This window comes from Pinus tabuliformis, chromosome 7 (genome assembly GCF_031772625.1).
Source record: "Pinus tabuliformis cultivar Carrire ecotype Pingquan chromosome 7, CPIR1, whole genome shotgun sequence".
Lineage (NCBI taxonomy): Eukaryota > Viridiplantae > Streptophyta > Pinopsida > Pinales > Pinaceae > Pinus > Pinus tabuliformis.
In genome coordinates, this window is record NC_142293.1 from 2,071,768,629 (window position 1) to 2,071,840,717 (window position 72,089).

At 36.3% G+C, this 72,089-nt stretch overlaps 2 protein-coding genes across 2 annotated transcripts; one reads left to right on the forward strand and one right to left on the reverse strand.

The window, feature by feature from the left end:
- Positions 1–25,855: 25,855 nt before the first annotated feature.
- On the reverse strand, positions 25,856–26,341 carry LOC149256822 (uncharacterized). The gene has a single exon (XM_089455471.1). The coding sequence runs from the start codon at positions 26,339–26,341 to the stop codon at positions 25,856–25,858; it is 486 nt and encodes a 161-aa protein (XP_089311597.1).
- Positions 26,342–47,224: 20,883 nt separating this feature from the next.
- Positions 47,225–53,946, forward strand: LOC149256823 (putative LRR receptor-like serine/threonine-protein kinase At5g48740). The gene is made up of 13 exons (XM_089455472.1): positions 47,225–47,315; positions 47,705–48,275; positions 48,471–49,003; positions 49,089–49,218; positions 50,442–50,510; positions 51,802–51,873; positions 52,010–52,137; positions 52,327–52,535; positions 52,644–52,770; positions 52,861–52,929; positions 53,066–53,255; positions 53,351–53,483; positions 53,605–53,946. Exons 1-13 carry the CDS (start codon positions 47,225–47,227, stop codon positions 53,944–53,946), a joined length of 2,664 nt encoding a protein of 887 aa, XP_089311598.1.
- Positions 53,947–72,089: the final 18,143 nt, after the last annotated feature.

Consider the following 72,089-nt stretch of genomic DNA (forward strand, 5'->3'; position numbering starts at 1 on the left):
TCTGTTAGCTATTGTGGATTTGTGAAAAAATCTAGTGTTCCGTTCTCCTTCCTTGAGCCATTGAATTCTGGATTTTTGTCTCCAAAATATTTCCTCTTGTTTGCATAAGTTTTCCCAAACTAGATGGTATTTATCAGCCTGTTCACTTTTAGCTTTATCAAATCCTTCATTTATCAGATCCTTATTGAGTTCTAGCATTTTGATTTCCATTGCTTGTTTCTCCTCAAAAATGTTACCAAAATCTTTCCGGTTCCATTCCTTTAGTCTGAACTTAATGTGCTTCAATCTTTTATGAAGAAGAAACATCTTAGATTCTTGTATTTGCAAGTCTTCAGCCCACCATTTTTCAATGTTACTAATGAAATCCGGATGGGAGAGCCAGATGTTTTCGAATCTGAAGGGTCTATTCCTAGGAGAATCAATACCCTTAATTTCCAACTGAATCGGCCAGTGATCCGAACCTCCAAAAGGAAGCACTCTGGTTGTTATCTCACTATTTAGAAACATTAATTCCTTCGATATCATGAACCTATCCAACTTAGACGCTACCTGTGCCTCACCTCCTCTTTTATTGTTCCATGTAAAAAGGCCATTGCTTGAATCTGACTCAACCAATTTCATATTGTCTGTAAATGTTTGAAATGCTAAGGAGTCTTTGTTGAGCATTCTGGAACCCCCTTTTTTTTCTGAGAGACTTTTGATCATGTTAAAATCTCCACCCAAGATCCAAGGCTTTTCAATCTGTCTGCTCCTGAGGTCTCTAATGGCTTCTAATAATATGAGTTTATCCTCTAATTTTTGAGGTCTGTAAACATTTGTTACCAGGAATCTTTCTAAAAGCCCAACAGGTTGAATGACCCCTAAAAGATAATTTCTTAATGCCTCTGCATCCAAATGGTCATCCTTTGGGGGTTCCAAAGAGTAAGAATACCCCCCGCTGTGTTCTCAGCTTTAACCTCTAGAAAATCATATCTCATGAGCCATTTGTTGTGTATAAGTCTTATTTTTTGAAAGGAACATTTCATTTCCTGGATGAAAATCATGTCCAACATATCTTGTTTCATTCTAGAACTAAGCAATCTTTGTTTTCTTTTACTTCCTAAACCTTTGATATTCCACGATGTAAATTTCATATTGAAAGATTTGTAAAGGAGTAACTGATTAGGTCTTTCATCTTACCCGAATCTATCATTAGCTTTCCACATTCCATCAAAAGTTCCTTCTACTTTTTTTGGCCTCTCTTTTTACTAGCATTTCTAGGAGCTAGTCCCGAGGATGGTTTCATTATTTTCACTCCTTTGATTTCCAGCTTGTCAGTGTTTAATCCTGTTTCTGACCCTCTTTCCTGAGTCTTCCATAAAAATAGTTGTTGTATTCTATTGCAGTCCTCTTGGGGTAGTGAATCTATCCCTCCCTTGGTTCCCTGCATCAAGAACCCTTCCAGATCTAGGTGTTCCTTCTCTAGGATTTCTTGTAGTTCATGGTCTTCCAGATCTGTTTCACTTTGGGTCATTTCCATATCCATTTTTGCTTCAGTCTCCCTATTCATAGTTTCTTGTCTGTTACAAATCTCTTGTGTTATGTTGTAGTTCTCCCCCTTCTCTTGTTCCTTAGGTCCTTCCTCCATTGCTAGGTCTTCGCTGGTCATTTCTTCCTTTTCTTCCAGCACTTGAAACCTGTTCAGGTTGTTTTTCTTCCCCTCGTTGTGTTGTTTCCTTGAGCCCTTTCTGCCTCCTTTTCCTCTATTTACCACTTTCTGAAAGTTTTCAGAATCCTTCACATTATTCTGTTCTCCTTTATTGTCTACTTTACTAAGGGGACAGTCTCTAATCAGGTGCCCATGTTCATGGCATCTACGACATCTGAACGGGATATGCTCATAATCCACTGTTTGGACCCATTCCTCGTCCAAAACTTCTAGGATTACTTCATCTAGGAGAGCTCCTGATAGATCCATTTCTACACAAATCCTAGCATAGGAAGTATATTTACCCCTTCTTGTGGCTTCCGAAGCTTTGTAAAACGACCTAGTTTATTGCCTATGGCAACAAGCAACCCATGTTGCCAATAATTGAGGGGTAGGGAGTAGAGCCTTACCCAAACAGGTACCGAGGTGAATGTCTCCCTTTCTGGAATGAAATTCATCTTCCACGGCCTCATATAGAGGCCTGCTGCTGCGAAAAAATAGGGTCCTCCTTCAAATATTCTGCCCTTATCTTCAATATTAGTAAATACCACAGTAAAAAAACCCTTTGACCCTAGATGGAGTTCAATACATCTTTTGGGTTTCCAGTGGTATTTGATCCATGTCTGTAATGCCTTTTCAGATGGCCAAATTCCCATGAATTTGCAGATTATGGCGTAAGTCCCCATATGTTCCCTGTGCTCCTGCAAAGCAGGATCATTCAACACTATTCTCAGAGTAATCTCCGTTTTGGGTCTGCACGGTCCCTTTTGATCTTTGTCCCTTGTTCCCTGGCTTTTGTCTTCTTCCTCTTTGTCCTTTGTGCTACTGTTCTCTTTGGTTCTGGCCCCATCTGACTCCTTTTCATTATTTTTCCCCCCTTCCTCACTAGAACTTTTGACTTTACCCATTGGTGACTTGCCTTTACCAGCCGTTGCTTCCTTGTAGGAGGGAGTGGAGCTCCCTCCTCTACTACACTCCATTAGGAGCAACCTCCGAGACCCTCTGTAACTCTATCGTCACGCCCTCGAGTTCGCTCCCGAGCACATCAAATATATTGGTCATATTTTTATTATTTTCATAATTAATCAAATTTAATAATATTAAATTACGCATACTACTTTATTATATCTTTTAAGATACACTATTATTTAAATATAAAAGGTAAGTGTGAGTCTTCTTCCTTGGCTTAAAAAGATGCTCGGAATTGTTTGGATTTGTACTTTGATGTTTGTTGGCCAAATGTTTTTAACAAATAATAAATTTAAAGTCACAAAGTGTTTTGATAAATTTGTTGTTTTCTTTAGTGAGTTTCAATTCTGATATTTTGTTTGCCAAACCAAAGTAATAAATTCAAAGTTACAAATAACAAGGATTTGCAATTAATAAAGCCGTATATCATCAATTTTATTTTAATTTGGAAAATATTTAAGCGCATGAATTTTGATGATTGCAAAGACAAATGTCCAAAAAATAAATAAAAATGGTTGTGCAATGCCTTTTCTAAGAGAAAATGGAGTACCCTACAACATATGTCTAATCACAACATATAAATAACCTACAACAGAGGTCTAATCACAACACATAAATAGTACAGTATAGAGCCCTCTTCAAATTTTCCAGTTTAAACATTTAATTTAATGTTTTATCACATTAGGTAAAGAAACTTGTAATGGAATGACAAACATTTCATAATTAGGGTTTAAAATTGGTTCACATATTTATTCAATTTTGTTAAGAAATAATTATAATTGAAAATTTTAGTTTCATGAAAATTGATAAATCAACTATATAGATTATTTCCTAATTCAAATTAAATATTTGAACTCACAAGAGAGAAAATATTTCTTGCCCTTTCGAATGAAGAAGTATAAGAATCTATCTTAAACAATTATATAATCAAATTTCCAATAAACTTAAAAAGTTATCCTGAAATGCGGGTTGATGGAAAAAAGAATAATTGGAAATGTTACTTGCATTGAAATTCATAACCATCATTTTATCAGGCATCAGATTAGGAGTTGTCTATAATGCGATTTTTTGGAGATTCGGTGACGGAATCCGGCGGAAGAAATTGAGATTAAATCTTGATTTGTTGCAGTTAAAATGGTTTTTTAACTGCATATTTGGATTCAGCACCCTGAAAAACCCGTGGGATGCTTTCATTGTGCAGAAACTAGCTATCAAACTTGCGATTCCAATAAATTCCTGCCGGATTTCGACCGGAAAAACCGACCAGAAAGACTTTCAAAAAGTCGCGTTATAGACAACTGCATCAGATTATGTCTAGAAACACCAGATTATGTCAGAAACATTAATTGTCTGTATGTTATTACTGACAGACTGGGGAATCATCCTGACATAATAAGAATATAGCTAATTCTACCAATCAGAATTAAAAGGAAAAAAAATTTAAAAACAAATTTATTTTATTTTATAAAACTAACTTTACACATTGTTATTTGATTTTTAGTCCACTCAAACTTAATACAACGGTCAACGCATTTTTGAAAGCGTTATACCCTGCGCGGCAGCGATAATAAATATAAAAGCATAAAATAGTGACTCGCTTTGTCAGTCGGTTTTAGAAACCAGCGACGACTTTCCCTATTATTTTAAAGAGAGAAATATTCGTTTTCCAGGTCGATCAACCCTCTTTCTGTAATTGCCAATTTGCCATTACATATTGTCATAATATTGTCACCAAATTTGTGCAATTCTCTGCTTTGAGAATCTGCGCGGATAAACGCAGAAAATGGAATGGAAAGGGTCTGTTTCAGTAAAAACTTGACTTTGCTGCCTCAACCTTGTACAGCGCAAGAAAAATGACGAGTGCCATTTGCTGAGTAAGTGAATTATTTGAACTCTTCTTCATATAAGCGTCATAAATATCTCGTCCTTCAAAAATTTATAGAACACTTTGTACTCAAAATAACTCCCTCTTAATGACAACAAGACTGCTGACTTACTCGTTTCACCAATGTGCACGTATTAGGTGAAATGCACGTAAAAGGAAGATAGCATGGAAGGAGGACTGGTTTACCAGTCCACAACGAAGCCAAACCGATTACGCAAGTTAAGTCGTGAGTCTTGATTTCGTAGAATTTCCATAAATTCAAAAAGTAGAGAAAATGTTTGTGTTGTCACTGTCGCGGAGATCACTGAAACTTGAAGAACGTACATGTAATAAGTGTATAACAGCAAAGCATGTCATTCATGACTCATGACAATCTATCATTTCTCCTCAGGTGTGGACTGGTAAAACAGTTCTACTTTCATAATAATAGCATGAATTTCTCCTTACGCGTAGATTGGTCGAGTTAGTCAAGTCAATCTTGCTATCATGCAGTGTTCATACTTTAAAAGTCCTGAAATCACCGATTTTTTAGTTACGGGGAAATATTTATTTGAACTTCTATGAAGTTACAGATAGCCTATAAAATTCTTATCTATTTCTAAAAATTACACTGGAAATCACTGAAACATAAAATACATGCATTCAATAAATGTATACCAGTGAAGCATGCAACTTCAAGTTTTGCTTGATAATTTTTTGGTTCTTTCAAAATATATTTTTGAAAATATATAAATTGACGTTAAAGGTTCAAAAAGTTCAATATTTTTGGGCATTGATTAATTTTATTTAAAATTTAACTAATCATACTAAAAACTGTATATTTTATTTATTAAATTTATATAATGTAATTACTTTATTAAATTTTGGAAACATCAATTTTTTTTTCACATTTCAAAATATAATCTAAATAATCATAAAATTGTATTTTTAAATATCAACAAAAGAAATACAAAAAATAATACCAATCAAAATATATATATATATATCTATATATATAATTCATTGTATTTCTGTTCAAAGATAGATTGATATGGACGGTATAAGCAAGAGTGGCATCCAATATCCTTCATTCGTCATACAGGAAGAGTAAGACCGAGATAGGATATTCTTTACAATCATTTAAGGTCATTTACATGATGAAATGAAGGTGAATTCATAAAGCAAGAATTAAACTTGTCATGAGTATTGGTTGCCACAAGTAACCTTAGTAAGTTAGTTTTGAGAGGAATGGCTTCCAATCATTCGTGACTTTCCTACCCATTTAATTTGGTTGCCCACAACATATTAAATACGCAATGAGGTTTGATAATCAAAGTGAAGACTCATAGTTCAAGATTACCATTTCAACCCACGTATACGAGAGAATCATATTCTTTATTAGGGATTATAATTAACTTCTAATAATATGTTCTCGGAAGGTGGAATTTTGTATAACAATCAAAAGGTTCTCTTTTTTTTTGTTTTCTTGTTCTCTTAAAAGGAAAAGGAAGACTACCTCACTCTCTATCCAGTCCTTGATGTAGCTCTAAACCCTTTCTATACCACACCAATTCGGTCTTACAATTGTTTCCCCAACTAACTCTCTAAACAACTATTATCTTCAAGCACAAGTGATCCTTTCACAAGGAATCACTACGCCCATTGACTAAATACCTCTTTATGTAAGGTATAATTCAAGTAATAACTATGCTAAGCAATGAATGCAGAAATTCATGAATCTATCCCGGAGGATTTAGGACATCTAAGTGCGAAAACCATTGATGTTGTATACCATGGACTTCAATGATCTAAGGATAACTAATTCCAGATTGCTGGCCACTAAAGTTGTGATCTATGCTACTATTAATTACCTCATAACAAACAAAATGGAAAACTAATCATTCGATTGTACACATACAATGCTACAAGCCATCACAACTCAGCATATAAATGGAAGATGAAATTTTCCTGGCCAAATTCACGTAAGAAAGGCTTTCATCTTTACAGAAGTTTGTTCCTAAAGGAAATTGCAACAATATCCTCATAGCCATCATGGCAGCATGTCAAAATAATCTAAGTATAGACAATGCACAAATTAATTTACCATAAGACATAACATAACTCATGCGCAGTCTATGTAAGCATAGTGTTTATGCATGGGAATAATTACACACCAAATTACACAAATCAGTACCCATGATCTCAATATACATAACAAGTAGGCCTGTCACTTGTACCTATACGAAGTGATAGGGAGGACAACGAAAACAGATGAGTGCATAGTAATATTGCGTCATTTAAATATGCAATATAAACACAACATTGTCAGTCTCTTTGAAAAGTTTGCAGTACCGGGAAGTGGCGATGAGTATATATCTCTATCCCTTTCATAATTTGAGCGCAATTCATTTCTATACCCTTTTTGGTCTATCAATATAGATAAGGTGTTGTGGCATAGACTCTTATGAGAACTCTAACTCTCTGTCTTGTCTATAGGTTTCAACCTCGTACAGAAATTACTTGCATACGAATTCTTAAACACCTAAATTAAACAATGCGAGAGCATAACACAAAAAAAAACATACACAAAGATTTTCCCCTAGATCCCAAAACCGGGACCCTGTGACCCCCCTGTTACGCAGTTAGCGCAACGAAGGGGGGGCTTCACCCCCCCTCTAATCCCCCAGTTAACTACGTGGGCTAGTCATGAAAAGAATATAACACAACCCAACACTGCCACTAAATGTGTTTGGGTGTGTAGTTATGGGCTACAAATAAACTATTAGGGCTACAAATACACCATTAAAATAGGATGGTGCAACTAAAGACTATTGGGAAGGTAAAGGAGACAAAGCATAAATTCACACACAAAACATACTAGTTGCAGCTCTTCTACTGATCACACAAAACTTGATTATTGCAATGAACCCGGTGAAGGGTATTTAAACCTTTTTGACTAGCGACTCGCCTAAAATATCTTGACATGCACACACACTTAACTTAGTTAACTCACACTCTAAATATGGATTGCACTTAACACTTCATCCATCACTCGACTTGACTCAATGCTTAGTTAACTCACTCTCTAATTTTAGCCAACTCCTCATGCGGGAGTAATTACATTTCTAACAAAGACGAGGGAGAGAACATTCTTGAGCATGGAACGAATGTCTCCATGACTCTAATTGTGAAATAATAGGATGAATGGAAATTTTCTTTAGTCCTCATTCATATTAGGTGGTTCTCAAGTAGTTCACAAATTCATTACTCAACAAAATAGAGGTATAAAATATATTCTTGTAAATATATATTCTTTAGTTCATCTATAAACTGCTAAATGGTATTGTGCAAAATCCTAAATCTCCTCAAGAATTCAACAACTTAATTAAACTCTTTGTGGAGAAATTGCAAAAAAATCAACATCAGATGTAGAGGAAGCAATGGTTACATACATCTTCAAGGGCAAGATGATACAAGACAAGATGACCATGTTCAAACAAATCATGTGCTCAGAACAAAAATTCATACAACAAGACTAGTTCATACAATATTAACAACAACATTAGAAAAACACACAACAATTCCCTCTACTATTCCAGTAAACCACCCTCGAAACAATATTTTCTATTCAAAAGTTTGATATCTTCTTGAATGGAAAGATGTTTCGCCCTTGGTTGTAAAATATGAACATATGATAAGAGCTCAATTTCTTTTGTCATTGAAGGATGACCGAGATTGGTGGCATAACCATAACTCAACACTAGTTGCATCCAAATAGCCACTCATAGCCAAATGAAGATGTCAAACCAGTGGTTATGGTTACAATGATGTCATACTTTCTTAATGGTTGCAACTTCAACAACTATGAGGGAAAACAATATACCTAAACATTAACCACTTCAACAAGATCTCCATAACTTGAGGTACAATATCTTGAAATTTTTCTTCACATTAAATTTATTTCATGGAAATTTCCATATATTAGGGATAATATATAACACGGGTGAATTTTTGGAGCATGCATATCGAATGACTTCCAAACTTGACCTCAAGCTATAGCAAAACCCCTCATTATCCAAAAGGCGGTTTTTTTTAGCTCGCTTTTAGCATCTACTTTAGCCACCAAAACTTAAAGTCCAACAATGGACAACCAAACTTATTATGATTCCTCGCCTTCCAATGAGGAGAAAAATATGCCTCAGTGTCCATTCCACAAATAGTCTGGTCACCACATCGACGATTGTTGGAAACTTTGAGATATTTAATTCTTGAATATAACTAAGTGAAGTTCCTGAGGACCAGTGAATGTGAATACCTCTTCTGCAACCAACTCGGAAGACCCGAAGGTTAATTAGGGAAAAGCAGTAGGGTGGTTTTGGAATCATGATTTCCATTACACCAAAACCTGCAAGTGTCAGTAAACGAACACATTGTCAGAGTTATCAGATCCAAGAGAGATAGTTATGTCATGTCACAAAACACACGATGAGCGTTGGATTATCCAATGCGCAAAAATATCCCCCCCAATGTGAGCTGGGTGTGATTCAAACTCGAGACATTTGGCTTTGATACCACTTATTGGAATCAAGATTTCCATTATGCCAAAACCCACAAGTGTTAGTAAATGGACGCATCGCTAGAGTTAACTAATCCACAAGAGGCAGTTAAGCCATGTTGCGAAACACACGAGGAGTGATAGATTATCCAATTCCCAACATGTGGTTTTAATCAAAGAAAATTCTAGTAAGAGCTCTGATTTGGCCTTCAAAATGTCATCTCTGTGACTAGTAAGGGAAACCAAAGCCTAATCTTATTGCAATTTGATAGGGTTTATGGAACCCATAGTAAGTGGAACAAGTCCAACACCTCAAAGCAATGCAAAAGGAGGATTATGACCTCACAAAATTTACTAATTCTTGGCCTCTCCAGCAGTGAATCCGAGTACCAATAGGAGATGGTTTAAACTTCTATTACAAACCTGGGTTCTGAAGCAGTCTAGTAATTGATCATATTTGTTCATAGATATAGAAGTAAATCAGACAAAGTATTTAATTTGTGTTGGATTGTATCTGGACCAACATAGCTATGATTAGGGTCTTAGGTGAATCCATGACACTGTGAGAAGTTTTATTGAACAAATTGTATTGGTTGGATTTATGAACTATTGCTATGAAGGAAGAATTTGATATTTTGTGTGCTTTACTCTATTATTTTCTTGAAGACATTATGTTATTTAGATGACATATCACACTATATATGTACCATTCCCATTGATTCATCAACTATTTAAAAGTTATTGTGTACTGGAAATATTTCTTTGAAACCCTAGCACAACAAAATTTCCCTAGCCAATTACACAAACGTGCCCAGTATGAAATTGCAGGAAGTTTGAGGACATACTTCCAATGAATCTCCCTATACTGACCTTGCATTCCCATATTTTAATATGGTAAACCCTGCAAATGGATGGAATGACTTCCCAAAAATCTAGATGGCTCTCGAAGCAGTGGCCTTCGATAGAAAGAAACAAAACACTATCAAATGAACTAGTTGGGTCGAATGTTGAGTTATGGAATGACTTCCCAAAGCCCTGGATGGCTCATAAAGTAGAGACCTTTGAAAAAAAGAAACAAACCACTATAAATTGATGCATCAAATTAGAGAAAGGAAGAATTCCTCCCATGGTGTCAAGGAATGGGAGGAAGAATTGGCCCCTTTCCTGCAAGAATGCTAGATTGTCAGGGTAGGTGATTTTTTCCTCCAACGAGTGAGACACACAAGGCTGGACAGTAAATAATAAATATATTTCTTCCACGCTTCCACACTTCCTTATCTTCTGCCGACCTTTCTTCTTTTGTTAAGCCTGAAAGGTTTATGACTTCAGTTCTTACTTCATCATTGTCCACAAGATATGGTTTATTACAGTCATAACTAAACTGCAAATATGCTAATCCGAATCCACATGAGCTTGGAAAACTCGTTTGATGCCATATGTTATGGTTGAATTTTTGGGAAGTGAGGAATAGGGTCTTGGTTAAAATGTTTGGCAATGAGGTTAACAGCCTCAGAAGTTGTCGAACACTGAATCCATAAAGAGTAATACATATATCATGACATCCAGGATTAAACATTAGATATGTGTGTATGTGTGTGTGTGTGTGTGTTTTATAACGTTAAAAAATTAATATATAACATTCAAAATTATATATATATATATATATATATATATATATATATATATATATATATATATATATATATATATATATATATATATATATATATATATATATATATATATATATATATATATATATATATATAATTTTATTATATGTTAAACATGTTATATATATTGGTAGTCCATCTCACTTGCAATGACAAAAAAAAAATCACAAGTGCATAGAAACGCTTCTGCCATTTGCAAGTGAGACATTTTATAAATAATACATTGCAATTATGATGCACGAAAAATATGTTGTCGTAATTGCAATGAACATAGGCACCAAAACTAAGAAAAAGACATTTTTCTTGACCTTTGCGACAATATGGTCCATACTATCGAACTATGTTGTCGCAATTTAGTGCTATATGTAGTAGTGAAAAATGTTGATGGCAAAAATTAAAATTAATCAACTTTGGGAAACCACGCGGTAAAATCCCCAACTAGACACTTATCCGTTTGGGATAATGGTTTCTACTGGGTGAATGGGCCTCATTACCTTTATGAAGATTGCTCCAACGAATGGAGACTTGTGAATATGAAGATTAAAGAGATATAGGAAAAATAAATGATATCACTAAATGAAAGTAGTCAAATATAAAAAGAATTCTAAAGTTTAATACTAGGTAACCCGGGTATTCCCAATACGTGAAAGTGAAAGATAACAAAACAACAAGAAATATAGATTTACTTGTTATATCACTAATTTAGAAAAGTCTGTAAATGAAATAATTATTTCAATTAAATAATTAATTGAATTAAATCATGAACATCATTCACTTATCTATTTCGTATCTTTATGCTTAAAATTGAAAGGAACAATAAATCAATAGTGAATTATTCAATCATTAAATCATGAACATAAAAACAATTAAAGATTAGAGAAAAACAAATTCAAATAATACTATTGAGTTTGCTTTGCTCTGTTGAAGCATGGAATCAAGAAATGGTCCAATGAATATATTAAGGAAGAACTGAGTACAAAAGTGTAACTAGGCTTTTCCATGTAAAAATTTAAAACCCCTAGCCTAGTGCTTGAGAGCTCTTTAAATAGTTTTTACAAACATAGGGGAGGGTATTTTCTCCTCCTAACATTCCTCAACAAAGTACAAACAAAAATATTATAAGAAAAGGAATTATTTTGACTCAAAACATGGTTGTCCACTAAGAATCAATCAAGGCATGTTGCAATGTGTCCTAGGTCAATCTTTTTGTTACTCCACATATTGTTTTTAAAAATTGGTTTAATATCTACAAGTTCCAAAGAGGATATAAGATAATTCACATGCTCCTTAAAGGATCCCTTACGAGTGATCCACCTTTCTTCTATTAGGAATGGAGTGTTAAGCTAAAGTCTCCCCCAAAAATAACACAGTGAGTAAATTATGCATCATTTAGATTACAAAGATAGGTCCAAAAAGAAACTTTTTGTGCTAAAAAATTGGAACATAGATGTTTACAATGGAGCACATTTGCTAACTAGGAATGTGAAGAAGGTGATTTGCTAAGCAATGGGGTGAATGATCCATCTAAATAAGCCAAAAAAATGAGGTTGTATAGATCATACATAGCCCCCCATAAGTGCCTCTTGAGCTTAGGGTTTGCACATTACTTCCTTTCCAAAACTATCCACATTTTTGGATCATCTCTTGTGCCCCCATTTTTGTCTCGTGGAGAAAGAGGAATAGAGGCTTTTCATATTTTATAAGGTTGTTATATATATATATATATATATATATATATATATATATAGATATATATATATATATATATATATATATATATATATATATATATATATATATATATATATATATATATAACATAAAAAAAAATTATATATATCATTTAATTTTATTATATGTTAAACATGTTATATATATTGGTAGTCCATCTCACTTGCAATGACAAAAAAAATTCATCGTAGGTGCAGAGAAAGGCTTCTGCCATTTGCAAGTGAGACATTTTATAAATAATACATTGCAATTATGATGCATGAAAAATACGTTGTCGTAATTGCAATGAACATAGGCACCAAAACTAAGAAAACGACATTTTTCTTGACCTTTGCGACAATATGGTCCATACTGTCGGACTATGTTGTCGCATTTTAATGCTATATGTAGTAGTGAAAAATGTTGATGGAAAAAATTAAACTTAATCAACTTTGGGAAACCACGCGTAAAATCCCCAATTAGACACTTATCCGTTTGGGATAATGGTTTCTACTGGTTGAATGGGCCTCATTACCTTTATGAAGATTTCTTCAACGAATGGAGACTTGTGAATATGAAGATTAAAGAGATATAGGAAAAATAAATGATATCACTAAATGAAAGTAGTCAACTATAGAAAGAGTTCTAAAGTTTAATACTAGGTAACCTGGGTATTCCCAATACGTGAAAGTGAAAGATAACAAAACAACAAGAAATATAGATTTACTTTTTATGTCACTAATTTAGAATAGTGTGTAAATGAAATAATTATTTCAATTAAATAATTAATTGAATTAAATCATGAATATCATTCACATATCTATTTCGTATCTTTATGCTTAAAATTGAAAGGAACAATAAATCAATACTGAATTATTCAATCATCAAATCATGAACATAAAAACACTTTACTTATTCTAATTAAAGATTAGAGAAAAACAAATTCCAATAATACTATTGAGTTTGCTTTGCTATGTTGAAGCATGGAATCAAGAAATGGTCCAATGAATATATTAAGGAAGAACTGAGTACAAAAGTGTAACTAGGCTTTTCCATGTACAAATTTAAAACCCCTAGCCTAGTGCTTGAGAGCTCTTTAAATAGTTTTTACAAACATAGGGGAGGGTATTTTCTCCTCCTAACGTTCCTCAACAAATTACAACAAAAATATTATAAGATAAGGAATTATTTTGACTCAAAACATGGTTGTCCACTAAGAATCAATCAAGGCACGTTGCAATGTGTCCTAGGTCAATCCTTTTGTTACCCCACATATTGTTTTTAAAAATTGGTTTAATATCTACAAGTTCCAAAGAGGATATAAGATAATTCACATGCTCCTTAAAGGATCCCTTACGAGTGATCCACCTTTCTTCTATTAGGAATGGAGTGTTAAGCTAAAGTCTCCCCCAAAAATAACACAGTGAGTAAATTATGCATCATTTAGATTACAAAGATAGGTCCAAAAAGAAACTTTTTGTGCTAAAAAATTGGAATATAGATGTTTACAATGGAGCACATTTGCTAACTAGGAATGTGAAGAATGTGATTTGCTAAGAAATGGGGTGAATGATCCATCTAAATAAGCCAAAAAATGAGGTTGTATAGATCATACATAGCCCCCCATAAGTGCCTCTTGAGTTTACGGCTTGCACATTACTTCCTTTCCAAAAATATCCACATTTTTGGATCATCTCTTGTGCCCCCATTTTTGTCTCGTGGAGAAAGAGGAATAGAGGCTTTTCATATTTTATAAGGTTGTTTACTTCAGAAATCCTTTTGTATGAGCCTAGTCCTATGCAATTATAGGAGATTATCTTCATTATTTACTTTGATATCTTAATCGCCCATGAATAGGGTATGGATCACCTACTTTAAAATCTATTCTAACCACTTTGGTTAAGGATGTGCCTATTCATTGCTTTGTTTCTTGTTCTTTGTCTTTATTTTGTATTTCCTTTAGTAGGGCCTTATTTCATTTCCTTCCAACTTTCTTGGTGCCAGAATTTGGGCCTTACTCATTTTCATATTCCTTACTAGATCTCTCATTCGTCAATCCAATAATTGGATCTAGTGTTGCAATTTAGGGGTGAGAAACGCTTCCTTCTTCGTTGATTCCATCTCTTTCATATTTTGATTCATAGTTGGGATGTCTTCTAATAGTGGTGTTTCTTTTTTAATTCTTTCATGGTTGTCCAACACAACAACTTTTGGATTTTCTTAATTTGTGCCTTCTTGTATTTATCCTTCCTCTTCATGGTCTTCTAGAATTTCTAACCTATTCCCCTTCTTCTACTTGACTTTGTTGGTCTTCTATTTTATTCATAATTCCTTGCAACAATTCCCATATTCATGCACAATTTACACTCGAAAGGTAATTAATCATAATCCATTTCTTGAATGAAAGAATGACTATTTAAATATAAGAGAATGATTGAGGGTAAACCTTTATCTAGATCCACTTCATCATATATTCAAGCATAGGAAAACATGCCTTCATATGACTCAACATGATCAATGCATTTTATATTTGAAGGTTTCATCATTCCAACAATGTAAAAGAAGGAAAGGGAGCATAGCCTAGACAAGAAATGTTGAAGGTCCATCATTCTTTGGATTAAAATCTAGACTCCATTAATTTTAGTATAAACCCTAGGTGCCCATAAAGCAGGAATTCACAGAAAATAGGATATTTATTTGCCTTGTGTTCAAAAAGGAAGGTGAAGAAACCCTAGGCACAAGAAGTGGTTGAGAGTTGGTCTCACATGAAAAACCTCTAATTTTTATCAATCTAATAGTTAAGCAATTTCAAGGATGGCTAAATGCCTATAAATTGTCCTACGAAGCCCCTCTTCGCTAGATTGCAAGTCATTGATCAAGATTGGGCCACATGGAATGTGATCTTTCACATTTCATCCAAATTCTTGACATACCTAGAGGTGTTGGTCCCAGGGGTGCACAAACTGCTAGTTATCAGTGTATTGAAGGTTGTAATGTTAAGTGTAGAAGGAGGAGGGGAAACTGCAAGCCCTCCAGACCCTAAGGCCATTAGAGGTTGGAGAAAACAACTACGATTTAGTTAATGAAAAATAGAGGTGTGCACACTTGTGGTTAATAATTATGTTTATTATAATATATAGTGCTTATTTATAGTTCTATATTTTATATTGACTAAACATTATAATTAAGCCAATATGCTTGTTTATTTTGGAATAGGCCTTCCAAAATTTTAATTTAATTATAAATTATCACCACCCATGAAATGTAGACTAGTTGGATTGAGTGGGGTTTAGTCCCCAATAGGACTCACGTTCAAACCTCATGGGGATGGGTTGAGGATGGAAGTCACTTTTGGGGCTTAAACATGCAGGCTTCACTAATGAACCTCTAACATAGCACATGAATTCATGACATACTAAAAAATACCCTTAATTTGACTACATATTGGAAAATACCTCTAAAAATCATATTATTTAACCCCCTCCTCTAACATAGCATGTGCATTAATGGCATACTAAACAATACCCTTATTTTGACTACATATTTGAAAATACCTCTAAAAATCAGGTTATTTAACCCCCTACCAATACAAACCCAATACACCTTCTCAATTTAAAAAACCCCTACTTTCACTAGATGTTTTAGGTATCCATTTTTTCATTAACATTTTTTATACCCCTTTATATTTTTTCATTAACTTTGAGCTCTATTTTTTATACTACCGATACAAAAACCCTTTACCCCCTATTATATGTTGAATATATTTATGTCATTTTTTCCTCAATATATATCCCCAATATAAATGCACGTGGTATGGTATTGCTCCCCAATGGTGGTTGGAAGTAAGGAAAAAAATAGAGGAAAATACCAAAATAGAAAAAAATATAACTAATAGACAGTTTTTTTAATTGTTTTATCCTTAAAACTATTAACCTTTAAATTTTTTTATAACATTATATACAATAAATGCTACAAGGTACAAGGTAGTTTAATCCAGACCACTCAAGTTATAAATTATGCAACTAGGTAAATCATACAAAGTGATTACTATAATCTTGCTATAATTTCCATGGGCATTAACCACTAGTAAACTTACACTTTTACTTTTTTACTCATACTTATTCACGTGCTTAGGAACACATAAATAATGGTGGGAAGTAATTCGAGTAATTATATTTATTTACATCTTATCCCTATCCATTTTACTTGTATAAAATATTGCCATTACATCCAGAAATTATGGTATAAAATTTGTGAGATATTTATCAACATGACAATGTATTATGAAAATGTTGCAATAAGACTTGGGCTAATTAAATGGTTTAAATATAGCTTTTTGATTATATCTCTCTCTCTCTCTCTCTCTCTATATATATATATATATATATATATATATATATATATATATATATATGCTTGTCCATCAGATTGAGATTTTAAGTGTTGATGTTTAAAACCTCATCTCAATGGAATTAATTCTAATCACATAAGCCTCAATTCAGAAACAAATATTTATTTTTCAAATTCAAACATTATAACTTGCATTATTGAATGCTAAACTAACAATGGTCAATAGACAAATCTATTACTATAACCTTACTTTGGCAAAGACTAATAATATGTGTTGTATATATACTACTTCTTTCTACTTGCACAATATTACTAAATAATATGTACAAGATAGTATTAATACATCCAATTATTATAATGGTGTCAATACCCAATTTACAATAGATAACTATTCACCTAAACTTCTATATATATATATATATATATATAATCAACAAATAATTCTTTTTTAACAAAATATAGTTAATCTTATTAAATTTAACTATTTATTATATTTTTTTGGTACTTTTCAACAAAGCGTACATCTAACATTTGTTTTATATAATAATAATTTAATATAAAGATATGATATATATTGATTATTATTATTATTCTTTTATATATATATATATAATAATAATAATAATAAGTTCATCCTTTTTATAAACGTTATTGATAATTTTTTTGTTTTAATTATCTTTTGATAAATAAAACTCTTTATTTATATATTTAACCATATTATATTTCACTATTTATTATATATTTTTTAACTTTTTTTTCACTAAAGATAACAATCAAGGAGACATGTGGCGGGTTAGAGTATGGAGCCAGTTGGGCCTCTACGCGTGGCACACTCAACTTAATGGCTATTAGGAGTCGAGATCTCCCACGAATGTTACTTAAAGCAGGAAGGAGGCAGCAAGGTGGTCATTTGCAATGTGTGGGCAATGAGGAGGGAGTGCTGGGTGAGGGAGAGCAACGAGGTATTGGCATCCTGGCTTAGACAGAGGCTTGGGGAGACAGTGTAGGATGATTTCAGGATTGAAGGGTATGCGGGGGACTGGAACTCACAAGCTCTTTGGTCATGGGATCCGGGAGAGTACATGACAAACTGCAACGACAGGAATTACAGTACTAGGGCTAGTGCGAGTGAGTGGTGGGCTCTTGCTTCCCTTGCCTCACTTTGGGTATTATTCCAGCAAGGAATTTCTCCTCTGGAGCAACAGTTAGGTGGAGAATATGTGGCGTGGCTTTTCTCTAGGAGTGGCTAGTCTACCTTCTTAACCTACAATGCACCATTCAGCTCACAGGCAGACATTGGGGAGGTGCACGGGAATTACATTGCGCTGAGAACTTCAATGCAGAGGAGGTAAGCCGTGTTTTTTTTGTGTTTGGTTCATATTCGATTGGTGTGGTGGGTTGCTCAGGGCAAAACTAGGTTGATGTAATAGGCAGAGAAGGAGCCGACTACATGCCACAGCAACGAGGTCGTGCCCACAGAGGAGGAGTCGGTCATTGTATGGAGAATTGTCCGCCACAATACATACCTAGCTCGGGCTTGGAGTCGATCGAGAGAAACCACTCTGATGCAAAGGCAGCCATATCCCCAGATCACTCTCAGGGCCACATAGAGGCCCCTACTACCTTGGACTCCATAGCGGCTCAACTCAATACTCTCTTTCTGAGCATGGAAACTCTGAGGGAGCAGTGCTACGACGATCGGGATGAATTGGTGGCCTACATCAACAACCTCCAACACATGCAGAATGAACTCCTGGACTCTCTAGTTGGCCTTTGGCAGCAACTTCAATGAACAAATGACCACCTTCGTGTTGGGGACCCAGGTAGAGCATATCGACTACCACAAGCATGAGAAGGCAGTTCTCTTTGTAGCCCCACCACCGTTTCCCCCCAACCCTCCTCTGTAATGTGTAATTATGGTTGTGCTACTTTTGTTTTGGAAATAACCAAAAACACGGGTTGTCTTGTCTTCCTTATAGGCTCAATCTTGTTCAGAGCAGCTCTCTTGTTAGCTCTTAAGCCTGTTATTTTCCCTGGTGTGGCAGCAATTTGTGGTATTCAAAACTATACTTGAAATATTACTCAAAAATTTAATGTCCACGCGTTTTCACACTCGGTTTTAGACAAGAGCGACGTCTTTCTGTGTTTTAAATAGGAAATAACAGTTTTTTCAAGGTGGACAACCCTTTGTAATTGCCATTACAAATGACCTCAAAGCTCATCGACTCTTGAGAATGCTCAAGTACTATAATGATGTTACCACCAAAGTTATGTACGCATTGTCATGATATTATCACCAAGTTTTTGTACGCTCTGCATTGAGAATCTGCAGCGATCCAACTCCTTCACAATGAAGTTAACCTCAACATCAGAATCATTATTCACCATGGTTATTAATATTCCATTTTAGTAATTGTTATTAATATCTTGATATTGCTCAATAATTATTAATTGTTGTTGAACTTGAAAATATTGGAATGGCTGAATAATTAATGGTGAAAAAAAAAGTGTGGTGTTAATAACATACAAAATTCTATAATTATTTTAATTTTTGAACATATATGCATTAATTTTGAATATAATTGGTTATATATATCTATATATATATATATTTTGAATAAATTAAAAATAATTCTATGAAATTAATTATAAAATTAATAAATTTACTTATTTTAATATCATAATTTAATTTAAATTTTATCAAATAATTAAACTATGCTTTTATTAAGGTTAACAACATTACCCCCCAAAAAAATCATTCACAATATACTTCTAAATTCAAGTATAGTAATCACTTTCAAATGGCGGCCGGTCAAGTCCGTGGACTTGTTTCATTTGATTATTTTAAATAACATTGTTTTCAAATGAAGTACTGCCATTTAGTTTTATGGAAAATCATTTTTCTTTTGGCAATAATATAAAACAAGGCTGCATAGCTAGCATTCCCTACCGCTTAGTTTAATTATTGAATTTTGAAAGACATGAACTAACTCCCACATTTGAACAAAGATTATAGAGTAGCCACTCTAGATTAGTTTAAATATAGTAAAATTAGAGAAAAAACAATAAAAACAAACAATTGTATATTAATAAAAATTACAATTAAAATAGCAATATAATTCATGATTGCATTATTTTTTGCTAGGCAAAGATAATAAGAACTTTGTTTGTAGATGTTTTTTTTATAAAATTTAATATCATATTTGTTCATTTTAATCTATTATTTGTATAGATTTATATGGAAAATTTATATTTTTTCAATAGAAGGTACAACTGCCTTCTAGAAACGCTCTCATGGGAAAAGATGGATGTGCGGTGTTAGATTAAAATATAGTTAAATTAACCTAGTTTAAATATAGTTAAATTAAAATATATGTTAAGGGAGTGGTGAAAAATTGAGTCTACCTAGCCAAATGTGAGACAAATATCACCTAATTTGTGAGTAAGGGATCTTGAAGTACTCCGACAAATACATGGTTTTGAATCAACCTTTCCAACTTCAAGTGAGTGTGTACAAATGTCTTTATTATATTAAAGAATCGTATAAATGTTGATTAGATAGTGGTTAAATAAAGTTTGAATGTCAAATATTTGAATGCATTAGATCTAAAAACTATTCTATAATGTTATTCCACATTATACATTAATGAAGACTAAGTCATGATGTACTAGATTATAATGCAAATCAATAGAATAAGTCTCTCATTTCAAATTCTAGTTTATGGTTATGATAAATTTAATTTTTTTGTTTACTTATTCTATTAAATGACTATCCTTCTATTGGATAATTTATTGCACCTATTGGTTAGAATGATTTATTAGAGATAATGGTTATCGATTAACTCTTTATGTGGTGATTTTGGTATGGTGATCAATGCTCTATAATATTGATTGTTTTCTAAGGATGAGTGTTAGGATGGACATTGATCATGTTAGCTATATTAATTAAACCCATAGACAACCATTTATGGCTGGGCATAATGTGGGTGAAACATCTCCCATCAAGGGGATTGAAAATGGTAGTACCTAGATAACAATGAATCACTTGTTGGACATCGATTTGTATCTAGGCCTCAAATTGATAGGAAAAATGGTTTCATCATGGGATATTATCATGAATTTTGTATGGTTTTGGAAGTATTATTTCCATGTTAACTTAGGGATATGTGGAGCATCATTAGTTTATAAAAATAAACCTATTTTTGAGTCAATATGCCAAGGTTGTAAATGTGCATTATTGCATGATTACCATGACAACTATGATGTCATCTCACTATAATCACTAGTGTTGTTTTTGAACGACATGAGTAGAGTAGGGAAGCATCCTTGACTAGCTTAGAAAGTGGGGAAATGGATCTAGTGAAATGTTTAGAACCTAATTGTATTGGATATAGTCAATCTTGAAGTTGTAAGAGTTGTTAATTTTCATCTTAAAATCATAATAGAAGGATACATTATTGAATTTGCAACTAAATTTAGCCAATATTTTTCACAAGTAGAGGAGGAGTTCAAGAATAGAGCTTTTGGAAGGATGGTAAAAGAAATTGTAACCTAAGCTAAGATGGATTTGGTGAAACGAGCCTATATTCCTTTTAACACACCAATCATGATAGCATAAGAACTTGTGCTTGATAGTAGTCTACGATGAATCCAAAAGAATGAATAGTTAAATTCAAATGTATTATGGAAGAGGCATAATATCAAGGGAAAGAAGAGCAGTATAAGAAGTGAGGTGTAATATTTGAAAAGTGGTGGAAGGACAAGGTATGGGAGATTATTTTAGAAAGATGAAGTGGTGAGTGGAGTTAATGAAGAGAAGGGAAGGACTAGAGCATGAATGGACAAGTTGAATATATGGAAAAGGGGATAGAAATCTAACCAATGGTTGAGATAATTTTTCTTGGTAGTTGAAGGAAGATTGTGGAGGAAGTGTTAGAGGAACCACACTAGGAGCATGAATGTGATATAGATAATTTATATTTATTATATATATATATATATATATATATATATATATATATATATATATATATATATATATATATATATATATATATATATATATATATATTGAATCAATAATATACCTTGGTGGAGGGAAAGGGGTGGGGAGAAACGACTACGGACTGAGGATGCAGAAGAAGAGCTAGGGTTTTAGGTTTCTGAGCTCCATGGAGGTGCGCAAAGGGGGGAGCTCCACTCCCTCCTACAAGTAGGCAGTGGCCAACCAAGGTAAGAAACCAATAGAATCTGTTAGAGGTCCTTCAGGAGAAGGGAAAAGGAACATGGAAGAGGATCAAGATTTTACCAAACCAAGGGAGGAAAACAACACAAAAGACAATGAGGAAGAAGACAAGAAACAGGGAGCACAAAACAAGGCACAAAAGGGGCCATGTAAACCCAAGGCTGAGGTCACTCCCAGAGTAGTTTTAAATGATCCTGCTCTGCAGGTGCACAGGGACCGCATGCGGACCTATGCTATCATTTGTATATGGCCCACTGAAAAGGCATTGCAAACGTGGATTAAATACCACTGGAAACCAAAAGGAAGAATAGACCTACATCTTGGGTCAAAGGGTTTCTTCAATGTGGTCTTTACAAATATTGAGGACAAAGACAGGGTGTTTGAAGGAGGACCCTACTTCTACGCTGCAACAGGCCTCTACATGTGGCCGTGGATGATGAATTTTGTCCCGGAGCGAGAGACTTTCACTTCAGTCCCGGTCTGGGTAAGACTCTACTCCCTACCTCTTGATTATTGGCAAACAGAATCATTATCTGCCATAGGAAATAAGCTAGGGTGTTTTGTCAAAGCCTCTGAGGCCACCAGAAGGGGAAAATACACTTCCTTCGTACGGATATGTGTGGAGATGGATCTCTCTAGAGCTCTACCGGATGAGGTCATATTGGAAGTTTTTGATGAAGAATGGGTGCAAACAATAGATTATGAATATATTCCCTTCAAATATTGTAGGTGCCATGAGCATGGGCATCTATTTAGAGACTACCCTCTCAGTAAAATAAAGAACGGAAGTAAAGCAACTACAATGAAAGATACTGAAAACTTTCACAAAGTGGGATATAGAGGAAAAGGGGGCAAAAACAACAACAAACAGGAGGGAAAGAGGCCGATATGAACAGGTTCCAAGTTCTCGAAGAAGAGGAAGAGATAACAAAGGTAGATCAGGTAATGGAAGGTAGCCCAGGGAAGAAGGAGAAAGAAGAAGATAGGGAACACACACATGATAGTAATAAACATAAAAAGACTATGCTGAGCGATGAAGAACTTGAGATGGACCAAGAGATGACCCAGAGTGAGATGGAAACAAAGGATCATGAACTGTAGGAGGTTTTTGATAGAGAACTAGATCTGGAAGGGTTCTTGAAACAAGGAACCATGGGAGGGGTAGACTGTTATAGACATATTTGGGCACTACAACCCAAATCTTATATGTCAATAAACCAAGGGCTATTTAACCCCTAAAAGTGTTGTTTCATACCCTAAAGGATCATGGTCAACTTATTACATCATTCCCCAGAAGTTCCACCTGAAAAACCACTCAAGACTGGCGAAAACTAGATCATACTGACTGCTCGACTATCAGGGTGCGATGCATACTGACTCCTACACTAGCCAGGTGCGATGCATATTGACTCCTACACTAGCCAGGTGCGATGCATACTAAAGAGGCCTTCTGTGGAGTGCGATGAGCGAGAATGGACAAATGTCTGAGGCAGTTTGCTAAGTGGATACTCATGGAATCTTCTAGAAACTTCTCCTATGACAATTGCCTCTCTGAATTCTCCTAGGGATGAGTAAGAGATCCAAGAAATCTCCAAGTGGAACCAAGAACAACAAATGGAATGACACTAATCAAAAACCCAGAGATGACTCACACCCTTGTGGACATCTATAAATGGATCCCTCATCTGAAAGATCTAGAGGCAGGAATTTTGTAATTTGTAGGGAAGTGATGATAGTTTGTCTTTGAGAAGGAGTATTGTATTGTTGGGTGATCTTGCTTTTCATTCAAGGTGAAGAGGAATTTGATGCTGGATCAGACAGTTGGGTTGTAATTCTCCCTTCTGTTTTAATAAAATTCTTTGAGTTTTCCTCCATACAATCATGTATTTGTGAATGTTGTTATTTGTGAATGCTATTGTATGTTCATTGTATTTTTTATTCTACAATGCTTATGATATAATAGATCAATAGGCTTTGATGGTGTTTTGTTACTTTGCCTCTACAGGTATTCTTTAAGCGGGATAAGTAGGAGAAGAGTTGCAAGCTCTATCAAGGGGGAGAGAAATCAAGCAAGGAGTCAAGCAGAAGATTCAGGTTGGTTCCTTTGCCTCTCTCTTATCTATCATACATAGAGGAAATCCCAAATTGCTTTGATTGTTTGTTTCTAGGATAGCTACCAATCCTAGAGGACTAGCAGATCGAAAAGACACTAGTTTTCCTGGAAACAAAATGGCGACTCCGCTGGGGAACAAATAGTTTTCTTGTTTGTTGTTTTTGTTTGTTTTATAAACTATAGACGGAGCCTGAAGTTAGCTAGATAGCCTTCGAACTGCTCTTGCTCTGCAATTGCAAAGTAGATGAATGCTGCTTCAGTCAATCTCTGGTTTAGTTTATGAATTGAACATCTGACTTACAAGAATTCTAGATGCCCTTTTGGTAGCTCAGTAACCTCTCAAGATCATACCCCTGTACTTTTCTCTTTACTGTCCATCATAGCTCAGCTTAACTCGCTGAAATCCGCTGCAAATTTGAGCCAAAACCCATCTCAATTGCGCTCCCTAGCCCATCGCACTGTCTGTCACTAGAAGCTAGTCTGCATCACACTTCCGAAGTGTAGCAGGTGTGATGCATCCATGTTTCTGTGAAGCCCAGGTGTGATGACTAACTGAGCCTATTTCTCTCCTTGAAATTTGGGGTTTTTTATCTTTGTTTTCAGCTCTGTTTAGTTGCTTTTTGCTACTTATGAACAATATTTCATTGTTGAAGCCTGCTTGCATTACATTGTTTAGCCTCCATCGATCAGGATTAGTAAATGTTTTTATGTATTTGTCCATCATTTACAATCCTTTGTCGAAAAGTTACTTAAATCGATATGTTGTTTTGGTGCAAAAAGTGTCGTAACTGTCGTTTTGTGTCAAAAAGAGAAGTGTCATAAAGTCTTCCTTCTCCGAATAGTCGATTGAAATTTTTGTCATATATTTGATTTGATTTTTTGTTTTTTTTTTTTCCCATGGAAAAAGTCGTAATTTCTATTAATTTATAAGAAATTACATTTTGTAGATGCCGAGGCATATGCATATGGAGGCATGTTTGCCTATCAAGATACATGAAACTTTCTAGATAATGAAAAAGGCTTAACTGCTAATCGTTGTTACTCCACGCAGAGAGTCTGTAATCAACCATATTGTATCAGAACTTCCCTCAACAAAAAGAGGGAAAAAGGTTCAAAATTGTATCATCTCTACGCAGAGAGAGATATATTATGTACCGAAACCAACACTGTTTTATATATAGCTGTTAAAATAGATATGAGAAAAAAACATAATTTATACAATGAGATCAACAAAATATTGGGCTTATAGCCCAATTTGTCCATGTTCTACAAAAGGTCTGTGGTAATATTGATGGTAAGTACCATCAATTTCCTCCTGAATCAACCAGTCATTGCCCTGTAGATGCGCTGCCTCTTTTGAAAGTTGATCAGCCTCCGAGTTTTGTTCCCCGCAGTCGAGGTGATGTCCCTTGCTGTGCCCGAGCTCGATGGAGGAGGAGGCAAGGAAGGAATGGAGTTCGATGGTCGCTTGTCCGATGCCGCTTTTTCGGGGGTACCCAGGGTATCCCTTGATTTTTCAGGTACAAGATCATCCTTTTGCTGAGAGGGGCTCCCATCCGTCTGCTCAGTCTCCTGCCTCTGCTCAAAACCCCTATTTTTATGCAGAAGAGGGCAATCCTTGTATAAGTGTCCTACTTTATGGCATCTGCGGCAATGATACATGATGCCTTGATAATCAATAATCTACTTTCAGGATGTGTCCCTCCACTGTATGGTGATGAATTCCTGAAGCCCTCCTCTTGTGTCAAGATTGATTAGGATGCGAGCATATGCCATCATACCTGTGTGAAGGTATGACTTGTCATACTCCATGTAGGTGCCAATAGCATTGCCGATCTGTCTGAAGATGTCCTCAGACCAGTATTGTAAAGGGAGACCCGGAAGCCGAATCCATACAGGCCCTATGCCAATCTGTTCAGTCTCAGGATCGAAGAGGGGCGTCCAACGTTTCAGCAGTACCGGGGCGTGCTCGAAGTGCCAGTAGGAGGATAGTACCCAATTTGTGTGATCGGCACGAGCGAATCTCAAAGCGAACCATCCCCTCACAAACGTCTGCACGAATGGGATGTCAACCAGATGGTGACCCCATACCTCTGCTGCCCAGGCCTTCAGGCGAGCGGCCGAGTAATTCCTTCCCCTGATGCAACCGACCAAGACTCTGTCCGCAAAGTCCATGGCTTCTCCCCACTGAATATCCTCTTCTAATCTCAGGAAGATGTCGTCTGCCTTAGATTTGTAGCACTTGTACTTCTTCTTGGTCCCCTGAGGGGGAGGTGGATGCGGTGCCCTGCTAGGAGGAGGGTCTGAAGACTCAAGGGGAGGGCAAGGGTTTGACGAGGAGGGGGGCAGACCATCAGCCGAAAGATGTATGGTACCGGCGAGTGGCGGGATAGCATGGAAGGGGGAGCAAGGGTAGATTGAATGTGCGAAATGACCGAAACCCCAGTCATTGGTGGGAGAACTCGGGAGATAGAGCTAGAGGTAGGGGGGTCTAAACCAGGGTTAGGGTTTAGGCAGGCAAAAACGAACCCTGGTGATGACGGGGATGCCAGAGGAATAGATAATGATGGCCAGGTAGGAGGATCTTCTGGCAGGACCACAGGGGGCCAGGAGGGTTCAGCCAAAGAGTAGCCAGAACTGACTAAGCTTGCCGACGTGGGAAAGGAGGAGCGCTAGATGGAAACCCCCTCCAGCGGGTCTTCGGAATAATCCACGGCATCTAAGTCTTCCATGTCGACAGCTGCGCCTTGAAACAGAGGACACCTCGAAACTGCAGGAAAAACGGAGAAACAGAAAAACCCGGGCCGGTCAACCAGGAACAGGAACAGACCGCGAGAAGAGGCGGTTAGTAACGGAAAAACCTCCGAGCAACACGTTCAGTACAATAGCCACCAGTGAAGCGAGACCGTATCAGATAGAAAGCTAATGGTAAAAAAAGAAAGCGGCAGTGCAGGTTACAACGACCGTCCGGGAATAACCGCTGCATAATCGAAACCCTAACCGAAACCCTCTTTCGCAGTCTCCATCTCCCCTCGCTCCTTCGATTTTATTTGTTGTTATTTGAAGTGTCGAAAGAATTTTCTATTCGAAATTGAAAAGTGTCGTTTAGTCTTCCTTTCCATTTTGAAAAGAAATTGTCGAAATGTCACTTTGAGTGAAATGTTTCAGATCTATACTTAGTTCTCTTTTTTGGCATTCCTCACATTAAGGGAACGAAAAACAAATACATGCATTTGAATTTGCATTTAGCTTGTGTGCGAAAAATGATTTAGGAAGGTGCATTTATTGTATGCTCTTCGCTCTTTGTTTGAAAGAATCGTAATCTTCTTTCCTTAGTAGCTAGGGTCTTCATTGCTAAAAATAAACAACGATTGTTTATCATTGTAGATTGCATTTATGAATTTTACATCTGCACCACACAGTGAACCATTGAAAGCCAAACTTCTAAACAAGATCAGCTTTAAAATAAATTTCACTGAACTTAACAACGCTTTGGAACCTAACGCAACACATCTAGAGGTCTAGGCTAGAGATGTGTTCTGGCGTTGTAAAATCTAGTAACTATCGTTTTCATAGAAGGTTGGGTGATTCCTCCTCTTTGATACGACAAGTGCTAGCACAGACTTGTGCTCCCCGTACCGTCGTGTATATATTCGGAATAGGCTTACATCCATTATCCATAGGAAGCCGTGTCTGTCGCCCTATCGATTGCAATGCATTGAACACAACATTCAGGAAGATTGACTACCGTACATAAGTCCTTGGTAATTTCTCTTTAATTTATCACCAAGGTGTATATTACAATTTTGCGATTGGTTCGGTAACCCCTCTGTCTAGATTTCCAGAGTAGTCACTTTTGTTCCTTTTCGACTCCTTAAAAGAAAAGGTCCATCTGAGCACTTGTCACTTCAGGCTCATTAAAAATCGAAGGGGACTAGAGTCATCTTTAGCTTTTTCTCGACTCTTAAAAATTGAAAAAGAAAAGTTGTGTCAAAGCGTCATTAAAATTTATTAAATTCGGAATAACATCCCTATTCCTTCGTTGATCTTAGGTTGAGATAATGGAGTCCACCAATCAAGGAATCCCTTTGGAAGGGAATTCTAGTCCATTTTCTTCTTGGGGAAATATTGGTGCTCCATATATGGCCACATTGTCCCTCCCGGGAATCACAATTGGCCTACCAGTCTGGATTTTCTCAACCTCTGTCATTCAAAATACCGTGATTCCTCAGCAATCGAATCAGAAACCAGTTAATATTGAAGTTGACCCTTCGCCTTCTTATTAATTTGTTTCTCCCTCCCCTTATTCCTCTTTTCTTGGTGAAAGTAGTGATGCTAGTAACCGGGTGACTGAGAAGAAGAAGAAAGGGAAGGAGAAGAAGAAGAAGTCAGTTAAGCAAGGGGGCAACCATCCAGCATCTAGTGAAAATCCACACACTAAACTTTCCAAACACAAACATCCATGCATAATTTGCAAAGGAGACCATTTCCATCGAGAATGTCCATGTATTCCTTGGATCTTGAGAGAATGGTCCCCCCGTTCGCACCAATAGGTGTCATCAACTTCTGGTGATCATGTTGACAACACACCATCAACTAGTAATAATGGGTAGAAAGGAAGATTCAAAACTCCATGTAGCTTATGTGAAGGGGACCATACCCTTCCCCGTTGTCCTTTTTTGGATGAAGCCAAAAGGGTCTTTCATAACCGTCCTGCTTCACCACAACGACTTCCACCTGGATACAGGAAACTCTCCCCAAGTCCTTTACTAGTTGAAAATCTGACTGACTTAACTCAACCGTCGGTCAAAGCACCTATTGCTAAAATGAATCTTCTGAGTCCATACCGGACCAAATTCAACAGGTCGAGATGGCAGTCGACCCAATAATACCTTCAGAAGATCCACCTTTATATGATACCATTCCCAAAGAGAGTGATAACGGTACTGTTCAAATTCTTTTTATTACTTCAGAGTCTGATGAACTTGGGGGAAATCCGCCCATTCCTTCACAACAGGAAGAGAATCCCCCAGTTCCTACTACTCAAGGGGTTAATTCAACCATTTATTTGGTACCCCCTCCAAGCAGTCTAGTCACTTCCTTTGATTGGAATCGACTAGCAAGATCCCGCCTTCCTTCTAATGTACCATTCCAGATCATAGTACAAGTTTACAAAATGATCGTGTCTGGCACTATCATAGATGAAGGGGCATTAGTGAGTATCCTTTCCTCAACTGCTTGGAAAGCGCTTGGTTCACTATCGCTTATACCTGTTACTAAAAATTTGTTAGGCTTTAACAAAGGAACCAGTCGACCGTTAGGGATCCTTCCTAAGTTACCAATTACTTTGAGAAGAAAAATTGTTCACTTGAATGTGATGGTAGTCCAAGGACTGTTAGATTACAATCTACTCCTTGGACGTGACTATGTTTACAACATGGAAGCTATTGTTTCAACACTCTTTCGAGTGATGTGTTTCCCGCATGAAGGAAAAATTGTCATTATTGACCAGCTTTCGTTTCCTGGTTCAAACACAGCTTCAAGTCAAACATCATCCCTAAATGGTCCTTTTGTGTCGTGAATGTCTCTTCAACCTTCATTCCATCCACCTAATTACTGCGATTAGTCCAGTGAATGTAACGAAGCTTTGGGGGCATGCACCCTGGTCTACTTCGGCAGATAAACCCAGCTGAAAAGATAAGTTTCCTTGTAGGTTATGTGATTGGAAGTGTTATCTCACACCATTCACCTTTTTCTATTTGATGGACAAAGCCCAAGAAGTGTTTTGACCGCCGACTAAAACCATCCTACTTAACCACAGTGATTTCCATATGGTTACTGGAAACTCTCCTTTTCTCGATGCCTAGAGGCATGCAAACCTTTTTATGCAAGATAAAAATGATCAATTTCATTTTTTAGCTTTTTAGCTTTTTAGCTTTTTAGTTTTTTATTTTTTAAACTTCTTAGGTTAGGTGATTGGTCTGACACACCATTCACCTTTGTCTGCATCACAGACGAAGCAAAGGAAGTGTTTTGTCGAGCTGTTGATGAAACCATCCTACCTAACCTCAGTAGTTCCTTAGATTTTTAGTTTTTTCTAGCTTTTTAGTTTTTTAGTTTTGTCGTTTCTAGCTCACATAAAAAGAAATTGAGCATATGTTATCCCACGGTTCAAGCTCATTAAAAAATGAACCGGGCAATGACCAATGTTGTCATATGGTTCAAGCTCGTTAAGAAAATAAATCTACCACCATGAACAATATTCTCACATGGTTCAAGCTCATTAAAAAATAAACCTACCACTGAGCATATGTTCCCCGAGAGTTCAAGATCGTTAAAAAATGAACCCACCTTCAGTAAATAACCTTTGTGATTGCCATAATATCAGCCTTTTGAGCCTTGGTTGTGTTCCTGCCATCACCTCCATTCTTTTGGCCAATCATACGCTTCCACTTGATTGTTTACCTTTTTGAGGAATAGCTATGACGAGTGGTCCTATTAGCCACCCTCTTCACATCACCATGTTTTGAGAAATTCCAAGCTTACCCGAAACCATTTGCTACCCTAAAACGCCACTCGTTCCTCAAAAACGAGTCTCCTTTAAACTCTTTTCAGACTCGTTAAATATGAAAAGATTGTCGATCTATTGGCCTTTCCAACTCGTTAAAGTAAGGGGAAGTGCCATCCCTCTTGTATATTTTAATATTTTTCATACCTGGGGGATTATCTCACGAAAAATTTCAAGCACTTGTCTTTTCAGCTCGCTAAAGTTATCGAAAAATCATCCCTTTCGTATTATTTTATCCTTTTTCGGACTTAAGGGATTATGCTACGAAAAATAACTACTGGAGTTTCCTTTTCGTCCCTTTTCAAACTCTCTAAACATGAAAAGGACCGAGTTATCCTTGTCATTAAACTCGTTAAAACAATAGTGACAAACTTGTCCACCTAGACAAGAACTAGTTTCACTGTCGCTAGGCTCGCTAAAACATAGCGACAGGTTTGCCCGAAGGGCAAATTATAGAACAAGCATATGTTATCCTCCTCAAGTTTGACAAAAATAAAGAGGTACTGGTCAACAATGACTGGGGAAAAGGGGAAGAAACTTAAAGAATTTTATTGGTAGCAGGTCACTCTTGAACATGACACTTTTACTCCATCACCATGATTAAGTTGAGTTGGGTTATTCTGTTCATCGGTCATATCACCATTGGTCCTCCATACCATCCATCTTTTGAGGTTAACGCTACCAATCCATCTCAGTGTCGCCGATACGTTCAAGAGAAGTCATTCAGAGAATTCACCATCCAGTTAATGCCTCATCCATTGCAATACCTTCACCCTCCATTTTTCATGACCTCCATTCCTAAACCTTGTATCGTCAGATCATTTTTCACCTCCAGAAAATCATTTGCTTCGTTTCGTGTCATTGATATGGGATACATTAAGGCCCTCCTACGACGGGTCACCTCTTGTCAAGATCAACTCATTATCCAAGAAGTTGGCTTAGAATCAACCTTTTCAGTACTTTGAAGCTTGCATGCCTCAATGGCAAGTTTCTTACTTCTGGTGACAGGTTTACATCAATGGCCTTCAACCGAAAGATTTTGCATGGTGTTCGAAATGGGATCATATATTCACACCACGTGAATTGTACTGTAGTACCTTAAGGGTCATTATCATTATTGGTGATTCCTATTGCATCTGTTAACAGCTTACATTATTGGCTAGTAATCAGGTGATGTTTATCCATGTTCAACTTCAGGACATCTTTTCACATGGACCGACTTGTACATCGGACAAAGATTGAACGAGTTTGAAGACCCCGGATCTAGTTTCATCCTTCCGGGCTGCGATATATTCATGAATATAAGGACATCAAATGTACACAGAAGCTACACAGATGATCATCCAAGCTAAGGGATGATGACTCTACATATAAAGAATCACTAGTCTACAACTGTAGACGATTATCTGTTCTATGTACATGAAAATGAATTTATAAAGCTGAGCATGGGAATGCCCACCTCAGCTAGATCATGGAAACTTATATTGTGATGATGTATTTTATTGTATCTTATACAAGTCACCTTCCAGGTCGAATACCTCAGATCCTCATGATAAAGCATTTCACCCGACATCAAAAGATTTATGACTTCATGCTTTAGGGGGCAACTGTTATAGACATATTTGGGCACTGCAACCCAAATCTTATATGTCGATAAAACAAGGGATCTTTAACCCCTAAAAGTGTTGTTTCATACCCTAAAGGATCATGGTCAACTGATGACATCATTCCCTAGAAGTTCCACCTGAAAAACCACTCAGAACTGGCCAAAACTAGACCATACTGACTGCTCCACTGTCAGTGTGCGATGCATACTGACTCCTACACTAGCTAGGTGAAATGCATACTAAAGAGGCCTTCTGTGGGGTGCAATGAGCGAGAGTGGACAAATTTCTGAGATAGTTTGCTAAGTGGATGCTCATGGAATCTTCTAGAAACTTCTCCTATGACACTTGCCTCTCTGAATTCGCCTAGGGATGAGTAAGAGATCCAAGAAATCTCCACGTGGAACCAAGAACAACAAGTGGAATGACACTAATAAAAAACCTAGTGATGACTCACACCCTTGCAGTCATCTATAAATGGATCCCTCATCTGAGATATCTGGAGGCGGGAATTTCACAATTTGTAGGGAAGTGCTGATAGTTTGTCTTTGAGAAGGAGTATTGTATTGTTGGGTGATCTTGCTTTTCATGAGGTGAAGAGGGTTTTGATGCTGGGAGAATGATGTTGGATCAGACAGCTGGGTTGTAATTCTCCCTTTTATTTTAATAAAGTTCTTTGAGTTTTCCTCCGTACAATCGTGTATTTTTGAATGTTGTTATTTGTGAATTCCATTGTATGTTCACTATATTTATGATTCTACAATTCTTATGATATAATAGATTGAGATGCTTTGATGGTGTTTTGTTACTTTGCCTCTACATGTATTCTTTAAGTGGGATAAGTAGGAGAAGAGTTGCAAGCTCTATCAAGGGGGGGAGAAATCAAGCAAGGAGTCAAGCAGAATATTCAGGTTGGTTCCTTTTCCTCTATATTATCTATCATACATAGAGGAAATCCAAAATTGCTTTGATTTTTTGTTTCTAGGATAGCTGCCAATCCTAGAGTGCTATCAGATCGAAAAGACATTAGTTTTCCCAGAAACATAGACTCAGTACCTCAAGAAGTGTTCAACAGAGTACAACAGCTGTTCCTATGGAAAACGCAGGCTGAAGGGTTGGAAAGGCAAAGAAACAGTGAAAGACAGGACAACGAAGGTGTGAAAACTATGAAAGCCACACTAGGATTAGCTCCTAGAAACCTATGAAAGAAAAGAGCCAGAAAAAAGAAAAATGAGTTATTGATGGAATGTGGAAAGCTAATGATAGATTCAGGTAAGATGAAAGACCTAACCAGTTACTCCTTTACAAATCTTTAATAATGAAGTTCACATCTTGGAATATCAGAGGTCTAGGTAGTAAAAGAAAACAAAGAATACTTAGCAATAGAATGAAACAAGAAGCTCCGAATATGATCTTTATCCAAGAAACTAAATGTTCCATTCAAAAAATAAAAGAGATTCACAGCAAATGGCTCAATAGATTTGAGTTTCTAGAAGTTAAAGCAAATAATACAACAGGAGGCATACTCACTCTTTGGAACTCCCAAAAGCTTGGCATAATAGATGCTGAGGCATCGAGGAATTATTTATCAGTGGTTATTCAGCCTGTGGGAGATAGGGAGACTTATCTGGTCACAATTGTTTATGGCCCTCAAAGAATGGATGATAAACTCAGGTTTCTAGATTCTCTTGTGGATCTAAGAGATAGACATGTAGGAGTACCATGGATCATGGGTGGGGACTTCAACATGATCAAATCACTTTCAGAGAAAAAAGGAGGAACCAGAACTTTAAGTAAAGACTCCATAGCATTTCAAACTTTTATAGATAGTATGAAGCTAGTTGACAGGGATATAAGTAATGGCCTCTTTACTTGGAACAATAAAAGAGTAGGAGAGTCTCAAGTAGCCTCAAAGTTAGACAGATTCATAATCTCAGAGGACCTTATGCTCACCGACAAGGAAATGATAGCGAGAATTCTCCCCTTTGGAGGCTCAGACCATTGGCCTGCACAACTTGAGGTTCAAGGCATTGGCACCCCCAAGAACAGACCTTTTAGATTTGAGAACATTTGGCTCACCCACCTAGATTTCATCAGCAACATTACAAAATGGTGGACAGAAGATCTTCATATTCAAGGTACAAGAACGTTTCTGCTACACAAAAGACTAAAGCACATCAAGCTTAGACTTAAATACTGGAACAAGAATGAATTTGGCAATATTTTTGAAGCGAAAAAAGTTGTTGAAGACAAAATGCAGGAACTCAATCAAGCCCTTATCAAGGATGGCTTTGACAAATTTAGAAATGATCAAGACACCAAAAATCATCAAGACTGGGAGAATTTATGTAAACAAGAGGAAATATTTTGGAGACAAAAATCTAGAGTTCAATGGCTAAAAGAAGGGGAGCGAAACACTAGATTTTTCCATAGATCCACCATGGTGAACAGATCTCATAATAGGATCTCTACGATTAAGGACGAGGGAGGTCATATTCTTAATTCTCATGAAGAAATAGAAACTGTGTTACTCCAGCACTTTCGAGGTATAGCAAAGGAAACCATTTCAGACAGAGATCATTCTATCAGGGACTTAACAAGGCAAATACTAGGCTTGTAACAAGAGAGGATAACTTCAATCTTAATAGGCCAGTGACTGAAGAGGAGGTTAGTGAGGTCATCAAAGAAATGCATAATGGTAAAGCACCAGGCCCTAATGGTTTCAATGTGGATTTTTTTAAATCTTGCTGGAACATTGTTAAACAAGACATTTTGAATGTGGTGGAGGATTCCAGAATGAATAGAACCATTTTGAAGGTGTTGAATACTTCCTTCATCTCCTTGATCCCCAAACAGGACAATGCTCAGACTCCTGACAGGTTTAGACCCATAGCTTTGTGTAATGTTGTGTACAAGATAATTTCTAAGGTTGTTGCCAATAAACTCAAACCACTTCTTCCTATTCTAGTTTTTGTGGAGAATCTGGTTATGTGGAGGGCAGACAAATTCTCAATAATATCAGTGAAGCACATGAGGTGGTGCACTCATTGTTAAGAAACAGGAAGGATGGCATGATCATGCAATTGGACTTAGCCAAAGCTTACGATAAGTTGATTTGGACCTATATCAGGAAGGTCCTTATAGCTTTTGGGTTTGATCATAACTGGGTAAGATGGGTCATGGCCCTGGTGACTTCTTCTAGCTTTTCAATTCTGGTTAATGGGTCTCCCTCCAAGACTTTTACTCCTTCAAGAGGCCTCAGGCAGGGAGACCCACTCTCTCCCATTCTCTTCATCCTCATGATGGAAGGACTTGGTCAGTCAATCAAGCATGCGAAAGAAGTTGGCAACATCAAGGGGCTCCAACTTTCGGAGTCTGGATAGGCTTTGTCCCATCAACTATTTGTTGATGATACCATGCTGCAAGGAATCCCCATGGTCAAGGAAGCTCTAGCCTATAAACAAATCCTATGTGACTTTTCCATGGCTACAGGTATGGAAATTAATCTCTCCAAATCTAAGATTTTTTTCTTTAATACCAATATTTCTATTCAGAGAAATATCTCTAGAATTCTGGGCTTTCAAAGGGATGTCCTTCCCTCCAAATATTTGGGAGTTCCTCTAACTGATAAACCTTTGCACAAGAGAATTTGGGAGCCAGTAATTAACAAGATGTAGGATAAAATCAGGAAATGGACTACTCGATCTTTAAACTTAGCTAGTTGGTTAGTGCTTACAAAATCTGTTCTTCAATCTATCCCTGTCTTCATGCTATCAACTCTTCCAGCTCCAAAAGGAGTTTTGCAACAATTTATAACCATTCAAAGAAACTTTCTTTGGGGTAAGGAGGAGCAGAGAAAGAAATGGGCCTTGGTATCCTGGGATAAGATTTGCAAACCTAAAGATCATGGGGGTCTTGGATTGGATGATCCGAAAGTACTAAGCAAAGTCTTAGGGGCCAAATTATGGTGGCATTAGGTAAAAGATCTAAAGGCTCAGTGGGCTAGTATCTGGAAAGAAAAATATGCCAGCACTTGGCAAGACAATGGTCACATAAGGATGAATGGCATCATAAAAGGCTCACACATCTGGAATAAGGCCTCGGAGAATAGAAGCTTAGTACAAAAAAATAGTTTCTGGGAAATCAGAGAGGGAGATCTTGCTTTGTTTTGGAGGATAAATGGCAACAAGAACCTACACTGTTAAGAGAGGACTTTCTGGACCTCAAGAAAGAAACTGATACCAAAGGGTTTCTTAGGGTAAAAGATTTTTTGGATCAAACCAATAGTGAAGGAAAATGGAGAACCTGGAAGAATATAGATTACAGAGATGATAGCCCCTTGAAAGCAAAATCTGAGGCACTTCTGAAAATGTTGGACCAAAGGAAAATTTTAGTGACAGGTGGGCATGACCAACTTAGATGGGGTAACAATAATGAAGGTACATTCAATCTTAAGGAGGAAAAATGCAAACTCCTTGAGCTGGACTCCAATGTATCGGACAGGATTTGGCAGAACCTAGGGAAGCATCAAGGATGGATGAATATCAAACTCTTCATGTGACTGGTTCATCATAAGAAAATTCTGACTTGGGAAAACATTCGGAAGAGGGGTGTTCTAGGCCCTTCCAGATGCCATCTCTGTGAGGCCCAGGAGGAAACAATGGAGCACCTTCTCAATGATTGTATTTTCACCTGCAGTTTGTGGGATACTTTTTCCACTATTTTTTGACAGACAGACATGGACAAAGGAAGCATTATCAACACCCTAAATAACTAGAGACGAAACTTCTCTGATTATGAATTTCTTTGCTTAGCTTGGGCTTTAATGCCCAGCTTCATAATATGGAATGTTTGGAAAGAACGGAACAACAGAATATTAAAAAATGAAAAAAGTTCCTCCCAACGCACTTTTGAGCAGATCTTAAGACAGCTTAAGGAGATGGTAGGTACTATTGTGAGAACTTCCCCAAAGAATCGACCTTCAGAAGCTGAAATGAAGATACTTCTTCAGTTGGGTATGCATGGGATTATACCACAGGCCTTGGATAGGAAGGTAATGAAACTGGATACTAAGTAGGATTACTGGCACGCCCCCCCATGGGGTTTTTTGAAATACAACATTGATGGGGCCTCAAAAGGCAACTTGGGTATTGCTGGCTTTGGAGGGGTGTTAAGGGATGAGAATAGTTGTATCCTTTTTATTTTCCATTGCCATCTGGGAAGAGCCACAAATAATATGGCGGAATTAATGGCTCTTGAGCATTGTTTAGAATTCCTGAAGCAGAATAATCTCCAGAACATAATAGTTGAAGCTGATTCTGAGTTAATCATTAACTTGGTCAAGAGAATCAGCTATGGCACGGAGCCAGAAAAAGTCTCAAAAAACTGGAGGTTGCTTCAGGTCTTTCATCGGATTTAGCTTCACCTCCTGGGCTTACGTATCGTGAGTTTTACCCATGTGCTAAGAACGACAAATAAATTGGTAGATATCTTGGCCAATCAAGGGGTGCTTTGCACCAAAAGCAAGGTCGAGCTAAGTTGGCAAGAGATGCCTCAGAATAGATTAAAGGCGTTATCTCAAGAACAGGCGGATGAGGACAGAATGGTGTCTTGCAACAGAGCCACAGAGATGAGGTCTAATTGATTTGGTCTATTGATGAAATGTTTTGGTTTATTTATGAAGTGTTATTTCCGAAGTGAGGTCATTTTGGGGATGCAGGTCACTGTCGGCCTCCTCAACCCTGGCAAGAAAAAACATAGAAGTCTCTGGAGGAGGTTGCTTGGTAGACATTGTTTCTTGAATAGAAGGCTGGACGGAGGAATTTTCAGCTTCCTTTGGTTCAGTAGCTCGAGGAGATGGGTTGATGTGAGGGACCGAATTCCTGGCTTTCTCGGCAGACTCAACCCCCCAGTTTTTCTCTCTGTGGTAGCAATACCGCTCGTAGGGTGGTTTCTGGATTATCGCAGGGCCTTCAATCTGGAAGCGCTTTTTCGGAGTTGGGAGCGATTCCACTCATGAAGCAACACGTGGCCAAGGGATGGGAAGGATTATTTCCCTCATCGCGCGGTAATTCTCAGTGCTTTTGGCGCGAGCGATATGTTCCACAGTTGTTGGATTAAGCATGATGAATCTACGGTCAAGATTAAGAGAGCATGTTGGTGGGTCCAGGGCATTTGTCGCGCAGACTCAAAAACCCTGGTTTTTCTTTCTATGGTGGCAAGACCGCTCACTAGTTGTTTTCTAGTTTATCGCAGGGCCTTCAAGCTGAAAGTAGTTTTTCGGAGTTGGGAGCGATTCCACTCACAAAGCAACATGTGGCCAAGGGACGGGAAGGAATACCACCCTCATCGCGTGGTAATTCTCGGTCCTTTTGGCGCGTGCTATGTCCCACAGCCGTTGGATCAAACACGACAAATCCACGGTTAAGATTAAGCATGCATGTTGGTGGGTCCAAGGCGTTTATCGCATGGTCATTTTCCGTGCTTTTAGGTCTTGTGATATTATCCTCCGCCGTTTGATCTGGCGAGGAGATTCGATGATCGAGGTAAAGTATGCAGGTTCGGGTGTGCGTTATCTTCTGTGCTTGTTGTGCTTCATGATGGGTATCGGTGGATTTCAGGCGGACTACATGCTCGAGGATTATTCCCCTATTCGAACTCTAAATCCTTTTATAACAGTCCCAATTTCCTCATCGGTTTTGTTTCTAATTTTAAAGTGGGTGCATGTTCTCGCCCGATTTAAGCCTCGGCCGTCTAATCTCTAGGGGGGGATCGAATGGTCTTGGCTTTTGTTTGTATTTCGTGGGTTTTGCAGTTTTGTTTTTGGGACCTTGTCTCGGCTTTTAAGACTTTAGCTTGGTGACCTAGGCTTTAAGTGGTTTGATATTCTTTGGCCCACAGTTCCTTTAGAACTTTTGTATTTTATGTAATTTGTTTTCCGATTTAATGAAATAGAAGGTACGACTCTTGCTTTAGCAAAAAAAAAAGAATCTAAGATACCTCTAAAAAATTTATTAATTAGTCAATAGAATAAGCCATGGGAATGGTTAGGTATATATTTTAATTTTCTTCATTTTTTTTGCTCTTTTTTGGTAAAAGGGAACAAAAATGAGAAAGCTAAAGAAAAACATAATAGATGGAAGGGAAGCAATTTTCAACATCAAATGTCATCTAGTAAATACTCGCAAGAACAAGTTCCAATAATTTCTACTACTTTGCTTTATTGTAGCAATAGTAAGCTCTAGAAAGCACATGCATATATTATTTCATAACCTAACTATAAGTTTGTAGGCAGGATGGATAATTGTTGTGAAGATACACTATTATTTTATTATGTAAATGCAAACTTATTATATTTATGACGATGATATTAATCACTAGCTCTTTTCATTTCACTTCGAGTAGTATAATTCAATAGTCAATGATTGCTACATAGAGCATTACCAATTATATTTTAAATAATTATTTTAAACTTAATTCTAACACTATGTCTAAATATCTTGTATTTTGTTTCCAAAACCATTTGAATAATAAAAATTAAACACTTAATTGTATATCAATAATTACTTATAAAAAAATAAACTTAAATAATAATAAATAATTTAGTATTATAAATTATCTATTCATTTATGAATTTAGCATACCTATTTATGATTTTAATCAACTTAAACAAATAATTATTAAGAAGTAGTTAATATACTTATTTATTATTTTGTTTAAAAAATAATTATTTAAAAATAAAAATAATATTTCATATTCTAAATTCTATATTAATTAAATAAATATTTACTACACAATTGTTACTTTTTGAAGTATTCCATCTGATTTTTACAAATGCTCCTCCACTAAGATTAGTGAGAGTGGATGAGAAATCAAGTCAAAAAGAAATGTCAAATTCACTCAATGTGAGGACATGTATTAATGAGTTGAAAACTTTCTCATTTAATATTGATTTAAAATAAAAATATACATCATTATATTAACATATTTATTTTTAATTTAAATAAAAAATAAAATAATATTAAAATCAATAATAAATTAACATGAATAATATATGATTTTTTTTACCCCTAAAAAATGTTTTTGAATTCTATAAAATAAAAAAAATTAAAATATTTTTAAAAAATAAAAAATAAAAAAAACAAAATTTTTTATTTTAATTTTTTTGTTGTTCCATATTTTTATTATTTTTATAATTAATAAATTAACATGAATAGTATATGATTTTTTTAACCAAAAAAAATGCTTTTGAATTTTATAAAACCGAAAAAAAAATTAAAAAATTTTAATTTTAAGTTTACCTTTTTTTTGTTCTTCCATATTTTTATTATTTTCATAATTAATCAAATTTAATAATATTAAATTACACATACGACTTTATTATATCTTTTAAAATACACTATTATTTAAATATAAAAGATAAGTGTGAGTCTTCTTCCTTCGCTTAAAAAGATGCCCAAAATTGTTTGGCTTTGTATGTGTGGGTCGCTTGACTTTGATGTTTGTTGGCCAAATCTTTTTAACAAATAATAAATTTAAAGTCACAAAGTGTTTTGATAAATTTGTTGTTTTCTTAGTGCCTTTCAATTCTGATATTTTGTTTGCCAACTCAAAATAATAAATTCAAAGTTACAAAAAAATACTTATTTGCAATTAATAAAGCTATATATTATAAATTTTATTTTAATTTGGAAAATGATTAATCACATGATTGCAAAGACAAATATCTAAAAAAAATTAAAAATTATTGTGCAATACTTTTCTAAGAGAAAATGAATTACCCTACAACATGTATCTAATCACAACACATAAATAACTTGCAACTGAGGTCTAATCACAATACATAAATAGTACAGTGTAAAGCCCTCTTCAAATTTTCCAATTTAAACATTTAATTTAATGTTTTCCCACATTAGGTAAAGAAACTTGTAATGGAATGACAACTTGTAATGGAATCATAATTAGGGTTTAAAATTGGTTCACATATGAAAGTTGAAACTGTTTCATGAAAATTAATAAATCAACTAGATAGATTATTTTCCTAATTCAAATTAAATATTTGAACTCACAGGAGAGAAAGTATCTCTTGCCTTTCCGAATGAAAAAGTATAAAAATCTATCTTAAACAATTATATAATCAAATTTCCAATGAACTTAAGAAGTTATCCTGAAATGGGGACAGATGAAAAAAAGAATAGATAGATTATTTTCCTAATTCAAATTAAATATTTGAACTCACAGGAGAGAAAGTATCTCTTGCCTTTCCGAATGAAAAAGTATAAAAATCTATCTTAAACAATTATATAATCAAATTTCCAATGAACTTAAGAAGTTATCCTGAAATGGGGACAGATGAAAAAAAGAATAATTGGAAATGTTACTTGCATTGAAATTGATAACTCGCATTTTATCAAGCGTCAGATTATGTCTAGAAACTGTAAATGAAGATTTAATTGTAAACACCAGATTATGTCAGAAACATTAATTGTAAGTCCGTAAGTTGGTAAAGAGGGACGGCAAAGGCGAACGAGCCTCTCATAGGGTATTAAATGCCCGCTCAGCTGTAAGCTCGTTAGCTATATCTAATACGTATCCGGGGTGACTTTCCGAACACTCCGTCTTCACCTCATGTTATATGGTTAACGAGCTTGCAGCTAAGCGGGCGTTTAATGCCCTATGGCAGGCTCGTTAGCCCTTGCCCTGAGGGACTGCAGACGGAATCATCGTGACGTAATAAAAATATAGCTAATTCAACCAATCACAATTAAAAAAAATAATAATAATAATTCAACAAATAAATTTATTTTATTTTATAAAATAAATCTTACACTTTGTTATTTGTTTTTTTAGTGCACTCAAACTTAATGCAACGGTCAACGCATTTTTGAACGCGTTCTACCCTGCGCGGCAGCGATAATAAATATAAAAGCACAAAATAGTGACTCGCTTTGTCAGTCGGTTTTAGACACCAGCGACGTCTTTCCCTATTATTTTAAAGAGGGAAATATTCGTTTTCCAGGTCGATCAACCCTCTCTCTGTAATCGCCAATTTGCCATTACAAATGAACTCAAAAGGAGCCCACCCTTGACAACGTTCACGCACCGTCAAAATGTTTATGTTTCCACCAAATTTGTGTACATATTGTCATAATATTATCACCAAATTTGTGCATTCTCTGCTTTGAGAATCTGCGCGCATAAACGCAGAAAATGGAATGGAAAGGAACTGTTTCAGTAAAAGCTTGACTTTGCTGCCTCAACCTTGTACAGCGCAAGCAAAATGACGAGTGCCATTTGCTGAGTAAGTGAATTATTTTAACTCTTCTTCGTATAAGCGTCATAAATATCTCGTCCTTCAAAATTTTATAGAACACTTGTACTCAAAATAACCCCCCCTTAATATGGCGAATCGATGACGACAACAAGACTGCTGACTTGCTCGTTTCACCAATGTACACGTATTAGGTGAAATGCACGTAAAAGGAAGTAGGACTGGTTTACCAGTCCACAACGAAGCCGAACCGATTACGCAAGTTAAGTCGTGAGTCTTGATTTCTAGAATTTCCATAAATTCGAAAGTAGAGAAAATGTATGTGTTGTCACTGTCGTGGAGATCACTGAAACTTGAAGAACGTACATGTAATAAGTGTATAACAGCAAAGCATGTTATACATTTCTCCTCGGGTGTGCACTGGGAAAACGAATGAATGGGATATTTGCGCGAGGGATTTCTGTTAATTTTCACATTTGAAGATCGTTGGTGGGATATTGTTGACACTACAGGTAGTAAAAGCAACTATTTTTAAAATACCCAAGGAGCCAATGGAGGTAACTTTCACATTTGAAGATCGTTGGTGGGATATTGTTGACACTACAGGTAGTAAAAGCAACTATTTTTAAAATGCCCGAGGAGCCAATGGAGGTACCTCAGCCAGAATGGGTGACACAGTTGAGTTGAGCTGGGCACTGGAGTGTTACTGAGCTGGGCATTGGAGTGTTACAATGTAATTGTTGAGGAGGATGATGAGGACCCACGAAATATTAACATTCTAGAAATGGAAGGCTGTTGCTTCGCGGACCATCGATTGAGGACCCCGACATAACCGCACCGCTAAAAAGAGAGCAGGTAAACATTGGAACAGAGGCGGAGCCAAAGTATGCAGCCCTTGGGGACTATTGGGATGATGCCATAGTGGATAAGGTCGTTGAGTTACTCCACCAGTACCAAGACTTGTTCCAGACCAAAATTACGAACTTAAAAGGGATCATTGGCAACGTAGGGATGATGAAGATCACCTGAGAATGTTGGCGGTCATGAAGCATACTCATTCACCGATGGGTTTTTAGGGTACCATCAAATCAAGATCGTGCCGGATGACAGGAGCATAACGACCTTCACAACAGTATGGGGCTGCTTTCAATACACTGTTATGCCATTTGAATTGAATAACACGCCAGCCATCTTTTCGCGCACCATTGTGGCTGCGTTCAAAGAGTACATCCACAAGTTCTTGGAGGTCTATCTAGATGATCGAACTGTCTTTGGATTAGTTAAGCACCATGTAGCAAGCTTACACTTGATGCTGGATACTTACCGCTGACACCAGATTACGCTGAACCTTAAGAAGTGCACATTCCTCATTCCCTTTGGAAACCTGTTGGGACATGTGGTCTGCAAACAAGGACTGATGGTGGACCCTGCAAAGATTGTCGTTATTCTAAATTTGAAAGCATCGCAAAGCGTTAAACAACTACGCGCTACCTTGGGACACATCGAATACTATAGGAAGTTCATCAAAAGTTATGTCCAAATAACAACACTGATGGAAAAGCTATTGAAAAAGGATGTTACATATTGATGGAATGATGATTGCATGAAGAGTTTGGATGTTCTGAAAGGGAAACTCGCCCCCAATCCAATCCCGGTCTTCCCAAAATGGGATGTCGAATTTCATGTACATGTTGATGCGTCGTGCATTGCACTGGGAGCAGTACGTGGATCACCCGATTGCATTTACAAGTCAGAGGTTGTCCAAAGCAGAAAAGAAATATTCCACCACCGAGTGTTAAGTCCTCAATTTCATAGTCTAAGTAATTCTTAAACAGAAAACGTTCTTCAAGATTATCAAACATGACAGCCCTATTATCTTCATGAAAGAAAACAATATATGTTCGTTGATCTATAAACCTAATTTTAAGACTATCATTATTTTCAAAAGTGGAAGAAGCTTCACTAACACCTTCTTGACTATGTGAACACTGCAAACCTGCGTTAGGTTGGGTTGTAACATGAAGGAGTTTTGTTTTCTTTTGCTACAACTGTCTTCTTTCCCTCCTAAAGATTCACAAGGATGTTGAATATCTTCATCAATTTCAAACAAAGGAGTATATAAATTTTCCTCAAACTCTTGATTCATTTCATGTGATTCATGTTGACTATCAAGATGAAAAATTCTTCATCTTCAAGCAAAGACGAAGCTACTGTATGTTGATTATGATCTTGTGTAACGAAGTGACTGGCTTTTTGAGACTGTTGTTGAAGGGAAAAATCAAAGAAGGCTTCAATGATTTCTTCGTCATCACGATCTGAATCTAGATCTGGATCAGTTAGAGAAAAACATAAAGGATTATTCTAAGACAAAGCACATTGATTTGAGATATAATTGGATTTCTATGTGCTAGATGATGGATTACTATAATTGGAGAAAATACACAATAAAGATAATCCAATTGATATGTTAATAAATATTTTTCCAAGAGATAATCATGATTTTTGTAGAACCTTGGCTGGGCTAATACAAATGTGATGAAAGGCATCTTGGGAAAGGACTAAGCTGGTAGAAACAATAGCAACAAAATTCAGTGGAGTTTCTATTTGGTCTCAAGTGGGAGACTGTTAGATGTGAGACCAAATTATATATATATATATATATATATATATATATATATATATTCACGCCTATAGTATTCTACAAAAGGAGTCAACTGAGCTACGATTTTTTAGACACGTGGAATTGGTAATCTATGGCATTGGCTCATGATATTAGCCCATGGTATGATAACAAATCCTATTTAAAGGTTAGGAATCTGCCATGGTAAAATGAGTGTATGAGTAAGAAGTAAAATGTTAGTGAATGTATGTATTTTCATTTGTTGATTAAATAATATTACTAATCATTTCCTATTGTTTTTACCATTATAAGTTTTCCACGTAAATCTTGTGTATTGTGGTAAATTTTATTGTTAATTATCTTTTAATATTTTTTTTTTTCTATAATTTTTTTAATATTTAAAACTTTTTTACCATAAATTTGTTAGAACCACAAATTTAAGTTTTACATAATCTAAATATCAATACTTTTTCAAAATGATAAATCCATTTATATAATAAAAACAAATTTTAAACAACCAAACATCATAAATATACCCTTAAATTTAAAAGAAATAAAAATTTAAAACAAACCAAAAACAAAACTAACAACATAACGCAAATATAAAGTGGGCTGTGAATCATCTTTACAAATAGCATCCATAGAATATTGACAACACATGCTTCTACCATATGAGTTAAAGTGAGAGACAGGATATACAAGCAATCGGATATTAACCACAAACCTTACACATGTCGTAGCATTGAATTAAAGGGAGAGATAAGATATCTATGCATTTGGATCTAAACCACCAACATTATGGGAAAAACATGGAACGTCTATGATAGAAACAACATGTTCTACCGGGTTGCTAAAGGTAACCAAAAACAATTAACAAAGTAAGAATTTCAAAATTAGACCACTTTTCAAATTTGACGTTTTCAACAAATTAGATAATAGTTCCAACCGTTTCAATGAATAAAGTTAGATACATTAAGGAAATTTCGATTTTATTTGGATTGTTAGTAGGCCTGTAGCAATAATATAAAATGGCAAATTCAATTTCACTCACTAACCAATAATTTTTCAAAGTCTTTTTTTATATAGATAAACATTTAATATTTTTAACATGTAGCTTAGAAGAAATGATTTTTTTCAAAGTATTTTTTTATTTTTTTTAAATTTATAAAAATATATAAAAATTATAAATTTAAGTCGTTTAATACAGGAAATTTTATTTTTTGTTTTATTTTTTTGTACTCATTTATATATTAAAAAAATTATTTTGAAAAACCAAAAATCATAATCTTATTTAAAATTATATTAATAAATTAAAAAAAATTATTATAAAATTAGTTAGAAATCACTCTTTTATAAACAAATAGCAAATGGTTACTGGCACCTAAAATCGTTCACGTTGCACCATGCCCTTCCAAGGAACTAAATTCCAATTGTTTATTTGAAGTCAATGCATCAAAGGGATGGCCCTGGATTCTCCCAGCAGTGCAGTGAAGTGCCATTGTTCAACTATTTCTGCTCCGACTTTCCGATGAATTCTACACAACTAAATCCGAATCTGCTCATTTCAACTGCAGACCGATCTCGTCTGCTCAATATCGAATCGTGATACAATGAAGGTTCTGGTCAGAATGAAAGCGGCTAAAAGTAACGAAGGTTAACTCGGATCATGCTTTTATTCAGTGGGTACCAATAATGGATTTGACAGTAGACCGTGATATTAACAAGTCTGTAAAGAGAAAAGTTAAAGTCAATACGCGTCTTACTTTGATTGGAAACCACAAACGACAAAAGGGCGAAGTTTCCTCTCCCCTTAAACACACCTTCATTATAAAAAAGACACCTTCAGTGGAATCATTCGCTCTTGTGAGGTCTCATACAGGAGGGATCGCAACACTGTTGGGAGAGAAGGCCGAGTGGAAAAGCATATGATAAAAACCTTCAACGTCAAACAACCATCCGTCCAAATCCTTCTGCTGTGCAAACATTCGGTTGACAGATGGAGAAATTAAGTTATGGTAAATGGGGTGGTTGGATAGCCACAGTGGTTGTGCTCTTGCGTTTATTCACTACCATTACTGCCCAACCAGGTATGTAATGGAACACTAAGTGCGCTCTTACCTGTTGTGTTGGAGTATTTCCGTTCCGTCTAACTTTTAACACCGCCCGTTTTATAATCGTCGTTTTTTTTTTGAAGAATGAAAAAAGGTAACTTTTATATAAAAAAGAGAGTACAGGTTACATAGTTGCTTTTCTGATCAGATCATGCTGTTCCAAGTAGATATATGAAAATCTAGAAACATATCAAACAACTGCAGATATATGCCTTTGTAGCAATTAGGCACCTCAATAAAAGATGCATCACATTCTCCGAATGCTGCATACGAAGCGGGCATGTCCTGTTTTTATAACGTTCAACGAACATATTTTTTCATATTTCGTCAGCAAGATGTTCACTACTCTTTCTGGTGGTGTGCAGGATTTCTGAGTATCAGTTGTGGAGCAAAAACTAATCACACTGGGGAAAACAATATAACATGGATACCTGATGCTTATTACATAGACATCGGTCAGTCAGCAGACATTGGGAACGTTACTAGTGAAGAAGCATATGGTTCTTACTTGCACACAATGCGTTATTTCCCAAAGCCTCTTAACAAGTCTTGCTATCAGTTGCCTGTGGCCCCTGATGTGCCTCACCTCTTAAGATTATGGTTCCCCATGGGAAATTTCAGTGTACATGCTGGCAATTTCAGTGTACATGCTGGCTACTCATATGAATTCGCTTTCTCTATTGAGACAGTGGATATGCTGGCTTGGCGAAACGTAACAGTAAATCAGAATAAACCAAGTTTTTACGAACATATATTGGTTACCAAAGGCAGAGTGTTGTACATTTGCCTGGTCAGAACCTCCGAGACTGATGATGATCCTTTTATCTCTGCTATCGAGATCAGGAGGCTCCAAGATGACATGTATAAAGACGCTCAGCAAGGATCAATCTTGTTTGCAGAACGAAGATATGATGTTGGTGGAAATTCGACGGTGAGGTGAGCATTTTGAATTTACCCATGGAAATCAACCTAGAAGAATAAATGGTAATAAATTTAAATCTAGCACTTCCACCTGTACTAATGGGACTTACAGATATTTGAACTAATTTTGATACATTGCGGTTGAGCAGTTGCAATATTTTTTGGGTAATGATTGACATGCATAGCTTTTTGTGGTTGATTAATTAGCAGATATCCTCATGACAAATTCGACCGCATTTGGACACCCTTCGACGAAGTAGATTCAGATTTTGACTATGTACATTGTTTACAGAAGATAAGTTCAAAAAAGCCTATTTCAACAACCAATGCCAAAAACCATCCTCCAGCTGATGTCTTGCAAAATGCGTGTGTTGTAAACAGCTCGCACTCCTTTCCATTGCAAGATTCGATACCATCCAAATCTGGGGCACAAGGATTACTGCTTTTATATTTTGCAGAGATCGAGCCGACGTTGAATATGTCTAAATCAAGATCTTTTTCAGTCGTCATACAGGGTGTATCAATTCCAGAAAACATTACATTAGTAGGAAATTATTCTGCTCAAGAGGTTACAATACTAGTAGGAAATTATTCTGCTCAAGAGGTTACAATCCCATCAGATAGTTTACCAATTTTTTTTAAACTTCTTGAGGGCAATGACTCCACCCTTCCTATAATCAATGCATATGAGTATTACGAGGTAGTTCAGTCGGACGTGGCAACATTTCAGTTACAGGATGACCGTAAGACTTGCCCCCAATAAATTTCTTATAAGTAAATTACCGATATTATTTATAATCGATGGCTGACAAAGTTTTCAAAGTGCAGTTAACGCTCTTATCGCTATCAAAAGTATATTTGACATAAAAGATTGGATTTCTCCTCAACCTTGCTATTTGGTACCCTGGAACGGAATTGGCTGTGATATCACGTTCGACGGAGTAACAATTTTTGAAATGTAAGTAAATTTTTTCGATTTGTTGTGGAATATATAGGGTAAGCTTAAATATTTACCCATTTGTTTACAGTTAAAATCGTGAAATCATGAGAAATGCATATAGGATAAATCGTAACATGCCACGATGATATTATTGTTGACAGAAATTTGGCGGGAAGGAATCTTACAGGAGTAGTGCCTATCTATATTAAACACTTCATTGGATTAAGGAATCTGTAAGCAAAATTAGACCCCTTTTTGTTTGTGTAACTTCTAAGTATTTTTTCGAAAGAGTAGAAGTCGTAGAGTAAAACAAATACCAATGACGATTATAAATTGTTTCCATATAGAAGAAACACGACTATAAATTATTTCCATATGCAAGAAACACGACTAATTTTGTAGTTTAAAATATTAATTTTGTAGTTTAAAATATTATTGTTGGTGCGTTTGAAAGTATGGGTTGTTTACAAGTCTTCTACATGGAACTCTTGTTCGGACTTTCCAAAGAAAATAATTTGAGCTTGAATAATTTGCAATATCTGTGCAGCCTCTATCCATTCGTTTGAATATTCATTTAGTGGTTTTTTTGTTTTAATGGCCTTTCTATATATTTTATAGAAACAAAAATTTACTTGGGTTACAATGCAGATATTTACATAACAATAACATGAATGGTACTCTTGAGTGGCTATGTGGTCTAACCTTTTTTTCTTAATTTGAATTTTTTAAGATTCTTTTGTAAGTGGAAAAGATCATTTTAAATGTGTGTTTAATGTTTTGGAATAATTATTGTCTAGGTTTGAGGTTTGTGAGGTTTGTGATTTGAGGACTAGTGACTTACTGGCATCTAACTTGTCAAAGTCTTTTATGTTAGTGTCAGGCCTAGGTCACACTAACCCTAACCTGACTAGATTTTTTTAACATGATCCAAAATAACTTTGAAAACTTGATACTTTTAAATTATAACTCGTCAAATCACAAATCAAACTTAAAAAATCACAAACAACTTGATAAAAAAATCCCATCTTATACAATATTTAACCCAAATTAACCATTTGCGTTGCAAAGGTCACTCGACCATAATCAGTTCACTGGACCAACTTTATAACACAACTTTTATTCGGTGGGTTCCTTTTGTTGCTATACATATTCGTCAAGCTAAAATATACTTCGGTGGGTATTTTTTTTTGTTGCTGTACATGATATTCGTAGAACTAAAATCTACTTTGGTTACCATGCAGATATTTGCAAAACAATAAATTGAATGGTACTTTGGAGTGGCTATCTGCTCTAACATCTCTTCAGGAACTGTACGCCTGCCTCTTTTCTCTTCTCTATTTAATTTTTTAAATTTTATTTAAAATTAAATAGAAATAATTATTAAGTTTCCGCCCTAATAGAGGATAGTGCAAATATCATTATTAACCCTAGAGCTACTGCAGTTACATCACTCAGTATTTAGCCAAATTTTATATATATACACATACACCTGTGAAATGTTAGAACAATTATTCCGACGACCAGAACGATTCGATCTGTTGTATTCTGTTGTGGATAGAGAAAATGAAAATGAAGAGTGAGTTGTGAAGTTGCTGTGTTAGTGTCTATAGCCGTGAACGTGAACAGTAAGTAAAAGAGGTGGTGATTTTTAATAAAGTTATTTTAGTTAGATTTTTTGGAATTTTTTTTTATTATTTTTATTTTTTTTAAATTTTGCAGGAATTTATTGAAATTGCAAGTTTGATGGTAATTCTGGTACAATCTAAATGCTTTAAAGATTTTTTAGGGTGTTGAATCTATATATACAATGAAAAAACCAGTTTAAATAACACAAATACCTCAAATATTTTTATGACAAAAAAATTCAAAAAATAACACTAAAAACATCAATTTTCAATATTTACACACGACAATAAATTATGAAATATTTTTAAAATTAGCACAATCACATCTGCCTTTATTAATATAAGTGTTTTGAGTTGAAAAATGTATATCAATATAGTTATAAAAAGAGAAATAATGAGAAAAATGTAAGATTAACTATACATTAACTAAAATTATTTAATTTAATGAATACGTTTAATAATTTAAAATAAAGAAATTAAATAAGTTTTAAAACTTAATAATTTATATAACGTTTTTAAGAACTCTCTCAGATTAATTAAAAATATAATTTTGTTTCTAAGAACTCTCTCAGATTAATTAAGAATATAATTTTGTTTCTAAGAACTCTCTCAGATTAATTAAAAATATAATTTTGTTTCATAAATCATATAAATCTCTGCTCTTTTTATATATATATAGATATATTATTTTGTTATATAAATCTTTCTTATGTTTAAACAATAATCGTTTTACAGGACCAATACCAAATCTTTGTTATGTTTAAACAATAATCGTTTTACAGGACCAATACCAAATAGAATCACTTTAACCATTTTGGAGCCGCTGTGGGTTTCTTTATTTGGATTATTTTGCAGATATTTAAAAAAGAGAAACAACAGCTTATCTGGTTTTTATTTATTTATTTTATAAAATTTTTATTTAAAATTAAATTAATAATAATTTTGCGCTAAATATTTTCGTCCTATTCTAATGCAGGAATATAGCAAACAATGAATTCAGCGGTGAAATCCCTGAGCGACTTCTGCTCGATTGTTCCTTAAAATTGAAGTAATAGCATACTATTTTATATTTCTTATTTTTCTACACACCCCCAAGTTAAGATTTTGAGGTTCAGAATTTATTTTCTTTTCCATACTAAGCAATCGAGTTAATTAATGGAAAATATCCGTCCCATGTGTTGCAGTTACTCAGGAAACCCCCACCTACGTATGACTAAGAGGGAATGCTTTCCGAATAACAGTCGGCGGAGTAATCTGAAGGTTGTCCTCGGAATAACTCTCAGCGGAATCATTGCTTTAGCATTGACAGCGGGTATTGTTGTGCAGCGCAAAAAATTATGGGGAAATGGAGCCATTGGAAGGAGTGGGATTGAAAAAGAAACAAACCCTTTTCTAAACCAAGGTCAATATTAGAATTTCTATAATATTTTTATTACCCTTCATGAAAATCCTTTCCTTATAATAAATGGAAAATGATCTGTACATGTGGATGATTTTGCAGAATACTCAATGATTGTGGTGCCAAATCCGACAAACTCCCGTGCCTTCACTCTACATGAAATAAATGTTGCCACAAAAAACTTTAGTGAGGAGATTGGACGAGGTGGATTTGGATCGGTGTTCTTTGGTGAATTGCCAGACGGAAAAGTTATAGCAGTGAAAGTGCTTTCAATGTTTTCTCGACAAGGGATTCACGAGTTCTTGAATGAGGTCATTCATTCTCATTCTCAGATATAATAAGGTTCAATTTGTGTCCATTCTAGGAATCTCAGTTTTGGCTGCACCCTGACTATTAAATATGCATCTCATCATCAACAGGTTGATCTTCTTTCTAAAATCAATCACAGGAACCTAGTATCCTTATTGGGATACTGTAATGAAACCAAAGGAGTTATGCTGATCTACGAGCACATGTCAGGAGGTTCCCTAAGAGATCACCTTCACGGTAAATTATATTGATGGAAAATATGTTTCTTTCAGTCGATAGAATAAGCAAGGGTAACGACAAGTTTTTGGTCCCTGTTTTCTTGTCCAGGTTCCCGTGCAGCAAATTCGGATTTAAATTGGAAAAGAAGGCTCAAAATAGCTTTAGATGCAGCGCAGGGTAACTATTTCTTTTAATTATTTTGATGTACAGTAGACATGTATGATCTAAACGCTCATTGTTTTCAGTATTGATTACGGTAATAAAGGAGTAAATCAATAAGTAACAGTATATCTAATTGGATTTGTATGCAAAGGCCTGGAATACTTGCACGTGGGTTGCAACCCGAAGATAATTCACAGGGACGTCAAGACCGCCAACATCCTTTTGGACAGCAATTTGAATGGAAAATTAGCGGATTTCGGTCTTTCAAAGATGTCAATTGATGGGGAGGCTACTCATGTTACCACTGTAGTGAAAGGAACATTCGGATATCTGGATCCAGAGTATGTAACTTACTCTCTTTGCAACAATATTTTTTATAAGAGTGGAGGCAATCGTACTGTATTTGTTAATTTTTGTTGGTGACAAACTTTCACAGGTATTTCAACACTCAAATGTTGACGGAGAAGAGTGATGTGTATAGCTTTGGAGTGGTGTTGTTAGAGATATTATCCGGTAGGGCACCCATAGATACAAATTTACCTGAAGAAGAACTAAACATTGTTCGATGGGTAAGGAACTTTATTATCAATCATCCAAAATATAAATATTTAACAACACTGAGAGCAGAATATTTAGTAGTGCGTCTTCTGCTAGAGACTAACAATAAGTATTGGCGTGACATATTTACAGGTGACACCGTATCTACTAGAGACCGATGAAAATGGTGGCAAGATAATAGATGTGATAGACAAGAGGTTGTGTGGAGGTTACGACATGAAATCTGTGAGCAATGTTGCCAAAATAGCGATGAGATGTGTTCAGGCTTTACCGTCATGTAGGCCGACTATGAGTGAGGTAGTGGCGGAACTCGAAGAGGCTCTCAAAGTTGAGGAGGGTAAGGATTGTATTTCGATTGCAGAGGAGATTGGCATCCAAAATGGGGATGTATCGAGTGGAGAGGCGAATTCAAGTAAACGCGAAGGAATGGAGTGGACTGATAACAGCTGCAACATGCCAAATGTAGGAAGATAACTTCGCAGATACGGATCGAATGAGAGGGCCGAACAGAACACTAAAACTATTTTTTTTTTCTTCTTCTGTATTAATATAATAACAGATAGTACCTATGTCATGGATCTTGACCTTCCGGATACAATACATTTTTGGACAGTGTGTTGGAAATTTCTGGTAATTTTAAACCAAAAAAAAAAACTTTTTCTTCTTCTGTATTAATATAATAACAGATAGTACCTATGTCATGGATCTTGACCTTCCGGATACAATACATTTTTGGACACTGTGTTGGAAATTTCTGGTAATTTTAAACAAAAAAACAGAGAAATAATGCTCTGTTTTAACCACAGGATCAGATTTACACATACTCAAAGAACACTTGTATTCATTAAAAATAACTGCTGTTATAAATTCTTCCTCTGCCACAGAAGGATTCTCCAAGAGCTTCCACAAAACAAATTACTATGTTTCAGCTCCAAAAATTTATTTTTCCACAAAACAAATTACTATGTTTCAGCTCCAAAAATTTATTTTTACACTACTGTGTGTAAAAATAAAACTTACATTTAATGCTGTAAAAACATTCAACTGAAAATTTTTTCTTTACACTGCTGGGCATTCCATGTGCTCAAACTCCTGTAAAAAGAAATCCCCCTTTTTCACTTCTTCATAGGTTATGCTGTGTATTACAAAAAAAAAATTACATTTGTGGTGCGGCACTTTTACACTGCATTTCATTTAACGAGCCACTACATTTGCTGCTGCGAATTTACATTCCTTGAACAAACAAATAGAAAATTTTCTTCACGATGGTGTGTGCTTCCCCTACAAAACAAAAATGACACACAAGCTTTTATTTTTTTATTTTTTACATATTACATTGCGTATATTTTTTTAACAAAAAAATGGCCATACTTCCGTGCATAAAAAAAATTAAAATTGAAAACTTTACCAATCGAATACCATTCACATTAATTTTCATTTAAACCATTCACATTAACGTTCATTTATTTCTTTGCTGACAAAAGAATGGCAGTAAACAAAAAACTTCACGTTAATTGCACGGAGGTCAACCTGATAACCAAGAACCATGTACCCTGCTGCCATGACTGTTGATCTGATCAGACGGTTGACTGCAATCCCCCAGAGCCCCCAATCGCATGAACTTTACTAGACGGGGAATGGGCTGTTTTGGAATAGTGTCATGGCCATGTGTCGGCATATCGCACTGATCGGAGCCCCTTCGGAAAATACCGCTAATCAGCAAAAACGGTGCGGGGAATGGTACTGGCAGTTTTCAAAACTGCACTACCGTCGCTGTCCCTGCACGGCAGTGGAAATTATATTTCAACACTCCCCTTTAATTTCAACTGCTGGGTTATCAGTCATACCCAGACATTTCCTTAAAAATTCAAAACTTTTCTGGCCCAATGGCTTGGTCAGAATATCTGCAACCTGCTCTTGAGTCCTGCAATGTTTTAATACAATTTTTCCATTGTTTACCAACTCTTTGATGTAATGAAACCTTGTGTCAATGTGTTTCGTTCTCTTATGAAACACAACATTCTTGGATAATGCTATAGCTGAGCTATTGTCACAAAAAATCACAGTTCCTTTTGTTTGCTCTTGGCATAAGCTCCTTAACATCCTTCTCATCCAAACTGCTTGACATGCTGCTGCTGTAGCTGCCACATATTCAGCCTCTGCTGTAGACAACGCTACAATAGGCTGTTTTTTAGAAGCCCATGAAATAGCTCCTGAACCCATGTGAAAAACATAACCGGATGTGCTTTTCCGATCATCTACACTTCCAGCCCAATCACTATTAGTGTATCCAATTAAATCTGAACATTCTGAAGCAGTATATAAAATGCCAAATCTTTTAGTACCCTTAACATACCTCAGAATTCTTTTTGTTGCATGCCAATGTGCTTCTTTTGGCCTCTCCATGAATCTGGAAATTAAACTAACAACATGCATTATGTCCGGCGTAGTTGCAGTCAAATACATGCGGCTGCCAACTATGCTCTTGTACAAACTAGGATCAAAATCCTTGCTGCTGTCCTCTTTGCTGAGTTTTCATCCCATCATTGTGGGAGTGATTGCTACCTTGCTGTCCTGCATGTTAAATCTTTCCAACACTTCATTAACACATTTTTCTTGTGAGATAAAAATCCCATTTTCATTTTGATCTACTTCTATTCCTAAGAAGTATCTCAGCAAACCCATGTCAGTCATTTCAAATTCCTCTTTCATGACTGCTTTGAAATTTTCAATGAGGTATTCATCATTACTGTGAAGATAACATAATCAACATATAACACAACAATTAGTAATTTACCATCATTTTCTTTGATGTAGAGGGTGGGTTCTCCCTCAAATTTTTCAAATCCATTTTCCAGTAGATAAGAATCTATCCTATTGTACCACGCTCTTGGTGCTTGCTTCAGCCCATAAAGAACTTTCTTCAATCTGCACACTTTGTGCTCTTGGCCTTTCTTTTCATAGCCTAGAGGTTGTTCAATGTAAACCTCTTCCATTAACACTCCATTTAGGAATGCTGACTTCACGTCCATTTGGTAAACTTTCCACTTGTTTTGTGCTGCTATGGACAGTACTGCTCTCACGGTTTCCATTCTAGCAACCGGTGCGAAAGTTTCCTCATAGTCTCTCCCATACTGCTGCTTATATCCTTTAACAACAAGTCTTGCCTTGTGTCTTTCTATCTTGCCTTCAGCATTACTCTTGGTCTTGTAGACCCATTTAACTCCAATGACTTCTTTTCCTTTTGGTAGTTCAACCAAATCCCATGTCTTGTTTCTTTCTATGGCATTGATCTCCTCATCTAGCTTCTATCCATTTCTTGTTCTTAATTGCTTCTTCGAAATGAACAGGATCATCAACATGACAATATAAAGCAAACAAAGAATTCATACCTTCATTTGCTGCCTCTTGCTCATAAATATCACTTAAATTTCTGAACTTCTTACCTCTTTCATTTGGTGTACAAGTGCTTGAAGATGCACTTGAATTTCCTCCTTGTGGTTTGCTTGGAGAAGCACTTTCATTTCTCCTCAAGGGTGTCCCTTGTGTTGGTGCTGTTGTTTGGGGATGTATTTCAGCGATCTCCTCATCATCTTCATTATGAGACATACAGTTTTTAACATTCACTATTTTCTCTATGCTTCCATCCCAAGCTTCCTCCTCAATGAACTGAACATCTTTGCTCACAAAAAACTTCTTGGTGGATGGGTTATACAACCTGTAAGCTTTGGATTCCTCATTGTATCCAATGAATATACATTTTTCCCCTTTGTTGTCCAACTTCTTCCTTAGCTGATCTGGAATGTGTGCATAAGCCACACATCTAAAAACTTTCATGTGGGTGACTCCTTGCTTTGTCCCACTCCATGTTTCTTCCAACACTCTGTTCATGACTGCTTTTGTAGGACATCTATTCAAAATATACGCTGCACAATGTACAGCTTCAGCCCAATAATCATTTGGCAAATGTTTTGCCTTTAACATGCTCCTCGCCATATCCATGATTGTCCTATTCTTCCTTTCGACAACTCCATTTTGCTGCGGAGTGTACCTAGTGGTAAATTGTTTATGAATTCCATTGTCTCTACAAAAACGTAGAAATTCTTTGGAGATATACTCACCTCCTCTATCAGTTCTTAGAACTTTGATATGCAACCCGCTTTGGTTTTCTACAAGTGCCTTGAAATTCCAAAATTTTTCAAACACTTCACTTTTGTTCTTCATGAAATAAACCCAAGTTTTTCTGGTAAAATCATCAATGAATGTTAAAATATAGTGGCTACCTGCAAGTGATGGAATTTGCATCAGTCCACATAATCTGAGCGGACAATCTCTAAGGGTGCTTTTGCCCTTATGCTTTTCCCTGATGGAAAACTTTCTCTGTGTTGTTTCCCCAAGATACAACCTTCACAAAGGCTGTCTAGTTTCTCTATCAATGGTAATCCTCTTACCATTCCTTTTCTACTCAACAAGTTAAGACCTCCAAAATTGAGATGTTCAAATCTCAAGTGCCACAACCAATTTTCATCCTTTGGTTCGCTTTGGAAAGCCTCTTGTGTAACTGCTGCAATTTCAACTCTATCTTTTAAATCAACTTTTATCCTGAGAGGGAACCTCCTGTTCCTTGTCATGTTCACTTCAACAATACATCGTTTGCTGGGTTTTCTATCCATGATGGTGCATACATCATTCTCAAAGAAAACATTGTAACCCTTTTGAACAAGCTATCCAATACTTAAGAGGTTACACTTCATTCCAGGAACATAATAGACATCTACCATGGTTTTCTTTTCACCTTTCTTTGTAAAGATTTTTACCTCTCCTTTTCCCATAACAGAAACTTTACTATCAGTCCCAAGTGTGACTTGTGACTTCACATTCTGATCTAACTTAGAAAATAGGGCTATGTTTCCTGTCATATGGTTACTGCAACCGGAGTCTAGAAACCATATATCATCACTCTTTGTTTCAACGATATTACAAGCTAACAAAAATTATATTGGCTGATATTTTCTCTAGTGAAATTTGCACTAGATCTATTGCTCATATCATGCTGCTTCTTCCTACATTAATTGGCATAATGCCCATATTTTTTACAATAATAACATTGGACATTGGATTTTTCATACCTTTGTCCTTGAGCATGATGTTGTCCACTTTGTTGGCTGCTGCCTTGGCCTTGGTTCTGATTTGGATTGCTGCCTCTTCCTTGAGCATTTGCTGGACTGTTTTTTCCACCTCTGTTTTGGCTTCTGCCTCTTCCTCTCTTGTTTCCTTTGCCTTGACCTCTTCCTCTTCCAAAGGACATCTGGGTCTTGAAGGCATGCTATAGAGATGAGTTTTCATTTCTACTCAATCTCTGCTCATGTGTTATTAGTGATGCATGTAGTTCATCAACTGAAAAATTTGTGAGATCCTTTGTCTCTTCTATGGTGGTGACAATCACATCGAACTTTGAGGGTAGGACTCTCAATAGTTTCTCCACAATCCTCCTTTCTTCAAGAATCTCTCCATGAGACCTTATCTATGTGACTAGACCAATCACTTGTGTGAAGAATGAGTCAATATTATCTGACTCCTTCATGCACAGATTCTCAAAATCTCTCCTCAACAACTGTAGTTTTGCTATCTTCAATTTCTCCATGCCTTGATAGGTTGTCTTGAGGGTTTGCCATGCTTCTTTGGATCTCTTAGTTGCTGCTATCCTTGGAAACACACTCTCATGCACTGCTTAATATAAGAATACGAGGGCTTTAGAATCCTTCTTCCTATTTCTCTTCAACAGATCTTTCTCTGCCTGAGTTAACCTATTAAACTCATTTTCATCTGCTGGTTCTTCAAATCCATCCTCAACAAGTTCCCATAAATCTTGTGAGGCAAACAGGGCTCTCATGGTTATTGCCCAATAGTCATAGTTTTTCCCATTAAACTGTGGGGGCTGAGTATTAAAGATACCCATGCTAATGCTGGTGCTGGAGCCAGCCATTCCTTGCACTCTTAACTATGCTTCAAATATCTGACTGTGTATTTGAAATAACAGACTGTCCTCAACAAAAAAAACTTAAGAAATACCTTGGATTTTTTTGACTGAGTCTTCACTCTGCTGGAGAAGCTGCTGCAACAAAAATCCTTCCTTCAGCTTCTTTGACACCTTCAAAGAGCTTGGACAAGCTCTGATACCATGTTGGAAATTTCTGGTAATTTCAAACAAAAAATGAACAGAGAAACAATGCTCTGTTTTAACCACAGGATCAAAAATTTGTTTGCTGAAGATAGAGATTTACACATGCTCAAAGAACACTTGTATTCATTAAAAATAACTGTTGTTACAAATTCTTTCTCTGCCAGAGGGATTCTCCAAGAACTTCCACAAAACAAATTACTTTGTTTCAGCTCCAAAAATTTATTTTTACACTACTGTGTGTAAAAATAAAACTTACATTTACTGCTGTAAAAATCTCTTACATTCGCATTTTACATTCAACAAAAAAAAAATTCTTTACACTGCTGCGCATTCCATGTGCTCAAACTCCTGTAAAAAGAAATCCCCCTTTTTCACTTCTTCATACGCTCTGCTGCGTATTACAAAAAAAAAATTACATTTGTGCTGCTGCACTTTTACACTGCATTTCATTTAACGAGCCACTACATTCGCTGCTGCGAATTTACATTCCTTCAACAAACAACTACAAAATTTTCTTCACGCTGGTGCGTGCTTCCCCTGTATCTCCTTAAACAACAACAAAACAAAATGACACACAAGCTTTTTTTTTTATTTTTTACATATTACATTGCGTATAATTTTTTAACAAAAAAATGACCATACCTTTCTTTTAATTTGCCATACTTCCGTGCATAAAAAAAAACATTAAAATTGAAAACTTTACCAATCGAATACCATTCACATTAACTTTCATTTATTTCTTTGCTGACAAAAAACTGGCAGTCAACAAAAAACTTCACGTCAATCGCATGGAGGTCAGCCTGATAACCAAGAACCATGTACCCTGCTGCCATGACCGTTGATCTGATCGGACGGTTGACTGCAATCCCCCGGAGCCCCCAATCGCACGAACTTTACCGGCCGGGGAATGGGCTGTTTTGGAATAGTTTCGTGGCCACGTGTCGACATATCGCACTGATCGGAGCCCCTTCGGAAAATACCGTTGATCAGCAAAAACGGTGCGGGGAATGGTACTGGCGGTTTTCAAAACTGCACTGTCGTCGCTGTCCCTGCACGGCAGTTGAAATTATATTTCAACACAGTGATGGTGTCATTTCTACTAACCGTCTTCTAGTTTTAGGTACTTAAGTTCTGTAGTTCACGGTAAGTCTTACTTACGTTCTGTAATTACTACACGGTAAATCTTACTTAGTCCATATACCACTTAATGATAAAAAAAGAAAACACAAAATGTATTCATTTTTTTACAGTAAAAAATGTCCATGCATCCAGTATTACTCAGTATTGTTTTCTAACTCTTTCAAAATTTAATACTTCTGCATTTGTCTTAACCCATCATCAAATACTGTAAAAAAAACAATTTATCTCGTTCTTTCCCAATGCCTTTTTTGGATAGTAAATCTGTTGTCTAGTTCTGTTCTCTGTAAATATGTTCAATGTTGATGTGTTGGTATGTGCTTACCATAGTTTTCATGTGCTTCATCCAATTTTTCAAAATGGGAAGGTTGAATTTATTCTATCCCTTAGTCAGATAATGCCTTTTGCATCCCCAAAGACCTATAAGCTCTCCAATCCCAACTTTTCCCTACTATCAACACTCCTCATAGACATACTATCTTTGCCTCCCCTCCAACCAAAAGTGATATTATTTTCCTGGCTCAGTGACTATCTATACCCCACATCCACATTTCCTCATACAACATGCTCCATCGAAAAAACCCACTAAAAATTTATGCCATATATTTTTTCCAAATGATTGTTTGCCATATGAGTTGGTCCAAACTGTTTAGATGAGAGTGTGTACTATACTTAAATTTTAATAAAGTCCTCCCATTTAATGAATATCTTAATAATCATTTGTCAATTTTGCAATCTTCCTATTGTCATTCTCATGCTGAAAGGTTATGAACAGAATTACAGATTTACATAACTCTTGAATTTGACGATCCGGATCCTTAACTTCTTTACCATGTTTTGTTTTTAAATAAAGTTTAAAGAGTAAACAATCCGTATGTTGGTTGGAAATAATAATTTCAACCACCGGAATAAATACCCTTACAACAACCATATGTGTTAGAAGTATTTTTGCAGGTTGCCTCTCTGTCTGTTTGAAGATGGAAGGGTTGAAGGGAACCATTTTGAAATGCAACAAGGAATTTAAAGAATTTAATGTATTTTGGTAGATATTGGCAAGCATTAATTTAACGACTATTGCCCACACTCCACAAACACATGCGGGATCACACTCAACAACAACATCATATTAATTATTTTGCTCTGTCATGTATTAAATGTAAAATTGTATGTTGAGTTAAATATGAATGTAAAAGTCATTTTGTAGTGGTTAGAAAGTGAGAGTCTCTGAGGAGAAAATGACGGAGCAAATTTTGGTGGGCCCTAGCTGCGCGAAATCAAGCTTGGCGGTGAGCGAAATCCAGTTGCGCCAAAGTCACACCCCTCGCGAAAATTCACACCCCTCTGACTCTTCGCGTAAATTATTTTTACTCTGACTCTGTGTGTAAACATATTTTTAACATGGTATCAGAGCGAGTTAAACTCTGTTAGTGTAAAAACAAGTGTTTTTACTAACAGTAAGAATTGTTTTGAGGGCAGATTGTTTTTAGCATATTTACGAGTAGGTAGAAAGTTTTTTTTTCACTCAGAAATGGAAACATCAATCACAAACTTGACTAATCCTCAAATACCTCAGTTTAATTGTTGGAAATAATAATCCCAACCACCACAATAAACAGCCTTACAGCAGCCATACCTGTAAGACCTATTTTTGCAGGTTGTGACTCTGCTTGAAGATAGAAGTACTGAAGCCAGACGCAAACCATTCAGAAACTCAACAAAGGCATTTAAAGTAGTTAATGTACTTTGGTAAACAGATATGGGTAAGCATTCATTCAGCGACCATTGCCCACACTCCAGAAACACCTGCGCGTTTCTGATCACACTCAACAACAACATCATATTAATTTCGCTCTATCATGAATTAAATGTAAAATTGTATGTTGAGTTATATATGAATGTAAAAGTCATTTTGTAATAGGTTAGAGAGAGTAAGAGGACAAAAGAAAAAGAGCACAAGTCTCTGTGGAGAAAATGGTGGAGCAAATTTTGGTGCGTGAAATCCAAGTCTGGGAAATTGCTTCGCGATGCACGAAGGTAGCTTCGTGAAATCAACTTCGCAATGTGCGAACCTAGTTTCGCGAAAGTAGCTTCGTGAAAGTCATAACTCTCTGCCCCTCCGCTCCGTGAAAATTAAATTTCCCAAATATTTTTAACATGGTATCAAGCAGGTTAAATATTGTTAGTGTAAAAACAAGTGTTTTTACTAACAGTGAAAAATGTTTGGAGTGCAGATTGTTTTTTAGCATATTTACCAACATGTAGAAAGTTTTTGTTACGCTAACAAATGGCAACATCAAGCACAAGCTTGACTAATACTGAAATACCTCAGTTTAATGGCAAAAATTGTGATTATTGGGCTATTACAATGAAAGCCCTATTTTCTTCTCAAGACATTTCGATTTGGTGGAGAATGGTTTCAAGAACTAGTAGATGTAGCAACATACAATGCCTTATCTCAACAAGAAAGAGATGTGTTAAAGGACAATAGGAAGAAGGATTCAAAATCCCTGTTTTATGTCTTTCAAGAAATTCATGAAAGTATTTTCCCAAGGGTTGCAGAAGAAACGAAGTCCAAGCAAGCCTGGGACACACTCCAAACAACCTACCAAGGCATGGCAAAAGTCAAGACAATGAAGCTGCAAAAGTTGAGGAGAGATCTTGAAACACTTTGTATGAAAGAGTCTAAGAATATAGATTCTTTTTTTACATGTGTAAGTGAGTTGGTTACTCAAATCAGGTCTCATGGTGAGACACTAGAGGAAAGAAGAATAGTTGAGAAAGTTTTGAGAAGTTTTCCAGCGAGGTTTGAGGCCATTGTTGTGGCAGTAGAAGAGAAAAACTTTTCTTGCTGATGATACAAAACATACTCCTTATGGAAAAGGAGTAGTAAAAGTTTTTCTCCCTGGTATTGGAGAAAAAATGATTTCCAATGTATGGTATGTACCCAGTTTCAAGAAAAATTTGCTCTCTTTAGTCACGATTCGACAAGCAGGACATCAGGTGATTATGGAACATGGTTTAGTGAAGATTAATTCAGTGAAACAGAACTTGAAAACAGTCATGACAGGTTATGAAGATGGAAAACTGTTACGGATGAAAGGGACAGTTATTCCAAGGCATTCTAATTTTGCAGGGGCAGTGACTACAGGTATTTCACCTATAATACTATGGCATGTAAGGTATGGACATTTGAATTTTGAGAGACTTTCTCAATTGCAGATTCAAGGAATGGTTAAAGGACTTCCCACATTCAAAAGGGAAAATGCAAAATGTGAAGCTTGCATTTATGGCAAACAAAATCGAGAAAGTTTTCCAACAAGTTCATGGCGTGCAAAGAGGCGGCTACAACTATTTCATAGTGATGTTTGTGGTCCACTACAAACTTCATTTGGTGGTTGCAAATATTTCTTACTATTCATTGATGATTTCAGCAGAATGACTTGGGTTTACTTTTTGAAGAACAAGTCAGAAGCATTTGATAAGTTTAAAAATTTTCGCCAACTTGTTGAAAATGAAGTCAAAGAAAAGATAGGTACTCTCAGGATAGATAATGGGGGAGAATTCAATTCAAATGAATTCAAAACTTATTGCAGTGAAAATGGCATCAGACGCCATCTTACTAATGTTTACACTCCACAGCAAAATGGAGTAGTCGAAAGAATGAATCGCACTTTGTTAGGCATGGCGAGATCCATGTTAACTTTCAAAGGTTAAGTCCGACATATTGGGCAAAAGCAATCCATACAACTGTCTACTTAAGAAACAGGTCTCCAACTGCTTCTTTAGACGGAATCACACCTTATGAATCTTGGTTTGGTTTCAAACCTCAAGTTAAACATCTTAGAGTTTTTGGGTCAATGTGTTATGCCTTAGTTCCGAAAGAAAAACGAACTAAGCTTGACTCAAGAAGTTTAAAATGCACAATGATTGGCTATTCTGATGAGAAGAAAGGGTATCGTCTTTTGACCAATGGAAAATTCATTGTGAGCAGGGATGTCATTTTTGATGAAACAGAGAGTAAGAGTGCTGAAGAAATTGAAAATATTCTTCACAAGTTAGAAACTAAGGGAAGTAAAAGAAATGGAAAAATGCAAAGTCAACCAACTTCACCAAATTGGTATGAACTTGATTTTCCTTCCTCTGAAGATGAGTCATCCAGTCCATCTACACCAACAACATCATCTGGGTCTTCTAGTAGTTCATCCGCATCTCCAAGAAGCAGTAGTTCTTCTGACAGTGATTCTCCACATTCTTCACCTGAACGACGAACATCAGTTTATATTAATCCTCTTTACAATGATGGGGACTTTACAAAAGCGCAAGCAAGTGAGCACCAACTTCCGAAATGGGCAGTTCAACTTTTGAAAGATGTAAAGCCTAATGAAAAGAATAAAACTGGCACTAGAAGGGCACATAGAAGTGAAGGCAATTTTGCCTTGATAGCAAATGATTTTACTGAACCTTCCACATACAAAGAAGCAGTAAAACATAAAGAATGGCAACAAGCTATGGTTGAAGAATATCAAGCAGTAATTGATAACAACACTTGGAAACTTGTTGATTGTCTAGCAAATGTTAAACCCATAGGATGCAAATTGGTTTACAGAATTAAGTATAATCAAAAGGGAGAACTTGAAAAGTATAAAGCACGACTTGTCGCAAAAGGTTTTGCGCAGCAGGAAGGCATTGATTATGAGGAAACTTTTGCTCCTACAGCTAAATGGAACACCAACCGATTAACACTTGCATTGGCCGCTAAAAAAGGATGGAAAGTTCATCAAATGGATGTGAAAAGTGCTTTTCTCAACGGGGATTTACAGGAGGAAGTGTATATGACCCAACCACCAGGTTTTGAAGTTGAAGGACAAGAACATAAAGTCTGCAAATTGATCAAGGCTTTATATGGATTAAAACAAGCTCCCCGAGCTTGGTATGCAAAGATGGATACTTTGTATGTGCGACAACAGGGAAAATATCTGGTAATTATTGTTATGTATGTAGATGATTTGATCATTACTGGCAACCATGATGATCATATTGCACAGGTGAAAAAGGAATTACATGCAAATTTTAAGATGACAGATTTGGGATTACTTCACTACTATCTTGGAGTTGAAGTCTTCCAACGCCCACATCATATTTTCATTTCTAAGAATAAGTATGCAGCAGAGGTTCTTCAGCGATTTGGCATGCAAGATTGCAAGCCCGTTCTCACCCCCATGGAGCAAAACTTGAAACTTTCAAAATTTGAAGGGGGGGAAAAGGTGGACAGTACAACTTACAGACAGTTGATTGGCAGCTTGATTTATTTGACAAATACTCGTCCTGATCTATCTTATGCAGTCAGTATTCTTTCACGTTTTATGCAGGAACCAAAAGACAGCCACTGGAATGCAGCCAAAAGAGTTCTTCGATATATCCAAGGAACAAAAGATTTTGGTCTTCTTTACACAAAGACTAAAAATTTTGTACTTGGTGGATATTTTGATGCCGACTTTGCTGGGAGTATTGATGATCGAGCATCAACATCAGGTTATTTAATGCACATGGGATCAGCAACAGTATCTTGGAGTTGTAAGAAACAAGCTACAGTGGCCACTTCTTCAGCAAAAGCAGAGTACATTTCAGCATGGGAAGCAGCATGTGAAATTGTTTGGTTGCGCCGAATTTTGCAGGACTTGGGCATTTCTCAGGCAGAAGCTACATCGTTATTCATTGACAGCCAGTCAGCCATCAAACTTGCTAAGAACCCAATTTTTCATTCAAAGACAAAGCATGTGGACACCAAGTATCATCATATCAGATCTCTCATTGCCAAAGATGTCCTCAAGCCAGTTTATTGTCTTTCCGAAGATCAGATTTCCGACATTTTCACGAAACCGCTTGGTCGAATAAAATTTACTAAGTTCAGAGATGAACTTGGTATTTGTTGTAATGTATCTTTGGATCATAGGGGGGAATGTTAGATGATCCAAAAATACAATTTTATCATAGGTTATAAAATTAGAATAAAATAATTATTAATTTAAGATATTAAATTAATAATTATTATTCTAGAATGTTTAATTATTTAATGGAGACTTTTAGAATTAGCATATTGTTGTAACTAGATATGACTCTCCAAATGTGTCATATCTTAGGCTCTATTTTAGGAGATTAGTTAGCTAGTTGGTTTGAATAGCATTTATTGTAAATGGACACTTGTTATTTAATAAGTGATCCATAGTTAGAGGTAGTTAGGACATGGAGCTTATATATAGCTCATTGCAAGAGTGTTTGTGTTGTTCGGGTGTAAACTCTTGCAAAATCAATTATGTAATTGTTTTTTTCTGATTAATAAAATTACGTGTCTGAGGACACTTCTGCCATTAAATGGATGAGCTTAATGCATCACTGATTTCTCATGAACATAGACTGAATAGAGCAGAAAGCTCCTCATTAGAGCATGCCTTCAAGACACAAGTATCATTTGGTCAAGGTCGAGGCGGAGGAAGATCATATGCTATAGGAAGAGGAAGAAGCCCATAGATAGGTGGAAGAAGCAGCCCTTCAAGCTCAAGTGGAAGACGCAACAATCAAAATCCAAGTCAAGGCCGAAGCCAAAATCAAGCACAAGGTTAGAGGTATGATAAATCTCAAGTTCAATGTCATTACTGTAAGAAGTTTGGTCATTATGCAAATGAATGTAGAAAGAAGCAATATGACATTAGTAACAAACCAAGTGTAAATTTCACAAGAGAAAATCAAAACCATGATAGCATGTTTTTTTCTTGTAATGTAACACAAGAAAAACAGAGTGATATATGGTATCTAGATTCAGGGTGTAGCAACCACATGTCACGAAACATAGAAATGTTTTATGATCTATATGAAAGTGTGAAATCTGAAGTGACATTAGGGACTGATAGCAAAGTCTTTGTCATGGGAAAAGGAAGAGTTAATGTCCTAACAAAGAAGGGGGAGAAGAAACACATCTCTGATGATTACTTTGTCCCCGGTTTGAAACATAATCTCATGAGTGTTGGACAGCTCATGAAGAAAGGCTACAATGTCTTCTTAAAAAATGATGTGTGCACAATTTTGGATAGGCCTCCAAGCTGACAGTTGATTGCAAAGGTTCATATGACAGACAATAGAATGTTTCCCCTAAAAATAATATCAGATTTGCAGAAAGAAGGTGCACAAGCACAACTATCTACGAACTCACAAGAAGATGGAAGAAAAGAGGCAGCTGTCACACAAGTAAACCTTCAAGAAGAGGTAAAAGATGAAACTAGTTATTCCACTTGAGATTTGGACATCTCAACTTTGGAGGTTTGAATTTGTCGCATAAGAAAGGCATGGTGAAGGGTCTACCACTCATAGAAAAACTAGATAGCATATGTGAAGGATGTATCTTGGGCAAGCAACATAGAGAGTCATTTCCAGCAGGAAAGTTGGTGAGGGCAAAGGCACCTTTGGAGATTTTCCACTCAGACTTATGTGGACCAATGCAGACACCATCAATTGGTGGCAGTCACTATGTATTGACCTTCATAGATGACTACAGAAGGAAGACATGGGTCTTTCTCCTAAAACATAAAAGTTAAGTGTTTGAGCGCTTTTTCCATACAAGGCTCTAGTTGAAAAGAAAAGCGGACATTTCATCAATGTCCCTAGGACAGCTAGATGTGGAGAATACATCTCAAATGACTTCCTTCTGTTGGGTGTGGAACCTGATTATCTTCTAGAGTACCGGCATTTTGGACCCCAGTTCAAAATGGGGCGGCAACGCTGCCCGTAAAATGATCGCTGCCGTGGGGGGTCCAGGGGGGGGGCCATCAGCAACTTTATGGAGCCCCCCCTTGGCGGGGGGTTTCGGGGGCAGCGCCCCCGAAGCTAAAAAAAGCTGTAAAATTTCCTTGTAAAAGTATAGTAATTTCTAGTCAATCTGGGCCGTTCATTAGGCGGATGATCTGACGGTAGAACTTATGTTTAGTTTAGGGTTTTTTGCCCTAGAAGGCAACCCCCTCTCTTTATATGAGGGCATTGTATTTGAGGCTGTGATATATATATGTGTATTTGGTGAGCGAGAAATATAGAGGTGAGACTGTGAGAGAAAACAGAGGATATTACAACAGTTTTGTTGTAGGTTGTATCTCTTCATTTTGCTGGATAATAGAAAGGAAGGACTGGCTGTTCGGGGTGGACGTAGCCCAAACTGGGTGAACCACGTATATCTGTGTCTCTCTTATTTTGTGCGTTTTCTGTGTTTATATTTCTGAAATATTTTATGTGTTCCATTGCTCCGTAATATATAATTTTCTAACAACTGGTATCAGAGCCGAAGGTCTATTTGGCTGATAAACTCGCAGGAAAGAATGGTTCCTGGTTCGAGTGGGAGCAATGGCGGAAGATGGTAAGTTTAGGGTCGAGAAATTTAACGGCCAAAACTTCTCGCTATGGAAGATGCAGATGGAAGATTATCTGTATCAGAAAGATCTATACCTACCATTGGGCGGAAAAACAAAGATGCCGACGGGTATGAAAGACGAAGAATGGAACCTTCTCGATAGAAAGGCACTCGGAACAATACGGTTGTGTCTTGCTGCATCAGTCACCTTCAACATTTCAAAGGAAACCACGACAGAGGGTTTGATGCAGACGTTGTCGAAACTATATGAAAAACCCTCGGCCTCAAACAAGGTATTTCTTATGAAACGGTTATTTAATATGAATATGTCGTAAGGTGGATCTGTTGCAAACCATTTAAATGATTTTAATACAGTTACAATCCAGTTAAGTTCTGTAGGGGTAAACTTTGATGATGAAGTTAGAGCTCTGTTATTCTTGTGCTCATTACCAGAAAGTTGGAATGGTTTGGTAATGGCCATTAGTAACTCCGTTTCTGGATCTAGTACTTTAAAGTTTGATGATGTTGTCGGTGCTATCCTTAGCGAGGAAATGCGACGGAAAAGCTCTGATGAGACATCGGGAAATGCTTTGAGTGCAGAGTCTAGAGGAAGAAAAATGGAAAGAGGAAAGAGCTCAGGATATCGCAGTAAATCAAGGAAAGGCAGATCCAAGTCCAGATCGGGGATAGTGTGCTGGAAATGTGGAAAGAAAGGACACCTAAAGAAAGACTGTATATCTCGGAAGGGAAAAGAAGGAGATGCACAACAACAAAACAATCATGAAGCAAATGTGACAGGTGAGGTGTTACAAGATGCTTTGATTCTTTCTTTTGAAAATATTACTGATTCCTGGGTGGTAGATTCAGGGGCCTCATTCCATGCCACACCTGAAAAGAAATACTTTTATGACTATGTTCAAGGAGATTTTGGACAAGTTCGTCTGGGTGATGACAAACCCTGTAAAATTGTTGGAATGGGTAAGGTTCTTGTAAAACAGCAGAATGGAAACCAATGGCTACTAAAGGAGGTAAGGCATGTTCCAGATCTAAAGAAAAATCTGATTTCAACAGGGCAGTTAGGCAGTGAAGGTTGTGTGACAACTTTCACAGATAAATCTTGGAAGGTCACAAAAGGAGCCCTGGTAATAGCAAAAGGTGAAAAGGTTGGTACATTGTATTTATGCAATGGTATTTCTAACTCTGTTAATGCTTTGACTTCCAAAGGAGCAGATGCAGCATTATGGCATCATAGGCTCGGACACATGAGTGAAAAAGGGATGAAAATTCTTCACTCAAGGAATTTGTTGCCAGGTTTGAAGAATGTTGATTTGGACTTCTGTGAGAACTGCATTTATGGAAAACAGAAGAGAGTCAGATTTCTCAGAGTTGGGAAAGAAAAGAAGAACGAAAAATTAGAGCTTGTGCATACAGACGTATGGGGACCTGCTCAGGTATCATCTCTTGGTGGCTCTCGTTATTATGTTACTTTTATTGATGATGCAACTAGAAAAACTTGGATTTATTGTATTAAGAATAAATCTGATGTATTTGATACTTTCAAGAAATGGAAAGCTTTGGTTGAGATTGAGACAGGAAAGAAATTGAAGTGTCTTAGATCAGACAATGGAGGTGAATATTGCAGCAAAGAGTTTGATAGGTACTGTTCAGAGCATGGAATTCGCAGAGAGAAGACAGTTCCAAGAACACCACAAGAAAATGGTGTGTCAGAAAGGATGAACAGAACAATCATGGAGCGTGCAAGGTGCATGAGATTGCATGCAGGATTGCCTTTACAGTTTTGGGCAGATGCTGTAGATACTGCTGTTTATATAATAAACAGAGGGCCTTCAAGTTCCTTGGATGGTGGTGTTCCAGAGGAAGCATGGACAGGTAAAAAGGTAAACTGCTCTATTTTAAAGCCTTTTGGTTGTGAGGCCTTTGTCCATATTGATAAAGAAAATAGAACAAAGCTTGAGGCAAAGTCAAAGAAATGTACCTTTATTGGATATGGTGTTAATGATTTTGGTTATCGCTTATATGATTACGAAAATCACAAAATCATTAGGAGCAGAGATGTAATATTCAATGAAAAGATCTTGTATAAGAATCAGTTGCGGGAAAAGAAACAAGGAATACGCAGTCCTTGATGAAATCACTGAAAAAGTAAAGGTGCCTGAAAATAATAATAATCAACAACCACAACAACAGCAACCACCACAACAGCAACAGGCACCCCAAACACCTGAAAGTGGTGTTAGAAGATCTACCAGGATAGGTAGACCTCCTGAACGATACTCTCCTTCATTATATTATTTATTGTTGACTGATTCCGGTGAACCTGAATGTTATGAAGAAGCAATGCAGGTTGAAAACAAGAAGAAGTGGGAGGTAGCCATGGAAGAAGAGATGGACTCCTTAATGCATAACCAGACTTGGGATTTAGTCAGGTTGCCTGCAGGAAAAACTACATTAAAGAATAAATGGGTTTACAGGCTGAAGGAAGAAGATGGAGGAAAGCAAAGGTACAAAGCTAGACTTGTGGTGAAGGGGTTTGCACAGAAGAAAGGTATTGATTTTGATGAAATATTTTCTCCTGTTGTTAAAATGACTTCAATCAGAACTATTTTAAGTCTTGTAGCAGCTGAAGATTTGCATCTTGAGCAGTTAGATGTAAAGACAGCCTTTCTCCATGGGGATTTGGAGGAAGAGATATATATGCAGCAGCCACAAGGATATGAGGTGAAAGGGAAGGAGAAACTTGTGTGCAGGTTGAAGAAGAGCTTGTATGGTTTAAAACAGGCTCCAAGGCAGTGGTATCTAAAATTTGACAAGTTTATGTCTGAACAAGGTTATACTAGATGTCACTCTGATCATTGTATTTATCTGAAAAGCAAAATGATGGCA

Excerpts from the sequence above, each read along its gene's own strand:
- LOC149256822 (XM_089455471.1), bottom strand. The coding sequence starts at position 26,341 with ATGGACTTTGCGGACAGAGTCTTGGTCGGTTGCATCAGGGGAAGGAAT.
- LOC149256823 (XM_089455472.1), top strand. The coding sequence starts at position 47,225 with ATGGAGAAATTAAGTTATGGTAAATGGGGTGGTTGGATAGCCACAGTG. Across the intron at positions 48,276-48,470 it reads GGTGGAAATTCGACGGTGAG|ATATCCTCATGACAAATTCG; the intron begins GTGAGCATTTTG and ends ATTAATTAGCAG. Across the intron at positions 50,511-51,801 it reads CTAACATCTCTTCAGGAACT|GAATATAGCAAACAATGAAT; the intron begins GTACGCCTGCCT and ends ATTCTAATGCAG.